This window comes from Phocoena phocoena, chromosome 17, assembly GCF_963924675.1.
Source record: "Phocoena phocoena chromosome 17, mPhoPho1.1, whole genome shotgun sequence".
Classification (NCBI taxonomy): Eukaryota; Metazoa; Chordata; class Mammalia; order Artiodactyla; family Phocoenidae; genus Phocoena; species Phocoena phocoena.
In genome coordinates this window covers 42,739,001-42,799,948 of record NC_089235.1, presented here as the reverse complement: position 1 = coordinate 42,799,948, position 60,948 = coordinate 42,739,001, and the positions used below count along the sequence as shown (strand labels likewise).

At 38.5% G+C, this 60,948-nt stretch overlaps 1 protein-coding gene across 5 annotated transcripts; it reads right to left on the bottom strand.

Annotated features, from left to right (window-relative positions):
* Positions 1–295: 295 nt before the first annotated feature.
* Positions 296–54,616, bottom strand: MTDH (metadherin). Of its 5 annotated transcripts, XM_065895181.1 has the most exons (13): positions 53,961–54,341; positions 40,384–40,485; positions 27,207–27,291; positions 26,311–26,487; positions 24,846–24,911; positions 23,089–23,325; positions 20,464–20,553; positions 18,191–18,289; positions 11,764–11,888; positions 7,489–7,596; positions 5,154–5,294; positions 2,659–2,815; positions 1,951–2,021 (listed from the first exon to the last, which is right to left on the bottom strand). In XM_065895181.1, exons 1-13 carry the CDS (start codon positions 54,339–54,341, stop codon positions 1,951–1,953), a joined length of 1,839 nt encoding a protein of 612 aa, XP_065751253.1. The 5 variants fall into 5 exon arrangements, with proteins under 5 accessions (XP_065751255.1, XP_065751253.1, XP_065751257.1 ...); XM_065895183.1 differs by lacking the exon at positions 20,464–20,553 and having other exon boundaries at positions 296–2,021; positions 53,961–54,616; XM_065895185.1 differs by lacking the exons at positions 18,191–18,289; positions 20,464–20,553.
* Between the last annotated feature and the right edge of the window lie 6,332 nt (positions 54,617–60,948).

Genomic DNA, 60,948 nt, shown 5'->3' with positions numbered 1-60,948 from the left:
AAGTCCGACATTCGACATAGCCAACACAATTCTAAAATAAAGAAATGGTGAGGTAGAGTTGAGAGAGTTCAATTAAATTTGTTGAGCATAGATCTTTTGGCACATTCTAAAATTACACAGACTCCCTATTCAATTCTCCTTTGTGATACCTTTACAAAGTGCTGCAATGTAGGAATCCTTGGATCTCTTTAGGCAGCATCTATATAAAGCGAACAGAGCACAGTCATTTGAAGAAATCCACTCCTGGCACTTTAGCTTATTTACCCCGATATTGAAGCAAATAAAAACGATGCTATCCATTTGCTGAATTTATTTAAACAAATCAATTTAGAAATATAGAATTAAACAAAACTTCTGACATGTAAACATACTGCCATGTTCCTGAAACAGATGTTAACACCTGATAAAAGTTAATAATCACTTGTTAGGAAAGCTGTCCATTAATAAGGCCAGTCTTCAGCAAAACTAAAAGCATTTTGTTTCTTTAGCTTTCCTAGTGTGACAATTCAATACTATCAAACCACAGTCAAATATAATAAAGACAAGATTGGATGGACAGATCAGTACCATTGGTTACAGCTGTTAAACAGTTTCATTCTTGGCGCCACAGGAAAACAATTAAGCCAATCACATCGAATAAATCATGGCTTTTTTTCTTTATCACAATTCACTAAGTGATGTTAATTATGGTCCTTGTCAAACACGTTTGGTAAAGGCTATTTACAGTGTACATGGCTAAGCATGCACTATTTATAGTTACAAAGATACCTGCCAGTTTATTACAATAGAATTACACAGTGCCTGAAAATGGTGAAACATCTCACACATCATTTAAATCAATACAGTTTCAAGCAGGAAACGTTCCTTATTTGATCACAATTGCAATAATTACATGAAAATTCTTATAAAAACATGAATCCCCTTCAAGAAATTGATGCATATTCTACGCACTACAGGTTAAGGCAGTAAAAAAATGTATTCCTGATAACTGGAGGTCTTGACAATGTCAATTAAAGCTGTCTGACTTTAGTTTTTCATTCTCCATCATATAATCAAAGTTCTGTCTGTATAACTAGTTTGTGAAAGATTTCATTTTTAAAGTCAAAAAAGTATTAGTAATGAAGAAGAGTTGATGCTGGAAAAAAAAGTAATTGCTAGGGAAAGGAAAAAATGTAAGGTGGATTTTGCCTGAAAGTTTTCAAATCATCAACAAGAGCATTATTTGTGAGTCTGAACCTTAAAAGTATAAAACAAATATACAGTTTACCTTTCTTAACTTAAAATATACTGTACTTTGAACAATTCAAGTAAAGTAAGACTATCAAAAATAACTTCATAAGCCATACAAGTGTCAACTGCATTTTGAATGTTTTAAGAACTTTTTAAAAATTGTAAACTAAACCATGACAGTTTAGTTAAACAAACGATAAATGACTTTTTATTTGCACTTGTGATTTCTTTAATACAAATTGCTACCAACAAATATGTAAAGATATGGCAGATTATGCATTTGATCAAAGCACTTTGATTTAAGCATAAAACAGATTCAAATGGTTTAAGTTCCGTGCATAAGATCCAAGAAGATGCCTACGAATATGTAGGCAACCCTCTCTCTAATCAGAATCCTTTATTCCTCAGCTGCAGATGAGACAGGGCACAATCTGTTGTAAACAGGGCACTGTTGTAAAACCAGGATAATATTCTTAAATTAAGATCGTTCTTGTTAGATTGAAAAGACTCCCCAAGTGTCTTCCAATTCTGCTGACCTCTTAATTTCATAAATTAACTTTCCTTTGATTCCATTTTTATGGTGGTTGTGTTCACAGTTTTGTTTTAAAAATTGGTTTAAATTTATATAAAACTCTGTACATGTTCACAAATTATTGCATAAACAGCATAATCTTCAAGACAGTGTTTGCAAACACATGTCCAATTCAGGAAAAAAAATATTCACGTTTCCCGTCTGGCTTTTTTCTTCTTTTTTATTTGTTTGGGAGATTCCCAACTAGTTTCAGACTTGGCTAAAAGTGGGGGGGGGAAAGAGAGAGAGAAGTTAGGAGGACAGTAAATATTGTTCTGTTTCAAAAATATGAAAGTAGTATCAATAAAAACGTGCTCTGAAATCCACTAACGATGCCTCACATTTTATGTTTACATTTTCAAGTTCTAGTTACATGTTTTTAGGATATTCTCTGGCTGCCTTCCTCTTTTCCTTTCCTCTGTATTATTTGGTTTAACAATATGGATGATATTTCATCAGTTTTGACCTAGAAAAACCACTGTTTAAAAGACTCAATCTAAGTAATAAAAGTGAAAGTGGGTAAAATGGACACTAACGGTAGCTAAAGGGAGAAAAAGAGGTGGAAAAAAAAGGGCACAGAACAATTTGCAGTCTCAAGAACATGTGCACAGAAAAAGGGAGGGACTGGGCAAGTAAGGGCAGGCATAGCCCTCCTCTGTGTATGTCCTTGGCCACCTATTCTTGCCTGAACTGAGTTCAGCTCCCTGGCCCTCCCAACTGAGGTCCACAAGGGTCCAAGGAATCTTCACAAAGGAGGAAAGGGATGCTCTAGTAAGTAATCTATTAGACTTTTAAGATAGTAACACATACAGACAGTACAGAGAACACCAAAAGAACCAAAAATGAGAATTACTTACTCTGTGAAGGAGGCACACTATTTTGCTTAGTATTCGACTTGGATTTATCTGTTTCTTGTAGCATTGGTGGCACTTGGGAAGAGCTCTTGTCAGAATCACTTTTTGATAAAATAACAGATGGCTCGGTAGAAATAGCAGGTGGAAGAGTCTTGATAGGCTATTTTGAAATGAAATTATCTTAGATTTTCATTAAAAATTTCAAATAAAAATCCTAGTAATATGAACATGGTTGCCAAATAATTTATAAGAAGCGCTACAACTCATGCCTGCCCTCTAGTGACACATAACCAAATAAGTCTTTATTTACAATATCCACAAATACAGGTTGGGATAAAAATGGATAAATGTGTAAAATCACAAGATGTTTACTGAATTTCACATAAGAGTGAATAATTCCATTTTCATTAACTTTTACATTTTTCTTTTTCATTACAAGTAACAGGATTTTTTAATGTTTTGGTATTCAATGCTTCTGCCCACTTCCCACTAACTCTCACCTCCTCAAAACATTTTCATGTGAAGGCAAAAAGAAAATAGCAAATTTCTGAACTACCAGTAGGTGATACTCCCTTTTGTTCTTCTGAAGAGTTAGAGCTATCTCAAACAGCAGCAGCAATAGGTTCAGTTTCCTCCCCAAGGAAAAAGATGGCCTCAGATACAGCAGACTATGGCTACTAGAGTCTTATCTATTAAAGCAACTAGTAAAACTCAGGTCCAAATCGTCAGAGTTTTATTGAGTCTGGTAGTGAAATCATAATGCGTAGGGCCTGAACTCTTGAATCTTCCTTCTCCTCTGCAGCCTCCGAGCAGAGAGGTAAACTAACTGATTTGCCTCAATGAGGCCTGTTAATGAATGTTCAGGACAGGTAACAACAGAAACTCCAACACCTACAGTGCCTTGAGGCTGTAATAGATGAGTAAGAGATCATCTCACCCTTTAGCTCTACCTGTGATGATTATTTTGAATACAGAAACAAGGGTAAGTCATGCTTCTCTTGCCCCTTGTTCTTCCAGGCTCCATGGGTTCAAGAAAGCACAACGGGAAAGGAAACAAGAGGCAGGTGTGTACCCAGGTAACTACTAGAATTCCTTCTTCCTATCTCAGGTATCTGAAGCTGCATTTATGTTGCTTGGTTCAACTTTAATAATGTTTCCTGTATTTATTTCATACCCAAAAGTTCAGTACTCATTTTAAATCTCTTTCCCCCCCATTCTCTCACTTACCTATATTAAATCACAGGAGGACTCAAATATCCTTTACAAGATGGCTTCTGAAAATGACTTATTAAATAAAACATCAAAATGTCATGTGACCCTTTGCAGTCTTACTATTAAATTTATGTATGTATTTTTTTAAAAATTAGTTTATTTATATATTTTTGGCCACGTTGGGTCTTCGTTGCTGCACGTGGGCTTTCTCTAGTTGCGGTGAGCGGGGGCTACTCTTCATTGTGGTGCACGGGCTTCTCATTGCAGTGGCTTCTCTTGTTGTGGAGCACGGGCTCTAGGTACGGGAGCTCTAGGGCGTAGGCTCAGTAATTGTGGCTCACGGGCTTAGTTGCTCTGCGGCATGTGGGATCTTCCCGGACTAGGGCTCAAACCCGTGTCCCCTGCATTGGCAGGCAGATTCTTAACCACTGTGCCACCAGGGAAGTCCTATGTATGTATTGAGACTGCATTCTTTTATGTCAAAATACTCTCAGGGAATTAAAAGCATCAAGTCCAAATAGGAAGTATGGTTACGATTTTTAGAACCAGACTGTTACAAATTCTTTCTCTTAACAGTAATTCAGGTTCTTGTGTAAAGCTTTCTCATTAAATATGTAGCCTCCATAGAGGCAGAGATTTTTTTGTCTTTGTTCTTTGATGTGTCCCCAGAACCTTAACTAGTGTGTGGCACTGTGGTAGGTTCTCAATACATTTTTTGAATGAGTATATAAACGAACCATGCAGAATTTCATGGTCATTCATATTTCTTATATTTCTATATGATATAACTTACCAAATTAGAAATCAGACTTTTAAAGAGCTATGGTCTTTGTGTCACTGGTCTAGACCTTTTGTAAAATGGTCCCTTCTGACATATCAAAATTTTCCACAGAGGCACACAGTTCAAGATACTGTCAGCAAATTTTAAACAAATGCTACATTCTGAGAGGTCGGACCATAGTCATTTTATATTATGTGCATGCTTTTGGGAAAGTGGAACCAGTCACATTTTCTGTAAGCCATCTATCCCTTGTATGCCTAGATATTTAAGAAAAAAATACAGTCTAGTGGCTCCCTCTAGTTTTGCATCTGATAGTTATGGGACTTGGGCCAACTTATTCAACTTCTCTAAACTCATTTATATAATGGGTTGTACCTTTCTTGTGGGGTTGTTGTAAGGGCAATTTGGTGTATTTAAAATGTTTAGCATGGGCCTCCATAAAATATTACTATTAATACAATTCTCAAGTCATCAAAATTTTATTCCTTACATATCAGAAAGTTACCTGGCTATTTTTGATGAGCGCTTCAGCTGGATCACTAGTGCTTATGGTCTTCAAAGAAAAAGCTTTTTCCTGTTTTGGACGGACCTTAGAGGTATTCACTGGGAGCTCTTCTCTAATCTCTTTTTCTAATTCTTCTGTGTCCTACAGAGAAAAGTAGTGCATTAGATGATACAAATCACTCATTTTTTTCCTAAATAAAATCTATTTGGTTTATAGTACTACTGTCCAGAAGATATTCCAAGAAGATAATTTTATTTCAGAAACTGCCCAAATGGCTTAAAAGAGCATAAAAAAAATAATTATTCAAAGAATTCTAACCATAGGTACATTTGGAATATACGTTCATCATCCCTGCTTTCCTCAGGGATTTAAATCAACTGTGAATTAAAAAATAACACACTCACATCCCCAAATGGGAACCATTTAATTTACTAAACCAAACAAGTATTTTTTTCCTTTTATAAAAAGTACACGGGGAATTAGGTGCTACTTTAAGACTTTAGAAATAGCATTTCACTTAATGATTTTTTCAAGGAATGAAATATTTATACATAAGTGCATTTTCTAGACAAATTAAGCTTACACAGTAGAAAGGACACAGATAGGAATTTCAGTTTTGGCCATGCCACAACCTAGCTAAGTCAAGGACAGATGCTTACGTCAAGGACAAATCTTTGATTTCCCCAAACTGCAGTTTCCTCAACTGTAAAATAAAATTTGTGTAGATAATTTTTATGGTCTTTTCCAAGTTTAAACATTTCCATTCTTAGGTCTTCAAACTTTTTAAAAGACATTACATGCTTAGGTATGTGAAATAAGTATGAATTAGAATATATTAAATAGGACTATCATTGTGAACGGTAAGAAAAAAAAAATTCCAAAACGTAATCATTTATGCATAGGCTACTCTGTGCTATGTACTTTACACAGAACTTCAGGGATATCTCATTTAATTCTCAAAACAATCTATGCAGTTAAGGAACTTGTGCAAAATACAACAAACAAACAAAAAACAACTCAGTAAATGGCAGAACTAAAATGTGAATACAGATCTGACTCTAAAACCTGTATACTTATTCACTATATTTAAAAAACAGATCAAACATTTTTTAAAAATGAATATCAGAATACTAAAGGAACTTTCACAATTTAATGACCTTTGCCAATTAATCTGAAATTTAAGGTATACATCTACCCCACAAAATTTCTTTTAAAAGGAACTCACCTAATCTACAAGTCAGAAAAGCAGTATTAGTAAAGTCCATAGTATGAATCACAGAAATCCAGAAAAAGTTTGGCTAAATGGATTTCAGATAGTATTACTAAACAAAGTATGGCTATCAATAACACTTCTCATCAGCTAGTTCAGCTAACAAGAAAAGCACACCTACTATATAGTTTTTGTTTTTATGCCCATTGATCTTAGTTATGTTAACCTTAATGCCCATCTATTATTACTGAGAAAAAACTAATATTGATAATGGATTGGTATCATTTATGAAGGGTTGTGCTCCCCACAACAAAAAAGAACTGAACACATACTTCTTTAGAAAGTCACGCTGAAATTTTTTCCAAATAGAATAAGTAGGAAAATTACTATGTAGCCTATCCTCTAGAAATTCTGGTTATCTCCTACATTTAAAGGAATGAAAACAATTAGCCACATGGTTGTAAGTAAGAAATAAGATTTTCATAAGTTGTAATGTAATAGTGATAATGCTTTCAAAAACAAATCCATGCGTATTTCCAGTAATCTAGTACATGTGAAATTAAAATCTTTGTTTTCATCTATATAATGATCTAAAAATACTTTCCCAGATAGGAAAAACCAAAGAAAAGAAAAGGAAAATGTAGGAGTGATATAAATAGAAAGTTTCTGTTAGAAGCCAAAAAATCAGGAAAGGATACCAAGTCGAACAGCCAGCAAACTCAGAGTCAAGGGAAAGACTCCACTTGTTATGCACATGGTTTTTCTAAATGTGCTAAAATTCTAATTTGCTAAATTCCATTACTCAAAAAATTTCTGTATGTGTGAAATACTGTACCCCCTGTTCCATTTCATCATAATATAAACTAAAATGCATCTAATTTAGAATTTTAGTTATTTGCTTTTGGTTTATACCTTTGATATTTTCTTTAGAGCAATAACATTTTTATTACAGTATGACACATAAAATGTTTAAAACATTCTATGACTTTTCAAATGCTTCTCAAGTAAATTTGATGTCTCACATGGTGTCTTTATATCTCTACATTTTCTCAGCATCTGCAAATTATCTTTTCACACGTCAGCAGTAGGTGCTTAATGAATGATGTCTGTTGTTTTATACTTTACCTGTGCAGGAGAGTTATCTTCACCTTGCTTCTTCTTTTTCTTTTTCTTCTTTTTAGATTTCCCTGTTGGAAGAGCTCCCTCTCCCTTTTCTTTATCATCATCTGAAACCTGATGTTAAAAGCAAAAATACTGAAGTGAACCAACTGGTTAAGTTTTCATTATCCAGAAAATTATTATGAAATAATTCATTAGGTGCAGTCTTTTTCTCCCAAATTCTAAATAAGAATTAGTAACAATAAAACTGATCTGAAATCACATACTCAAAAAATAACAGAAGTGCATGGAACTTCACTCTTCTATTATGATAAACCTCTTTTTCTTACATCTTTCATCACTCACTACATGATCAATTAGACAGCTGTGTAAACCTTGGTTTTTAAAAACTCGTTTCTTAGGTAATTCATTTTATTTAAACACAGAACTATTTGCATTAAAATTGAACTTGACCCTGTTAAGAGAATGACAAGATACAGAGTAGGAGAAAATATTTGTAAACCACATATCCAACAAAGGACTTGTATCTAGATTATATAAAAAAACACTCAAAATTCAACAATAAACAAATAATCCAATCAGAAAGTGTGCAAAAGATACAACAGATATTGCACAAAAAGACATTAGAAATGTTCTGTATCTTGACCGTGTCAATGCCAATGTCCTGGTTTTGACACTGTACTGCACTTTTGCAAGATGTTACCATTGGGGGACACTGGGTAAAGAGTACAAGGGATTTTTCTGTATTATTTCTTACAAGTACATGTGACTCTGGGACTTCCCTGGTGGTCCAGTGGGTAAGACTCCGTGCTCCCAATGCAGGGGCCCTGAGTTTGATCCCTGGTCGGGGAACTAAATCCCACATGCAGGCCACAACTAAGAGGTAGCATGCCGCAACCAAGAAGCCTGCATGCGGCAACTCTGAGCCCGCATGCTGCAATGAAGACCCAGCGCAGCCAAAATAAATAAATAAATAAAATATTTAAAAAAGTACATGTGACTCTATAATTACCTCAAAAGGCTTAATTAAAAAAATTGAATTTGAGAAGAATGTCATTGAAAATAATATTCTGCATGACAAGAATAGTAAATTAGATTTGTTAAATTAGTATGAATGATATTTCTTCACACATACCATATAGCTGAGTTTTCTATGGAAAAGTGCTTTTAGATTATTCTGTACAGATGACAGCCAAGATTCTTAGACTCTACTTAAAGGGAGAGATGATATAGCTAACTTGCTATTTCTCTGCTCAGCACCATAGTCATTAGGATGATTTTGGAGGTCTCATGAACCATCAAATAGTTAACAGAAATTACTAGCAGATGGAAAAACAAAACCAAACCAAATCCTGCTAAACTTAGCTAAGAGACTTTCAGTCCAAGTTGGCTGCTAGCTGTGGAGAAACTTCCACAGAAGTTTTTACCATAGGCTCACAATGATTAAAATGTCATATGAAAAGATGCATCCTCTGAAGGATATTCAGGTCACAAGAACTCTGGTCAGTCTGCTTCTCAGCCAATTTATAATCCATCCATACTGTCTATGGCTGCTTTTGCACTAATGCATGGCCCTTTAAATAAAAGTTTGCTGACCCCTGCACTAAAATCTCTCCTATCATTAAAATACAAACGACCCCAACAAAACCCTTCATCATACTACAGTTTGCTATTATCCACTACTTCTCCTCCATCCATACCCAAACTTGCTTAAGAAAAAAAATCTTAAAAAAAAAAAATTTATTTATTTATTTGGCTGCACCGGGTCTTAGTTGCAGCATGAGGGATCTAGTTCCCTAAGCAGAGATTGAACCCGGGCCCCCTGCATAGGGAGCACGGAGTCTTACCCACTGGACCACCAGGGAAGTCCCAAGAAAAAAATACCTTATTATTTTTTAACCATCATTTTACTCAACTTACTCTGACTGGCTACTAGTCCAAGGTTTCTAATCAAACTGCTCTAAATTACCAGAGAGCAAATGTCTCAGCCTCTGTGTCCCAGAACTCTCCTCCCTCAGTTTCTTTCATGGGTTAAAAGTTGGGAGTTCCCCAGATTTCTATGCTCATTACATTGCTCTTTTCAACTCTATAAAATTTTCTACACATTTCACTCACCCTCAAAGTTTTAACAACCATATACTAATTACTTCCAAATACAAATCTTTTCCCAAAGCTTTAACCTGTTGCAACCAACTTTTCTTAGGCATATCTACAAAACACCTTACATATAACACACCCCAAACTGAACCAACCATCTTCCCCCAATTAACTAGCTTTTGCTTTCTCTGTTGGGAGCACCACTTTCACCATCCCAGTTACCTAAGCTACAATTCTGGAAGTCATTTTTTTTTGTTTGTTTTTTTTAAGAACAATTTTTTAAAAAAATTATTTATTTATTTATTTTTTGGCTGCATTGGGTCTTCATTGCTGTGCACGGCTTTCTCTAGTTGTGGTGAGCGGGGGCTACTCTTCATTGTGGTGTGCGGTCTTCTCTTTGTGGTGGCTTCTCTTGTTGCGGAGCATGGGCTCTAGGCGCACGGGCTCAGTGGTTGCAGTATGTGGGCTCTACAGCGTGCGCTCTAGAGCCCAGGCTCAGTAGTTGTGGCAGATGGGCTTAGTTGCTCTGCGGCATGTGGGATCTTCCTGGACCAGGGCTCGAACCCGTGTCCCCTGCATTGGCAGGCGGGAAATCCAAGGTTTTAAACGTGACATTCAAGGGCTTGTAGAACCTGGTTTCTGCTTCCCTTTCCAGTCTCATTTCTGATCACTCTTTGCTACACATTCTGCTTTAACCTCTGGGATGCCTTTGCTAAAACGCCGAAGTGCTTCCATAATACCTAACACATTATAACATTACTTTTATCTTCCAATGTGCCTGTCTCCCTCCTCTCCTCCCTAACTAGACTATAGGCTCCTCGAAGGCAGTAACTGTGTCTTGTTTCTCTACTAGCACAATACCTGACCCATGGCAGATGCAATCTATAACCAACCAGTAGAAAAGTTTGATCAGTAGCTTAATGTCTCTTGTAAATAACCGCTTCCATTTATTTTTCAAAGCTATCAACTTAGTTCATTATCTCCTCCTGATTCATGAAATCAAAATAGTATAAAATAGCCTCCCAAACCAGTCTTCTCATTTTTGCTATATCCAGCCTAATTTTTCTTTTTCAAAAAATTTATTTATTTAGGCTGTGCCAGGTCTTAGTTGTGGCACACAGGATCTTTGTTGCAGCACGCAAGATCTTTTTTAGTTGCGTCATGAGTGATCTTTTTATTCTTTTATTTATTTATTTGTCTGTTTGGCTGGCTGGCTGTGTTGGGTCTTAGTTGCGGCACGCGGGATCTAGTTCCCTGACTAGGGATCGAACCTGGGCCCCTTGCATTGGGAGTGTGGAGTCTTAGCCACTGGACCACCAGGGAAGTCGCGGCATGCGGGATCTTTTAGTTGCAGCATGAGGGCTCTTAGCTGCAGCAAACAAGCAGGATTCTAGTTCCCCAACCAGGGATCAAACCCGGGCCTCTGGCACTGGGAGCTTGGAGTTGTACCCACTGGACCACCAGGGAAGTTCCCAGCCTAATTTTTCTAACCCTAGCAATGATTAGGTTATCCCTAGTTTAAAAGCTGTCAGTAGGTTCTCATTACTTCTAGAATTCCATAAAAATGTGCCAAGGTATATATATCACTCATTTCATCTATTTATCCATTTACTGAATGTGAATCATGTATTGTAGCTCTAGTTTATAGAGCTATAAAAATAAAAACTTCACGGTCCCTTTCTTTAAGGAATGAAGCCTAGAAAGGGAAGACTGACATACAAACAATTGATCCTACCACCAATTGATTCCACACGTGTATTAATACCTCTCCACCAAACATGTTACTTTCCTGCCTTGGTCCCTTTTTCATAAGGTTCTCAGTCTTATCTTGCTATGAAGCTTTCCTTAATTTTTCATTAGAACCAATCTACTCTTCTCTAAACACACTAAAAGCTGGTAGGCTGTTATAATAATTCTGATGAGGACAGGAATTGTGCGTCTTTTTTCTTATCAGTATATAATAGTGCTTTCCACATAGTAGAATCCTCAATAATTTGTGGAAAGAAGAGACAGTAATGGAGAGAATGCATATGGACATAAGATGACTGAAGCAAATATGATTAGAATGTCTCTCTGAAGCAACTCTACCCCTGGATATATTTGTAATACAGAATGTAACCTTAATAATTCCAATACAGTTGGTTGCACAGAGAAATAAACATACCCACTAATCCCTTTACTCACTTTTTGATCATCAGGAATTGGTTCCTGGGACTTTTGAAGTGAAGCTCTTTCTTCATCTACCCAATTTCCCCACTCTTCTGCTGGCGCATTCCAATCAGAGCTGGGATCAGCAGAAGACATACCATCTAAAATTTAACAGTGTCAATTAGGTATCTGTCACTTCTGCCAAAAACTAAATGCTAAACCCCAAATTCCTTATGTTGAACTAAGCTGTAATTTTAAACTACTGCTCTTCTTCTTCCCAAGTACACTTTAAGGGCTATGAAAAATACCCAATAACATGACGGTAAAAACCTTTACCCAACTTCTGCTGGGCACATTATATGACTAGATGGAATGTCTAAGAAACTCCAGAAAACTTATGAATTAACCATTTATTCCACTCTCGCTACTTCCTTTATTATCAAAGGAAGTTTATCCCCTGAATTTGCTTTCTTTTCACTGTTTATGTGTAACTTCATCTAAGACTTGGTCATTTTTTCTGATTTGTCCCCTCAGGTGTAAAATGAGTCACTCTCTAACAGCAGTGCCGAAATCACGCTCTTCCCTCCTTATGAACTGTTTAACATTAGGTTCTTCTTCAAATTCACCAAGTCATGCACAATAGTCAACCTCTTCTTTTTCTCCTCTTTTAAAAAAAATACTTTACCTTCTTATATTTTTTCAGATTATTCAATGCTACTTTTATCTTTCCAAAATATATGAGTCATTTTCAGGGCTTCTACCACCCTCTTCTCAAGAAAAAAAAATTTTTTTTTTTTGAAGAATAAATTTCTAATCTAGACTTCCAAATTCTTTCACGCTAGGAAGCACTGAATTTTTACCTCCTTTGGGAAGCTATCACTGGCTTATTCTAAAAGAGAAAAACAATCTTTGGCTTTACCCTGGTTAGATAAGTAGTTCTCAAAATTAATTCTTCCCTCCTCTCCCTGGACATCATACACATCCATATATACATCTATAATAACTACTTAATGTTAACATAACAGAACTTAGACTTTATTTCTAAATGGTTAACAAGTCATTCTAACATTGCTCTTTATTGAAAAAAAATCCAACCTTTCCCCAATTAATGCCAAATGTTACTTTTATGAAATATTAAATTCTTAAATATACACTTCAGTCCGTTTCTGGAATTTCTGTTCCATTCATCTATTCCTGTCATACAAAATATAACTTGTAATACATTTTATTATCTAGAACAACAAATCTTCCTGCATTACTCTTATCTTCTTCACTATTCTTATTTTTCCACATGAATTCTATTACTTTTGTTTAGAGGGGAGGTATTATTATATGACCTCATGAAGACTTAAAAAAAAATCTATGTTTTGGATAAATATATTGTGATCTGGGAAAATGCTCACAGAATAAAAATCATAGACAAAACTGCCTGTGTAACATGATCGCAAATTTATAAGAAGAAGAGATAAAAGAAAAGAATACATTAATAATAGATACATCTTAACAATGGAGTTACAGGAATTTCATCTTATTAAGTACTACTAAATACTAGAACTTGAGCTAGACAGATAACACAGGTACAAAAATGAGTATGAAATAATCCCTCCCCACATGGAGCTCGCAGTCTGTCTACTCAGGGATGAAGATAAGTAAGTATAACAATTAAGTACAGAGTGACAGATTCTGTCATGGGAAGTGCGAAAAGGGAGAAGAGGGGCTAAACCAGTAGAGGATGGGGAGAGACTGAAAACATCATAAGCAAGAATTTATGGTCCAGCAGAGGAAAAACATGGAGCAAGTGATTACAAGTGTGAAATGTGTTACAAAAAAGGAAGTTCCTTCCTATATTTCTAAATTTACTACCACGAGCAGGTATCCAGAGCCAGTATTACACAGTAACAGCATAGAGCTTAAGGGCATGGACCTCAGAGTCAAACAGACCTATATCTGAATATTGCTCTACCATTTAATAACTATGTGATTTTGGTCAAATGTCTCAATCTTAATTGGCTATGTACCAACTTCATAGGATTGTTGAAAGGATTATATTAGATACATGTAAAGCAGTTCATAGCAATGCAGTAAGTGCTCAATAAATGGTACCTACTGCTTTTAATGTATTACTGATGACATTAACGATAGAAAGACAGTTTCTAAGCTATCAGGCATACACAATTAAGAATTTATTTCTCCCAGTCCTGATACATCTCTCAATAAGATACACTTGGTTATGTTTTAATGCAGAAGTCATTTTTATAAGTAAATATGTATGTAGTATGGGACCTCCCGTACTAGTAGTATGGGACTTCCCTGGTGGTCCAGTGGGTAAGACTCTGTGCTCCCAATGCAGGGAGCCCAGGTTCGATCCTTGGTCGGGGAACTAGATCCCGCATGATGCCGCAACTAAGAGTTCACATGCCACAATTAAGAAGCCTGCATCCTGCAATTAAAGATCCCGCATGCCGCAAGGAAGATCCCGAGTGCTGCAACTAAGACCCAGCACAGACAAAAAAGAAAAAAAAGTATCTAGTAGATGTCTGGAACCAATTGCTCATCTTACACCAAGCATTCATTAAAAATATTATTAGGAGATTTGAATGCCAAAGCTGTCAACTGTTTTGCTTAAACCTCACAAATAAGAAACCCAGATTTGGAAAATTGCTGTCCATAAGCCAGGTCTCTTAGGGCTTCCTGTCGGAAAAAAACCTTTATTTTGTCAAAAAAAAAAACAAAAAAAAGTTTAAGGAAGTGAACCGGCACTATTTAACATATAAACTCTTTTCTTTTTTTTTTTCTTTAAATTTTTATTTATTTATTTATGGCTGCGTTGGCTCTTCGTTTCTGTGCGAGGCTTTCTCCAGTTGCGGCAAGTGGGGGCCACTCCTCATCGCGGCGCGCGGGCCTCTCACTATCGCGGCCTCTCTTGTTGCGGAGCACAGGCTCCAGACGCGCAGGTTCAGTAATTATGGCTCACGGGGCTAGTTGCTCCACGGTATGTGGGATCCTCCCAGACCAGGGCTCGAACCCGTGTCCCCTGCATTGGCAGGCAGATTCCCAACCACTGCGCCACCAGGGAAGCCCTAAACTCTTTTCTTAATAAATATGGTGGTGGTGGGGGGTGAGGGATAAAAATCTAGTAAAGTACTCGGTAAAATTATCTTTTTTTGTAAAAGGCTTAGACAGCCATAAAGTTTGAGGAGTAACTGTAGCCTATGTTTCAACTTCTATCGGAACATTAATAGAAGCATAAATCTCTACAGGCTTTATAAAGCTTTACAGTGATTTTTCCACGTTTATTGATTTCAGGTTGGTTTTTATATAATTTTTAAATTAACTGGGATCAAATAAAACTACTCCCCCCCACCCTCCCACCGCCCCTCACCCCCGACCTGTGGGATTTTAGTTCCCCAACCAGGGATCTAACTGGGGCCCTCGGCAGTGAAAGTGCAGAGTCCTAACCAGGGAATTCCCCAAATAAAACTACTTTAAAACAACAGATCAATCAACTAAGCCTAAAAATTGTCACCAGGGGACAATGCATAATTCTCAAGGTTCATGGGCCTAATGAACCTTAGTTTATTAGCACCAAGTATACATATACTTGGTGCTAATAATCTTAGTTTCCTTGAAACTATGTAGTACAGTTTCATTCATAGCATAGTTCCCTCCATTTATAATTTCTCATTTCTTAAAATTCTCCCATTAGTTTGCCAAAGTCTTTCCAAAGAGCTTTATATTAGCTGTCTTTTCAAAATGGTAAGGAATTTGTCTCTCTATTGAATTTGCTTGTGAAATAATGTTTCAGGTTTAAGCATCCCGTAGCTATTTTCCTTTTTATCTCAGGAAGAAAATGGTTGTCAGCTGTTTCTGGTCAGAACTTAATTCAGCATTAACTTTAATAAAATAAAACAAATATGTTAGAAAGAATTTCTCTAGTGTTTAAACAGACAATTTACAAATTAACCCCACTGAGTAGACTAATTATGCTCCTAGAAGAATATCATCAATAGCATCTCGGCACTTACTGAATATTTACCATGTATCAGGCAGTGTTCTAAGGACTTTATAAGTATTATGTCACTTAATCCTCTCAACAAGTCTGTGAGGGAAGAAATATTATATTTACAGATGATGAAACTGAAGCACAGAAAAACAATGAAGCTAAGATTCGAACCCAGGTAGTCTGTCCTCAAAGCCCATGCTCTCAACCCATTCACTATGCTGCTGTTAACTCTTCCACTCTGGTGTGCTAACAAAAACAAAATTCTATTCAACATCTGACTTTTTACAGGGGTTATGACGATATTGTTCCTTTATGATCAAGATAATTGAATGATTAACATCTGTCTTTAAAAAACATTACCTTCTGTACTTTAGCATCTTTAACTTTATTCAAAAATTTTTTTTGGTCTCAATGCGCGGCATTCGGGATCTTAGTTCCCCAACCAGCGATCAAACCTGTGCCACCTGTGCCCCCTCCAGTGGGAGCGCAGAGTCTTACCACCGGACTGCCAGGGAAGTTCCAGCATCTTAACTTTATATTCAAGTGCTTGGGTAAATTCAATGCCTTTCTGCTAGATAATGATGTTTATGCCTCAAACCAGAGGGTCAATATATTAATCGTATCACATTGTTAAATGTAAAGATAGTATATATATACTTTGTGGATTAGTAATCTCAAATACTTCATGCATTCTATAAATTTAGAAGGAATAACTAAATTCACTGAGTACCAAAATTAGCGACATTAAAGAAGATAACACAAAAAATAAAATTCACAGAGAAAATGAGGTTAAAGAGTAACTTTGGACTGAAAAGACTGCCAATACAGCATAACAAACAAAAAAGGCGGTCTGATACTTATTACTTAAGTACAGAGTCCCATGGATATGTTTATTTCAGTCTCTTATTTATCAGCCAATTGTGTTTTTCATTATCACAAGAATAAAAAGATAAAAGTAGAGCTATTCTTTCCAAGCAGGGAAGCCTAGAGCCCTGTTTGCTCCATTTTCCTCAGCTTCAACCCACAGCTGCCCAAGACAACTCAGTGCTATTTTCTTACAATCACTCCTCAATTCTATTTTGCACATAGCAGATCATTCTTCCCGAAGTACAGACTGTTTCCTCCCCCATCCCCCACAAAACAGTGCTTTCACATCCTTGTAATACTTTGTATTTATCTGATACTTTATAATTTTCAAAGAGCTTTCATGTTCACTCCCTCATTAAAACCTCACAACACTCTATGGAAGTAGATATGAAAGATTATTTGCTCTGTTTCACAGGTCAATTAATCTAGATTCCAAGGTAAGTGACAAAGTCCAAGACATATGAGGTACTATGTTTTAAAGTCAGGACTAGAACTAGGATCTACCTTCTAAACTAGTACTCTGACCCGTGGCTCCCTAATATTTAGCCAGCAATTCAAGGCTTTTCACAATATGGTCCTTCCTAATATACCTTTCCAACCTCACCTCCCTCAACTGTGCTTCAACGAATCTAACAGAGACTAGTCTAAGACTAATCTTTGGATTGTGTTGCAAGCATACCTTCATGATTACAATCATCATTGAGGATGTACCATGCAGTGGTTAAGAACATGAACTCTGGGGGCCAGACTACCAAAGTCTGATACTAGCTCTTCCCACTTAACTGTGTGGCTGGGGAAAATTAGATAACTTTTCTTTACCTCAGTTCCTTCAACTGGAAAGTGTGGGAAAAAAATAATACCTACCTCACAGAATTGTACTAAACAAGCTAATAATATGCATAAGACTTAAACCATCTAGATCAGTGCCTGGCACAGTCAGGTGTTTGCTTTTATTATCGTCAGTACTACTGAACACCTGTGTATAAAACACTGCACTAGGTACTGAGGATAAGGAAAGTCCTGTTTCCAGAGGGTTTTAAATTCTAACATTTAAGGTTGTGGGGGAAAAAAAAAAATCTTTTTTTTTTTAAAATGAAGATGGTATGAACTTTCTGAACATAAAAACCATATTCTTCTTTTTCCCTTCCTCTTTTTTTGTGACTCTTGCCTTTAACTTTCCTATGCTTCTACTGGAAATTAGACTAAGAAAATGGTTTTCTACCAATATAAAAACGTGCATACCTCATGAATTCAAAGCCATTCCTGTATATTCTATTTACTCTATTATATTAAAACTAGGAAAAGAAATAGAACATTCATTTAAAACAATTTAAAAACTAGACAAACTACAGAGCAATTATAAGAAAACTTCATGTTTAAATATTGCCTCAATCATGAAAAGTGAATTTAGTTTTAATTCTACAGGTATTCAATAGTCAGTTTACAAGTAGTACACATTTGGTATTAAACTATATTACTATGACCTAAAAGGTGAAAAATTAGGATTAAAATTAAAACATAAAGCATGAATTAGGGTGCTAGAAAGAAAATTCTGAAAACAAAAACAAACTGATAATTTTTAAAAGGACATACTTAACCCAGACCATTCATCATCGATATATGGTTGATTACGGCTAACATCCCACTGATAATCAGAAGTGGTAGACTGAGAAACTGGCTCAGCAGTAGACCCTTAAATGAAAACGAATGCAATAAAATTAAAAATGGAATTTTCTAATGATGTTTCATAACAATAGTTCTATACTTTGCACACGAAGACTTAATTATTTTTTATTTCTCCTAAAAGGAAAACTGCAGACATCAGAAAAAGAGTTAAGATAAAGAAAAGCAGAATTGAGGGTAATTTTAGATTAAGCACGATAATCACTGGATTGAATTCACTGATCAGAAATAAATTTTTTCCCTAGTACCAATCCATTAGATTTTGTCTTTTATAATATATACTTCAAACCAGGTATCTACAAATTTCAAGAAGTCAAAGAAAAATTGTTTTATTTTTCTTCTTCATGAAAAATAATAAAGCATAAAAGAAATACTGGAAATTTCAGAGTATGCCTATATCCTTAGAACCCTGAAGGACACAACTAGAAAATGTCTGAGCTTGCTGGAACCTTCTGCCTAAGAAAAAATAAAAGAAATAGATGACTATCTAGAGAGGTGAGGCAGAAAGAAGCCAAAGAGAATAAGACAGTTGTGCTGGTGGTTTAGAGACCAAGGTAAGTTCAAGTGCACTTAAAAGCAAGAGAATATTATCTTCTAAATTTTTTCTGTTTTTACTTTTTTAGGAGGTGGGGAATAGGTGGGGTGAGTGGGGTCACACAGTCCTTTAGCAATATGATGAAAGCTGTGGTTGGACTACTGTCCAGGACTTACACAAAGTTTTGCATATAAATTAAAGGATGCCAGGTCAAAAATCCTTGGCTCTATAGCCATAAATTCGTTTTAGAATAGAAATGTAAAGCAGTGGTTTTCCATCAGGGATTTATATACCCCAGACCTTCTGAATCAGAATTTGCACATGTTTTGGAATCCTTCTTAGGTGACTGTGATATTCACTTTTCATTCAGAGCTGCTGATAAAGAAAGGGTTAAGAAGAATACCTGTTAGTATAAAAGACACTTCCCCTCACAAAAGTCCTTACTCACTTATAAATTTTCACTTGGTTATAGATGATCTTACTAGCCTTCCACTAATATGCTTGAAATATACTCAAAACAGTTATATATTTTAAATATAAATTTTGAGAAATGGAGTAACCCTATAAAATTCATATATAAATAGCACATTAGCTGCTTAGAAAGACTACAGTAACACTGTTGCTATTTCTTTAGCAGCTTTCTCTGAATATATGAATAAAATAGCATCTGTGTTGTACAAAGTCACCAAATGAAGGAAGAAACTAACTTGTACCTCTGGAACTAAAATGTAGCCTATGAGACCAAGGGTTGGCAAACTACAACTCATAGGCCAGATCTAACCATCCCTTTTTTGTATGGCCCATGAACCAAGAACAGTTTTTATATTTTTAAATGGTTGAAAAAAAAATAAAAAGAACAATATTTCAGAACCAGACACACTCATTTGGTTTATGTATTGCCTCTAGCTGCTTTACTGCTACAATGGCAGAATTAAGTAGTTGCAACAGAAGACGGTATGGCCCACAAAGCCTAAAATATTTGCTATTGGGCCCTTTACAGAAGAAGTTTGCTGACCTCTATTCTAGACTAGGTGACTCCAGACACTGTGGAACTACAAGATTAGTACTGGGTCCATGAATTCCAACGTGAACTAAACATTACAAAACTAAATGTGTCCCATGTTTTTGTAGTATTTGTTAAGTATATATAGCATCTATATTATTAATAAAAGGCATATCCATGTAAGTAATGCTGAATTATAGTAGTTTAGTAGTAATAATGCATTTTCTAACTCAACAGATACTCAGAGGGTCCACATAACCCGAAAGCTATAAACTCATGATGAATAAGGGCAGATAGAAATAAAATGCCAAACTGCAAGTAGAATTATGGTAGGGGTAAACTAGTAACAGAAGAGTGTCATGACCTTGAAGGGAAGGCCTTCTATTTGCATTCGTTTGTGTGCCAACACACTTTCAGTCAAGTTAGGCCACAAAATCTTCCGATCTCCACCACAAAAAGGAACTAAGCCACCTGCAGGTAAGAATTTAGGTCTTTCTTTATTAAGGCCTCTGCTACTTTATACTATATATCTATAATTTATGTGGATAGCAGTACTTGACTCTGATTATTTTTTTTCAAATAGCAAGTGCTAAAATTAAACAGAAATTTTTTTTGTTAACTAAATGAAAGACTGTTTTCACATACCAGAAACAGCAGAGTTAAGTGTGAGAGATGCAAAAGAAGCAGAATTCTGTTCAGAGGTATTCATTCCCCTATCCACACTAGACCAAGCAGCTGTTAAAATAAAGAACGTCACTTGGAACCTTCAATTTGCAATGAAACTTGAAAGATACGTACAGATTTATAACTATGATAATAATATTTAAAGATACCCTTAGAAATCAGAACCACCTAATATGGCAATAGCTACCATTTATTGAATGTCTATTATGTACTGGGCTCTTTACACCAACTACTTCTAATCCTTAGGGCAGCCCTGCTAGGCAAAGTTTCAGAGCAGTTAAGTGACCTGCTGACAGAAAACACCTGAGCCATGACTGGAACTTAAACCTACTTTCCAAGCCCATGTTCTTTCTCTGCTATAGCAAGCTACCCGATCATCTACCACAATTAAGCTACTAGTTTGGATCAGGCACTGTAACTTGGTACTTCACACTCATTATAGCCAATCCTTACAACTACTTGAATATGGGATTCACATAGGTTAAATAACTAGCGTAATATCCATAAAAGCTTGTATGTGGAAAAATAGGGATTCATACCAAATAGGTCTGTCTGAACTAGGAACAAGCTCATTCCACTACACCATGATATCTTCTCAACATTTTAAAGCAATTGCCTACTTACGTATGAGTATTTTAAGGAACATATATACATCCATGAGACAAGTCACATCTGTCTCTTCTCAGCAACTCACTGCAAACCTCATTTAATATAGTTTCCTTTCAATTTCAATAAAGGCCCTAATCCATCTAAGCAGGAACTCTAATCTGCTGCTTAAGTTTGTCTACAGCAACATTAAGCAAGTACTACCAACTAATTTATGTACTAATTATGAAAATGCTACACAGGTTTTATAAGTAAATTGCAAATATCTCAAAAGGTCATGGTTCTTAAGATTACTTGATAAAATTTGACCATTTCTTTTATTAAGTGTGAAAGGATGCTTTCTTAGCATAGAAATTTATGCTTTTATTACTGCTGAAAACGAGGCTAGGAATTTAGGGACTGTCTCTTCTGCCAAAAAAATTTTGATATTTCTACACAATTTTTGGATATTGCAGGGGAAGAGGGGAGGACAAGCTGAAGAACAATATTAGCAAATGATATAGAGTCTGCTTCTTAGGGATGTTAGTCAACATGAGTTTTTCTAAGCTTACAAGTGATGGGAAAAGCAAGTGACATGCAAAGAAACAGTTCTTTCTACTTAAACACTAAAAACTCTGTAATGTCTATTGCTCCCCCAAACTAAAATAAACCAAGGAAAACATATCTGCAACAAGCACAACAGAAAAGATTATATGTTTAATGCACAAGGAATTACAACTTAAAGCACAAAAAAACAGAGGCCATTACACAAATGGGCAAAGAACATGAACAGACAATTTACAAAAGAAACAGAAATGATCAACAAAGTTGTGAAAAACACTCAACCTCATTAGTGATTTTAAAAAGTTAACCAAAACAATTTATGTATTTTTTCCTTATCAAATTAGAAAAGATTAAAAAAATAAGAATACTCAACCTTGGTAAGCATATGATAAATGGCACTCATACTGATGCTGACAGGATAAATTAGAATTCTCCTAGAAAATACTTTGACAACATGTCGTAGAGTAAACATTCATATTTCCTTTAATCCAATAATATCACTTCCAAGAATCTATCCTAAAGAAATAACCCCCAAACAAATATATTCAATGCAACGTCATTTACATTTCTTTAAAAAAAGAAGTTATTTCTCCGATAATATGGGAATAGTGAAATAGTTTATGCTATGTTTACACAATGTATCACATGGTCATTAAATAAAATACAGAAAGTAAAGAAAATATTTGAGGCACAATATTAAGTGAGGGAGGAGGAACACAAAAATGCATGTATGATTTGGATTGTGTAAAAAAACCAAAATGAAACCCACAGAATTGTACACAGGAAAGAAAAAAAAAAAAAGGACCATAAGGAAATATATGGTTGTCACTGGGTAATGTATAACAGTGGGTTTTTCCTTCTCTTTTTGCAGTTTTCCATATTAAATATGGATTTCTTTTCTATAACACATGCACACACAAACACACCTGAAATTAAGTTGCTTTTAACTCGATGGCTCTCAACAGAAATAAGCTTCTCACTACTAGTCTTTATCTTTAGAATCCAGGGGAAAAATTAATTACAAACAGGCATTTTGTAGACTGTAAAATAGTATATAAATTGATGCTATAAACTGTATCTCCATTTACTATTTTTATTTAAACTCAATAGTGGAACTGTTGAAATCAGTCAAAAAGTCTGCTTACACATTACTCTTATTACATCACTAAAAATACACAATTATATCAGTTAGCTAAACTGATAATCAAATGTGATAAAAGCAAGTGAAATAATTAAAGAGTAAATAATAAATGCTATTATTCACTTATTTAGTTCCCATTTTGCTCCATGTGAAGGATGTGAGATGAGTTAATCTATATTCTTTCTGTATAGCGTGACTAATTTTTCTACTAATGGATCTGATTTTCATTCTTAGAAAATTTTACATGTACCAGATAGGCATTTTAAACAAACTTAAAATTTTCTAACACTTCTTACCAATGCCAGAAAATATTGATCGGTCACTCCAACTCCTTCCCCAGTCTTTTCCATTTGCATTAGCATCTCCACCGTCTTGACCCCAAGCAGATGGTTCAGTTTTCCTCTTGCCTGCAGAAGGAGGTGAAACAGAGTTCCACTTCTCCTCACCTGCATTGATCTGTGAGGAGAGTTTTACAGACTTTTCATTCCAGCCTCCTCCATTTACAGTGAGGTTTTCATTCAATCCTGAAGAAACTTAAAGAAAAGAAAATAAAGATTAAAAATGGATACACGACTCCCTGTTAAAACTGGGATATTTTCAAGTTTCTATAATTGCTTGATTTATATTTATCCTCTATATAGCTCAAGCTTTAAAGATAAAATGAAGAATTTAAAAAGTGACATGACCACCACGGATGACTGCTAATTTAAAAACTACGAGTATGTTTGAACTTAATATATATACTAATTATGTTTTCAAAAGCAGACTGACTTGCTCAAAAGTAGTAAAACAGAGCAAAGAAGAAAACACATATTATGGTATACTCAGAATACTCACCCACTAAGAACATAAAGACTTCTCCTTAGTTACATGCTCTTTCCTTAAATATTTATATATATATATATATATATATATGTAGTATTAGGCAGTGATTCTAAAACCTGGCTGCACATTAAAATCAAATGAAAAATTTCTTGGGGCTTCCCTGGTGGTGCAGTGGTTGAGAGTCTGCCTGCTGATGTAGGGGACACGGGTTCGTGCCCTGGTCCGGGAAGATCCCACATGCCGCTGAGTGGCTAGGCCCATGAAAAAAAAAAAAAAAGCCTTGAAACAAATGAAAAATTTCTTAAAAGTAGACACTGGAGCCTCAGCCCAAACCAATCAAAATCAGAATCTCTAGGGATAGAGTCCAGGCATCATTATGTTTGTGTGTATACATTTATATGCAGGTATATGTACACATGTGTATGTATTATCTGTGTTGTGTATATATATACACACACAAATACACATAGGTGTGTGTATGTAAGTACATGTTTCTTTTTATATACGTGTGTGGTTTTCTAAGCTTCCTAGATGGCTGTAATGTGTAGCCAGGATTGAGAACCATGAGAATGAAGGAAGCTGACAGTGTTAAGAACAAGCCTGAAACGAGAAGGTGCTTCTTCATTTGTGAATTTACGTTTTACTGCACTTTAGATTTTAGGAAAGGTATATCATTCTCTACTTAATTCAATCTTTATCATAAACTAGTAAATAAAATATATTTTCTATTTGTGAAGTACTGCATAACTCTATACTATAGTCCATTTATTATGAAATATTTGATACTGTTCAGGAAGCAGTTTAGAAGATTATAGGTATTAAGGCTTCTTATCTAATTTCAGGGGTAAAGTCTTTTATCCCATATATGCCTATATCAAACCCAAGTCCTGAAAAAAAAAATCTTTTTCTCTTATTAGCTTAAACAATGCAAGCAAGAATCAAAATTGCATATAAACGATTAACTATTAATTGCATAACTATTAAAGAATGTTTTTACATATAGGGGAGAGGGAGAAACAACTAGAATATACCAAAGACTGTTAGAAGTGGGAGTGATTTTTCTGTTTATTTTCTAAAAACTCTGAACTGTGATTATGCTACTTTAGTAATTAAAATAATTTCTAAGCCTTTTTTTTTCTTTCTGTGTCATTCACGTGAGGAAAGAGACATACATATAAGTTTCTATCTTGATGGGCCTTCAATTTAAGTTACATGTAATTTCTCTCACCCTGAAGTGTAGAATCTCCTTTTCCAGACTTAAAGTTGCTAACTTGAACATTTAGATGAGAATCACCTGGTTGAAATAGAAATAAAATTTATTTAATACTAAATAGGCCACTATGCACATTAAGTTAGGAGTAACATACAAATTAATTTTTACTAATTATTTATCATAAATTGCTCCTTTAAGTACTAAAGTCTTACACTAGAAAAGAGTCACTTTTTACTCACAGCATATTTCACATGTTCTTAAGGAACTGAGCTCTCTAGTTATCATATTCTTAGTCAACTAAAATGCCAAAAAAGGACCTGGAAAATTGCCCAAGTATATATAGAGTCTCCTGTTCTATAATGGTTATCAAGATTCTTTAAAGTAGGAATTGGAGAACTGGGCTCTGTAATTGGATTCAACTTTGCCACCTCTCAGCAATACCAGCTAGGTGCCTTTTCAACAATCCTGGAAGCAAACACATCAACTTAGAAGAATTTTGCCAATATTTGGAGCAGGACTTAGGAAATATGGCAAGCGGTAAGACTACATGTTATAACAAAGATACTATTTCTCTGACACTGAAAAGCATAATGATCACAATGTATCAAAAACCCAGCATGACATAGGATTGTGCTAGCAAGGAAGGCATGCACAAGACAGTGAAAAGGAGTCACCAACAGAAACACTACAGCATGGCTAACATGTGACAGTGAAAATGGATAAGCAGAAGTCACTGCTGTACCACAGCAATAAATTCCACCAAATCATCAAGCAAAAAAGTAAAAGACACCAAGGCTAAGACAGAGGTTTGGAGACAAGTGGGAGGTGCTGGCAATTAATGAAAAGGTGAAGTAAGAAAAGTCAATGCCTGAAGCAAGATGAACAGCATCACTCTGTAGACTGATGTCTCCAGGGTAAAAGTGATGGCAATGTAAGAACTATCAAGAAGCCATCAGTATTGGATAGTTTGAACATGTGAAATACTTGGGAAGAACATTAGCTCAATAATGTTTGCAGTTCCAGTCTAGCTTTATCAAACACCTACAGCATTCTCAAAAAGTTGGGGTGCTAAGAAATCCAGATAGAACCTGCATTATCCAGAACATGCTTGTTTCATCTTGGAATGAAAAGAGTGGTGACAAGTCATTTCATTTAATGAATGTCCACTATAAGAAATGGAGATGTTAGGGAGTTGGGGCAAAGCAATACACGTGAGAAAAAAGCAGCAATCATTCTCTCTTGTGACAAGGCAGAAAGGCAATTTTAATTTAACAGGCCATTCATTAGGCAGTATGTAACAAGTAACACTGCTGGTATCAGGTAAACCAACACGTGGTCCACAGTACTCTCACGAAGAAGGGTATATCAGCACAATGATGTAAGCAGTTTAAAATAGCCAGATTTTGACGTAATGATATTTTGTACATCTGATTAAAAGGAGTTGGATTTGATGTATCACTCTTATGTTCCACTAATATACCTTTATTCTTCTTGGAACCAACAGGAAATGATGCAGTTGTAACTTGCTCGGTGGTAACTGTGATGGTATTTTCTATCCCAGGGATAGTTGAATCCAATGAACCAGAATCAGACTGCACCTTATCACGTTTACGCTGCTGTCGTTTCTCTCTGTGACTAATTTTAGTTTCCCAGGCTCCTGACATAGCCCCAGAAAAAAAAACGTTATTCAGTAAGGGGAAGACAAAAAAGTTGTAGTTTTGGGGGGAAAACATGGTGGGGCATCTGAAGTATCATGATAAATTTAGATATTAAACTAAAAACCAAGAGTGCTGATTATACTAATTTATCCTATGAATTTATTCTAATCTCACTGTTCTAGGCAGCTAACTGCCATTATTTATTCTGGTAATTTTTATCAGATCTGTCATCTATGGTTTAGAAAAAGTTGATGTAAGTTATCTTGCATATTTTTTATCTTGCTGGATAGTACTAGTAGGGGAGTGTTATATATACTTACTAATAAATGGGTTTATTAGGTGAGGACAATAAATGGCTTACTTAAGAATTTCGTACCCAGCCTTCTAGGGATGGTATATTTAAGAACAATGGGAAAAAACCAAACCACGTTTCTAGGAAACAAAGACAAAACGAACGGCTTTTAAATTGCTCAAGATATTGGGCTAGACCTTAAATTTCAAGGCAGTTCCCTTCAAGGAAAGCATTATTAGATACTTAAATAATTTAGGGGAAAAACGTGTCTCCTAACAATGTCACAGATGTGTACATTAAAATCTATAGTTATTAAAAAGAAGAGCCAGATAAAAGATTAAGCGAAACAAATGCAGCTTTTATATAATGCACCTTGGTAAAAAAGGATTAAAAATTTTTCTACAGTCCTTTCACTTGCTCAAGTACCTTCATCAACTTCCTTTCCATCATGGCGTGAACTGTTTTGCACTGCTTTAGCATCTGACTTTGATTTCTTCTTATTTTTCTTTGACTGAAAGTAAAATAGAATGTTACTTAATATTTCATTATGTTTTTGAAAAGGTAGGAGTCAGTAAAATACATAATGAAATGTATGATGCTGACAACCAAAAAAATTTAATGTTTGATTAAAAAACTTAACATATTAAATGGCAATAATAGTATGAGGTTACCATTTATTCAGTGGTTACTATATAAGTACGTTACATTCAATTCTTTATTCCTTAAAAAAAGCTCACTAGAAAGGTATTATTCCCATTTTAGAGATTAGGAAACAAAGACTTAGAGATGTTAAATATTAAATAGGCTGTCTGGGTTGCATTAAGTTAATAAATTAGGAAATAGGTCTATCTGGCTCCAAAGTCTGTGCCCTTAGACATCATGCTATCCTAACTTACATCATAAATAAGGTACTATAACATGATGTTTTCAGAGCAATAAAACGAAAACCTATTGCTAGTGGTAAGAAGAAAAATGATGTACTGATTATTGGTTTCTTGATTTCGTAAAGCAGATTGTTGGCATACTCTTCGTATAACAAATTAATGAGTCAACTGTACAAAACAGGTAATATTTTGTCAGTTTCCAAGCAGTGTGAAAATACCTAAGATTTGTATATGGTAGATGTGTAGTAATTCATTAAAGAAAAAACACCTACACATATACAAGATATGGACATTTTTGGAATGGCTTTCCAATTCCCTTTGCTTTCTCCTCTCAAAAGGTTACTAAAAACTTCATGAAGCCGGGCCTCCCTGGTGGCGCAGTGGTTGAGAGTCTGCCTGCCAGTGCAGGGGACACGGGTTCGAGCCCTGGTCTGGAAGGATCCCACATGCCGCGGAGCAACTGGCCCCGTGAGCCACAATTGCTGAGCCTGCGAGTCTGGAGCCTGTGCTCCGCAACAAGAGAGGCTGCGATAGTGAGAGGTCGGTGCACCGCGATGAAGAGTGGCCCCCGCTTGCCGCAACTAGAGAAAGCCCTCGCACAGAAATGAAGAACCAACACGGCCATAAATAAATAAATAAATAAATATTAAAAAAAAAAAAAAAACTTCATGAAGCCATGATTTCTATATTTAGATAAGTGTTTCCAGAAGAGAACTAATATTTAGAAACATAGATTTTATTTATACTTCATATTCACTCATTTAACTATTTACCGAGATTGGCTATGTATGTATTATTGTGCACTATCTTAAAGTTAAGTTTACAACTAAAAAGAAATAGGGTAAGCAGTAACTGACAGTTTGAGTAAGCAATAAATGATAGCTAATTGCTTCTTATCAAGAAACTACTTGCAAATATTCTCAAGTGGCATGGGAATACATAAAAATTATTAAAATGTTTTCTTATGTTCCCCATAGTTGATATGCATCTGTTTCTTTGCATGTTCTCATTATCATTAACATGTATCATGTTTAAGGTACTGGTTTATTACCTCTACCAAACCAGGCTCATATCCACTTAAAAAAAATTGAGATATCTTTTTCAGTGTATTTCAGCGGTTTTCAGTATCTTCGAAGTTGCACAACTATCACTGGTATCTAATTCCAGAACATTTTCATCATCCCTAAAAAGAAACCTGGGACCCATTAGCAGTCACTCCCTACTACCTTTTTCCCCACTGGCACCCACCACTAATCTACTTTCTGTATCTCATATCCACTCTTAAGTAAAGATGTAACACACTGAGCATCTATCAGTTACAATCTAGAGCAAGGGTCAGCAACCTTTTTCTTTCTTTCTTTTGGGCCGTGTGGCTTGTGGGAATCTCAGTTCCCCAACCAGGGACTGAACCCACATCCTTGGCAGTGAAAGCGCAGAGTCCTAACTACTGAACCGCCAGGGAATTCCCAGCAAACTTTTTCTATAAAGGATAAAACAGTAAATATTTTAGGCTTTGCAGGCCGTATGGTTCTATATGTAGCAACCAAATAATTCTGCTGCTGTAACATGAAAGTAGTCATATACCATATATAATTAAATGGGTGTGACTGTGTTCCAGTAAAACTGCATTTCTAAAAATAGGAATCTGGCTGACTTTGGGGGTCAGAGTTTGCCAACCCCTGGTCTAGAGTAGTACTGTCCAACAGAAATATAACACAAGCCACGTATGTAATTAAAATTTTTCTAGCAGATATTAAAAAGTTAAAATATGTAACATTAATTTTTATATTACACCCAACGCATCCAAAATACTATCATTTCAAAATGTAATCAATATTAAAAACTATTAATAAGACAGTACGAAAAAGAATGCTAAATAGCCACGTGTGGCAAACAGCTACTATATTGGACAGTCACACCTATAGAAACTAACTGAAGTAAGTACCCCCGCCTTACAGATAAGGAAACCTGAGGCCATAAAGAGATTATATAACTTGCCTAAGATATAGTGTTAAGTGTTGAAACCAAGACTAAAATCCAGTTCTGACTCCAGAGCCTTGCCTCACAAATACTTTCCTTTCTGACTCTCTACATATAATGCCAAATATAAATTCAATCATGTATTAGCTATGAGATTTAGGGTTGAATCACTCTAAACCCTTTTCCCCAACTGTCATATGGGACAAAAACTCCTACTAACTTCACATAAGGTTCTTTTAAGGATTAAATAAGATGTGAAAGCAGACTGCTGACTACAAAGCCACATGCATAAATCAGCTTTTTTTTTTTTAAAAGAGGGAAGCTATGGAAAAAGGACAGGAATTACATTCACACTGAAATATACTGTGATTTGTCATTAAAATAAAATCTGCAGAAAAGTAAGGGAAATTATCTTGATTTAGGCTTCCATCTTGTTTGATTTTATACTATTACCTTTAAAAGTAACCTCACTTTAAAAGTAACCTCTCACTCAGATGAGACTTAGTAACATAATATACTATTAAAAGCTTTAACGTGGGCTTCCCTGGTGGCGCAGTGGTTGAGAGTCCGCCTGCCGATGCAGGGGACACGGGTTCGTGCCCCAGTCCGGGAAGATCCCACATGCCGCAGAGCGGCTGGGCCCGTGAGTCATGGCCGCTTAGCCTGCGCGTCTGGAGCCTGTGCTCCGCAACGGGAGAGGCCACAACAGTGAGAGGCCTGTGTACCGCAAAAAAGAAAAAAAAAAAAAAAGCTATATAAAGTAAATATGTATACACACTACTAATTGACCCAGCCATCCTACTGAGGTGAATGTCTTACTTCTGATCAGCTCCTTTACAGCTAACAGTTGAAAGAAAACTGAGAACGTAAGTTCTGCCTTCCTGTTACCTATAGTCCTTCCCCCCATCGTTGTCAGGCTTCACTATGGAGCTGGGTGGATTATTAAACTAGCCTCTCTTGAATGGTCTTCATACAATCAAGATTTATTAAATATCTACTATGTGTCAGACATTGTTTTAGGAGCTCAGTATACAGAACTAAATAAAACTTTCTACTTATGGAAAGTGTACTATACTAATCTAATAGGAGAAACAGACATGTAAATGAGACATTAGGAGAAATTCTTATCTTCAAGGGCTTCCCTCCCATTGCTCATCTCCCAACATATCTATACCAGTCCAATTAATTTACATTCCCATTTAAAAACTCCCTACCATTTTCTACCATCTATAAAGTCTAATAACTTCCTCATATGATACAGGTCTTCCACAAATTAATCTCAACTGTATATTCTTTTATTCACATATACAATCATTTGGTTCCAACACGACTGTCATCTCTAAATATTCTTGTCTTTGCCCAAACGTTACTGACCATGAATTTTCTCTCAAAATAAAGTACGGTAGCCTGGGTGCTTAGGGTGACTTTCCTTGTACCCTTTACCATGTACCCCCTCTCCCTCCCTCTACTGATGTCCAATGCCTAAAATGATGTGCATTATTTTTTCTTAACCCAGCTAAAGTTCCACCCCATTTGCTTTATCTCTGTCATCTTCCTCTCCCCAATTAATTAATTAATACCTTTTAACATCCTAAATAAGGATGCCAATGACTATATATAAAACATGAGTAAAGCTTAATATTTTGATAAAAAAATAGTATAAACAGAAAGCCTAATATTTTCTTCCTTCATCCCAATGGATCTTCTTATGTATTCCAATTTGGAGAGTACAGTCTTTAAAGCACATGCTAAAGTAGTTCTAAGACTATGAGTAATTTGCTCTCAAATTCACAGAACTTAAATATAAAAAAAAAAAAAGGAACTGGTTATCAAAGAAAACACACAAAAATAACTTCCGTAATCAAGCTCATCTTTTAAACTTAACATAAATGAACACTCAGTAATATTAGACAATACCCAAATAAGTGCTATCATTTATTAGAGTGGCAAAAGGTATACCTTGACAGCAAAAGCAGATCTATTCAAATGGCTAACTGCTCTCTTAACAGATACTGCTATTTTAAAGAACTGCAAAGTATAAAGAAAGGCAGAACAGTGCCCAATTAATGCTGAAAAGATTAACTTAGGGAGTATAATCTAATATTTGCATTGCAACAAAACTATCAGAAGAGGAATACTATACAAATTTTTAGTTAAATGATACTTTATTTTGCAATTAGCCATTTACACACAAGGTAAGTTGCCAGGTTCTGAATGTAATCCTTATTCAATTTATTAATTCTCTAATCTGGAAAGTACTAGTCCTTAAAATTTGGGGGAACTGATCTCTCTAATACTTACAGCTCTGTAATCATCTAAAGTCTCTGCTGGTAATGTCAGGAGTGATAAAGTAAACAGAGCATGAAAAAGAGGAATGCTGAGTATTTTCTAAAGGTTAGAAATGGATACTAGAGTGCTCTGGTCTGCTGATTAGTGGCTTATGTATAAGGTTTTTCATTAACTCACGGCAAAATCTTTTTTCCGAGATTTTTGTTCTTCCATTGTGTCAAAATTCCTTTCTTTTTTTGCAACGGTGACAGTGGTTTTAAAAATGTACTTGTATAATATCGCTTATATGTGGAATCTAGAAAAATGGTACAGATGAACTTATTGGTAAAGCAGAGCCACAGATGTAGAGAACAAACTTACAGTTACCAAGGGGGGTGGTGGTGGGACAAACTGGGAGACTGGGATTCACATATACACACTACTATTGTATAAAATAGATAACTAATGAGAATCTACTGTTTAGCACAGGGAACCCTACTCAGTGATCTGTGGTGACCTAAATGGGAAGAAAATCTAAAAAAGAATGGATGCGTACATGTATACGTACACATACACATATACATATACATGTACGTATAACTGATTCACTTTGTTGTACAGCAGAAACTAACACAACATTGTAAAGCAACCATACTCCAATAAAAATTAATTTTAAAAACATCAGCAAAAAAAAATCAACAAATTAAAAAAAAATGTACTTGATGGGATTTCCCTGGCAGTCCAGTGGTTAAGACTCTGCGCTTCCACTGCAGGGGGTGTGGGTTCGATCCCTGGTCAGGGATCCCACATGCCAGGAGGTGCAGCCAAGAAAATAAACAAAAATAAAAGTGTACTTGACAAAATTAAAAGTTGTCAGTGAAATTTATTTTTAAAAGTTTTAGCAATTGCCACCTGAAAAAGTCTGAAAACCATTGCTTTAGGATCAACTTCACCCACTTCCTGCCTAAATGTGGCAAGTCCCTAATTTTATACTGCTGCACATTTTGGCACTATTTATTTTTCTCACTTGTCTCTCACTTTTCTCATCTGTCTCATACAGATGAGTTGGGCATGGTTAAATGGCAAAGGATGAATGGTCCAAGAGGCATACGAATTCCATTTCTCTACTCTGTCTGAACTAGCAGTTTACTTAATCTTAGTACCTTGGTGACACAATATCAGGATGAGATTAATTATGAAAAGTATTACAAACCTTTTAAAAAGTAGACAGGCTTGCAACTGATTTCCCCCATTTTGGGGAGGAGGTATGATTTGAACTAGACTCAGCATCTCTCCACTCACTACTACTCTGATACATTTTTTTTGAATGGAAGTAAGGAGTAGAGATGCAGGTGCAAGGAAGTGCCCACAATGAGCACTTTACCTCTTTCTCCTCACCTTGGTTAGTTATTTTCTTTCACAGCGTTTACCACCACCTGACTTTAGAGACTATACTTGCTTGTTTTTAGTTGTTTTCCCCACTAAACTTCATGAGAATAGTGACTCTTTTATCAATCATTTTATCCTGTTTTATCAACCATTATATTCTTTGTGTTTAGATAGTATATCCTGCATATAGAAGGTATTCCATTAATATTTCGTTAATTTTATCAACCATTTTATCCTGTTTTATCAACCATTATATTCCTTGTGTTTAGAATAGTATATCCTGCATATAGAAGGTATTCCATTAATATTTTGTTAATCAATGAAAGAGCCTAAAATTAGACTGCCCTGTCTTCCTAACTCTCACTGTCCCCCCAAATAAAATCTTTGAGCTATTACATTTGTATACTTGATTCATCATCCAAGCCATTAAATTATTTAAATATGTTTGGTGTGAGCTCATAAGTTATGGAACACTGCATAAACAGCATGGTTATCAACTCATAATCTTAAAAAATTTACAAGAAACCTTTCTTAACAACTTCTTTTATCTAGCCCTGAACTCTTTCCCAGATTTGATTCTCACATTTCCAATAGCCTAAACTAATTCCACTTGGAGATTCCACTTCCATTCTCACTTCAATCATAGCATTATAAAATACAAATTCACCATTTCACTTTTGATCCCCTCTTGCCACTATACAAGCAGGTATCATGAAAAAACGATGCGTTAAGGCAGAAGTCCTAGCTCTGGTCTCAGTTCCACTATTCATTAGGTGTTTAGACAGAAAAGTCTACGGGCAGAAATGAGGCTTCTCTGGTAAGATATTCCCACTTTTATTTAAAAAACCACTTGGTTTACCTTAAAGAAGTTCTTGAAAACTAATTCCTTGGGTGAAACCCAAGAAATCACAAAGCTATAGACTGCGGCACAAGGGAGCCTGGAAGGTCAAGAGTCCAAGACCTAGAGAATCAGATGATATTAAAGCACTCCAGATAATGAAACACTTTAATGAACCCAAAAGACTGTATCAGGAGTTTAAAACAGGGGTTCAGCAAAAAAAGGGACCAGATAGTAAATATTTTAGGCTTTGTAAACTATAAGGCCTCTCAACTTTGCTGTTGTATTGCAAAAGCAGCCACAGACAATAAACAAATGAATAAATGTGTCTGTGTTCCAATAAAACTTTCAACAATAGGCAGAGAACCTGATCATGGCTTGCCAGTCCCTGGTTTGAAACTACAGTTTCTAAGATGTATTATGGAACATAAAACAAATGTATGTAAGCTCCCTGAGCATGCAGGTTTTTCTCTATTTTGCTAACTGCTAGAGTTTATGCCTGTATAAAATCTATGCTGCCTCAGAATAATTTTGTCTTTGGTCTTCTAAACACTAATCACTCAAATTTCTTGGTCATAGGATACTCTTTTCTACTCTTAAAAGGTAATGAGGGGACTTCCCTGGCGGTCCAGCGGTTAAGAATCTGCCTTCCAATGCAGGGGACTCAGGTTCGATCCCTGGTCGGGGAACTAAGATCCCACATGCCGCGAAACAACTAAGCCTGTGCACCATAACTACTCAGCCTGCAAGCCACAACTACTGAGCCCATGTGCCACAACTACTGAGCCCATGTGCCACAACTACTGAAGCCTGCATGCCTAGAGCCTGTGCTCCGCAACAAGAGAAGCCACCACAATAAGAAGCCTGTGCGCCACAACTAGAGAAAACCTGCAGGAAAAGACCCAACGCAGCCAAAAATAATAAAATAAATAAACTAAATTTAAAAAAAAAAGGAAAAGAAAGAAAACCAAAATGTCTGGAGCTTAGAGAAGGTAAGCAGTAAGAAAAGAGACTTGAGCCACAGTACCAATGGATTATGTTCAAGATTGTCGAGTAATAACAACGGGAAATCATGAAGGATTTTAGGTAGAGGAAGGAAAAAATATTACATCAAAACTTGTCAAGTGGTAGTTTCTTAAAAATTGTTGCAATGTGGAATCTGAAATTACATCAATGAGCTTTCTATACTTTACTACATTAAAATCCATTGTTCTACCTTGCACCTTAAATGAATCTTTTATACTTGTCTACTTTTGTAACATGTAAGCATTGAGCATTTGGAAAATACTGATTCACTGAGTTACATACATCTTCCAAAAGGTTAAAAAACATTCTGGGGGGCTTCCCTGATGGCGCAGTAGTTAAGAATCTGCCTGCCAATGCAGGAGACACGGGTTCGAGCCCTGGTCCGGGAAGATCCCACATGCCGTGGAGCAACTAAGCCCGTGCACCACAACTACTGAGCCTGCGCTCTAGAGCCCACGAGCCACAACTACTGAGCCTGCCGCACCACAACTACTGAAGCCTGCGCGCCTAGAGTGTGTGCTCCGCAACAAAAGAAGCCACCTCAATGAGAAGCCTGCGCACCACAACGAAGAGCAGCCCCTGCTCGTCACAACTAGAGAAAGCCCGCGCGCAGCAAGGAAGATCCGACGCGGCCAATACATACATACATACATATATACATAAATAAATAAAATTTATAAAAAAACCCAAAAAACATTCTGGGGACTTCCCTGGTGGTCTCCCAGTGGTTAAGACTGTGCGCTCCCAATGCAGGGGGCCTGGGTTTGATCCCTGGTCAGGGAACTAGATCCTACATGCATGCCCCAACTAAGATTTCTCATGCCACAACTAAGGAGCCGGCGAGCTGCCACTAAGGAGCCCTTGAGCTGCAACTAAGAAGCCCGCCTGCTGCAACTAAGACCTGGTGCAACCAAATAGATAAAAACAAACAAACAAAAAACCCCAATCCATTATATACAATATTAAAAAAAACCCCAACACATTTGTTAACATCACTGCTGATCTCATCAGAAATTCATTAAGTTCTGGGATGTTGTCAAGCTCATGGTGGTAGACACAAATTTTCCAAATTTCTAATTTTCACTTGGCAACAAATCATTTTATCATTTGCAACAGTACTATCAGTTGTTTTCCTTGAACTGTCTTGATTATTTTTGAGAAAATGTCTACAAATACCCAACTCTAAATAACCATGGTCTATCAGTTGTTCTCTCAAGTAAAAATGGAGTTAACAAGAAATAAGTGGCTATTCCAGCTTGCAACTCAACTGCACAGGTGTTTTTCCTCAAGGCAACCACTGTTTTTCAGTATAGAGCATACTTTATGCATACTTCCCATTTCATCATACAGAATAATTAAACGGCATGTATTCAGAAGTCAAGATTTAATAAAATGAATAATGATCATTTTTTCAGATTCATCAAGGATACTCTTAAGTGGAATTAGCTTTTTTATTTTTTTTCCTTTTTTTTTTTCCAAGTAAGTGGATTGCAGTAAAGAATTCAACTACAAGTAGCCTGGTGTCACTGCCTTTATTTGTACTAAGGCGGCAGTAGTTTTACTCACTACTGCTTTTGCACCATCAATGCAAATATTAACACAGTGGAAAAGACAAACAATGTCTTAATTACTCTGAAAACAGTTTTGTCTTCTGGGACCCAACAAAAAGGTCCCTGGAATGCCTTCACAGGGGTCCACGGACCATACTTTGAGAACTGCTACCTCAAAGAAATTGAGAGAGCATTACTTACTAGCTATGTGATCCTGGGCAATTCATTAAACTCTTTTCAATGAGCTGTATAAAAAAAATGATACTACCCTCCTCCCTGTGCATTAGGATTAAGAGATGTGAGAACATTTTGTACTCTGTGTAGCATCACGAAAATGTAAGAACTTGTTAATTTTTATAATGAATGAGTATTTCAGTAGGACACCACTGACTTTGTTTGCAACAACCTGATGGTGACCAAATTTTATACATATTTGCTTTTGCTATTTTTCTTACTAACCATCTTTACACTTCTATCTTAATTCAGACCTTTACAATCACAGATGCAATGCTGATTTGTTAATCACAAATGTTGCTGCCAGCTGAGCATATCTAAGTTTTTATCATACCCCACCCCACCCTGACCAGTCAAACCTGCCTAGGGCTTTCCCTTGAGTCTGAATATGTTGTTTTGTTTCAGCTGAACAATGACTGTGTTCATTTGTTTCTCTCCCCTGCCAAAATTGGCCTCCCCACTTCTACTACTCACTGAAATACCATCCCCATCCCCAAGAGTCCAATTAAGTCAATCTTTTCTGGCTACCCAAATAGGATAATCTTACTTCTCTGAATACCTGGCAGTCAAGGCCGTATGTTACCTGGTATCTTATCTTATGCTTGCCTTTCCTTAACTAGACTGTAATCTCTCTGAGGGTAAGTACATCTTACATTTCTCCTTATTCTCTTCATCATCAAATAGCACAATGCATTCAGCCTGGCTAATGATCCAGTGTATACTCTACTAGACACTAGCATTAACCTTCATATCCAAATGGACCTGGTAGCTTAACTTGCTTTACAGAGCCAATATCTATAGCTCTTGTCATATACGGTTTTTAGACAGTTTTATCTATAAGGCTTACTCAAGTGACAGGACAAGGTATTCAATATCACTGCATATGGGCTTCCCTGGTGGCACAGTGGTTGAGAGTCCGCCTGCCGATGCAGGGGACACGGGTTCGTGCCCCGGTCCAGGAAGATCCCACATGCCACGGAGCGGCTGGGCCCGTGAGCCATGGCTGCTGAGCCTGCGCATCCGGAGCCTGTGCTCTGCAATGGGAGAGGCCACAGCGCTGAGAGGCCCGCGTACCACAGAAAAAAAAAAAAAATCACTGCATAGAGTGCAACTGCTTTACGGGCAAACCATATTTCTTAAAGTGCCTAACGTGGCTCTGAGAGGAAAACAAATACATAATAATATATATTTAGGTGCATAAGTAGACGTAAGATGTTTATTTACGAAAAAAGACAGTAAGAAGTCTTAAAAAAAAAACACATATTTAAAACACACAAAAGCATACAGCACAATAGCATAAAAAGTTAACTGAAATGAGAGTCACCTGGACTGAACCAAGTTAAAAAGCATAAATTCAAGATGTAGGATTGCGAAAAGAAACATTAAGCATGAGTGGTAGCATTTATTATTATGCAAAAAGTCAAATCAAATAGGCGACAAACCAAAGGTAGAAGCCTTGCACTAAAAAAGCAATGGCAACTGAAAGGAGGTGGTTCTGTCAAGTGATTAAACAGCACATGGGCTTTGGCATCAGAATGAGCTGGGTTCAACTCCCAGTTCAGAAACTACGTATGAACTTAGAGAAATCACACAATCCCTCTATGCTTCAGAGCCCTTATCTGTAAATGGGACTAATGCTATTTGCCTGGAAGAGTTTTTGAAAGGATCAGAAATAATACAGAGCAGTAAAAAAGCACAGACTTTGGAGTCAGGTTAGCAGTCAGGTTTGGAGTCAGGTTAGTCTAGGTTAGAACTGACTGTACTTTTAAAAGCTTAGGTAACTTAAGCCTCACGTTTCTTATTTGTAAGATATGATACCACCTCCTCAGCATTCTTGCAAGGATAATTAAAGTAACATGTATAAATATTCTATAAAGTCTTAAAAGTACACCCAGTAAGTGCTCAATAAGTTGTCCCTACTATAAGTAAATATATTTACTTATAGTTAAATAAGTAATTATGTACGAAGTAAATATGTACGATATATACACAGACCTCACCTTGCACAGTGCCTGCCATGTTTTAGATACTTAACAAATGTCAACCATTATAATTACTTTCTAGCATAAGAGATTTCAGAATGATTTAAAACTTTAAACTATGGTTTTACATCCTGATACATACAATCTATATATAATTAATCAATCAGAGATGAATGGTAGTTGATTAATTATTCCAACTACATATTTTTCAGGATAATTCAGGGAGTGGAAGCAGGAGTTAAGTATAAAATGCTCACTAGTAGAGAGAAAGCCCAGGAACAAGGAAACACTAGATGGGAGAAGTATACATCTACTTTAAGCATATAAACTATTCACAGTGTAAATTCACAATCCCTAAATTGTATGCTTATTTGTTAATAAAAGTAATTTACTATTTATTTTTCTGCCAAAGGCAAAGTCAGACATATATTTAATTCTTTCCCACAACCATCCTTCATTTTAAGCCATCCTACCTGCAGCTGTCTTGGCCCTAGACCAATTTCACCGGGTTACAGGGCAGAATTGATCTCACCAGTTCTTCAGTGGTATTTTGAAATTATGAGCATTAAGAAACTGTACCAACCACTTCACACCACTACTCTACAGGGCTGGAGTTGTGGCACCTTGGTTCCTAGAAACCACTTACCTACCTGTGGTTGTTTTTTTGTTCATTTTCCCTGAAAAGGCGCTATGCAAGCAAGGGTTAAAAAAAAAGAGTGGGGGGAGGTTGCAATTTTTAATGTACCAAAAAGAATTAAATAAAAAGTCTCTCGCCCACAGCAGGAGGTACCACTGTTAACAGAGTCTTGTACATTTTGCCTACTTACAAACTAAATTAAGTCAAATAAAAATGGGATGGTTCTAACACTGGCAACTGGAAAATGAATAAAACCCCAGGAATGTACCATTAACGGGGTATAATAGATTGCCTTATTTGAAAACTTAAGAGTGCACATCCAAACCTTTTAATAATGACCTGAGTACAGAATATTTTCCTTTGTTAAACAAATTCAAATTGTATCTAATAAGTAGATGATTATGTCGCTGTCACAATAGAAATTACATTAACACTTAATACCATCAACAATTTTGCCAAGCTTTCCATGCCAAAAGTGCACTATTAACAAAGGTATCACAATTTTGTTTTCCATTAAGAGGTATGTTACATATCTGGAACCGTACTCATATAAAAGATGTTCAAGTCATGAATAAATTGTTCCTGGCAAAATGAAAACTTAATAATGTCACAGCAATGTTTAAAATACTCGGTGATACATCCCTCCTTAAAAAACAAACAAACAAAACCAACTTACTTAAACCTCCACCACCCATCCATCGCTGTGATAAATTCAGATTTTTAGTTCTCCTTAAATGGGGGTGTACATGTAACATTTTATATGTCACTCTCTTTATTAAGAGCCTTGCATATAATTTCACATGCTCCCAACTGACCTTTTCATTTTTCTTGTGTGTCTCTAACGGCTGCTTAGCTGCCGCACTCCGGGGAGTTCGGACGACCTCTTCCTCAGCCACTTCGATGGTCCGTCCGTTTGGCTGCACAGCAACAATAATGGATTCTGTTATCAAACTGCTTGGCAGAGCAAATCAAAGATTTGTACTCAGGACACAGAATATACAACAATCAAATTCTACCCCCGACCCAAATTAAAACGTTTTTTGTACAGCTGTGTTATCTAAGACTATTGTCCCTAGGAACTACATCTTGTAATATAATAAAGAATGAACTTATAAGCAAAACTGCACCACAAATTTATTTTCTGATTTCACCCAGGCATCAGTACCTCCAACAAAAAATAGTGGAATGGGCTTCCCTGGTGGCGCAGTGGTTGAGCGTCCGCCTGCCGATGCAGGGGACACGGGTTCGTGCCCCGGTCTGGGAGGATCCCACGTGCCGCGGAGCGGCTGGGCCTGTGAGCCATGGCCGCTGAGCCTGTGCGTCCGGAGCCTGTGCAACGGGAGAGGCCCCAGCAGTGAGAGGCCCGCGTACCACAAAAAAAAAAAAAAAAAAAAAAAAAAATAGTGGAATGGAAGCAGGAAAAAGAACTAAATTGTCTTTGCACTCTGACCACCAATTGGCTGTGTAATCTCAGAGTATTTCACTCGTTATCTTTGAGTTTTTTTCTACATCTATAAAAGTGATAGGTCTGATCTATTCAAAAGTCCACAAACTCTTTTTGTTAAAGGGCCAGACAGAAAATATTTTAGGCTTTGTGAGCTATGGAGTCTCTGTCGCAACTACAAAACTCTGCTACTGTAGCACAAAAGCAGCCATAGATGATACATAAAGGAATGAGTACCTCTGTGTTACAAAAAACTTTACAAACACAGGTGGAGGACCAGATTTGGTCCATGGACCACAGTTTGTTGTTCTCTGTATTAGATAATCGCTAATGTCCCCTGTAATCTTACAATCTAATAGCTCTACTATTCTAGGATTAAGAAGCTTTACTAACCCACTGCCACATAAAAAGGCTACCTCAGTTTTCCTAACAACCCCAAAACAAAATGACAGCACTTAGAGGTGTTCATGAGTAGAATTAAGTCTCTGAACACCAATTCTGGCTTTTAATCAGAATCACCAGTTGGGGTTTTTTTTTTTTTTTAAATGAAGCATTTCTGAGCCCCATCACCAGAAATATACTTAGATTCAGAACTTTGAAGAAAAGGGCCCAGGTATCTCCCAGGTATCTGTATTTCTAACCTCTTCTTTCTGGATCTTACTACTACTTTTCACTTGCCCATTCTTCTCATATTCAACACAGTAAGTTAGTAAATCAATATACTAGTTTAAATTGCTTTATTTCTACTTCTTGCAGAACAGATTTCCACCAGATTACTTATTACAGCGGAGCTATAGTAACAAAAACAATATGAATGTTCAAAGTTTTTCTAATGTGACATTACCTGCATTTGTGCAAAATTATCAGGGATATGCAGTTGGAAAGAGAAAACATTAATATTCCAAAACCCAATCTGCAGGCTTCCCAAAGATTTATGGCAGAAAAATCCAAACAAAAGCTGTCTTTTAGCTGATTAAATTCCTAATTAACTCAAATTTAATATGCTGAGTCTTAAGCAACTTGTTAAAGTCAGACAGTTAATGTTGAAACCAAGTGTCCTCACTCTTGGTTTGGTTTTCTTTCCTCTGGGCTGTTTTGCCACTTTAATGCTGTCTCTTCTCATTTCTCTGTGTTTATGTATATAGGGGGGGCAGGGAGGGGTGGAGGAGACAATGCATTGAGAAAGGTCAGAAACCCCAGAAAGGAATTTGGGCTTAGAGCCATATCCACACCAGGAATATAAAACTTTATTTAATTCTACTTTCCCGTATCACCATCTTACTTGTCAGTTCTCGTATGCCATTTCTTATTTCAGACTAGTCAAACTTACTTCTTCTGATTTTCTGGGGTCGTCCTCACCTTTCCATGTAAGCTTTACTCCAACTGACCAATCTTACAGCTCTAAGTCCACAGTTTCCCTCTCTTCACGTGGCAGCTCACAAGCCTCACATCTATGAAACTTCATTTAACTAATCCCTTCAGCAAACTATCATAGTCACTTATATGATACCTCCATTTTACTCATGTAAATGACTAAATTGAGTCATTTAAATTTATATACTAACTGTAAAAAGGTGAAATTAAGTGGTTAAAAACTATCTTAAAAACCGCTAAAAAGTTCAATGCAATTCCTTTGAGACAACTGCAAACAATGCTGATAGAGCCTCCCAAATGAAAGATGAAAAAATCTTTCCTTCTGGACAAATACAAAGTCTGAAGTCCTCAATCAATGACCAGCAGAGGAACACTCAGTCTCCATTTCATAGGCTCTGCAGTGATCAGCAAGCCAAAGGTGGTCCCACATTCCAACCTGTGCCAATTTTACTTCCTTCTTTGCAACAACTTATGTAGTGGCTAGAACTGCAGTTCTGGCCTATGCAGATTTCCCAATTTTCCACTAACTTTTGGGCTTTATATAGGTCTCATAACTATTGGGGTTCCGTAAGTCACCAACAGCTCCCCACAAATGCCTGACACCATGAAATAATAAGCCCCCTATCCCAAGGGAAAAGTCAACAGCATTCTCAGGTAGCAGGAAAAGAGGATACACTTTGATGGTTGTGCCTCTCCTACCTATCAACAGTACTAATCTGATCTCTACTAGCTGGTCAAGGAAGCCTTGTCCTGGTAAAGCATTAACCACATTTAAATTAGCAAATCCCTAAATGGAAGCATATTATGTAGATCTGCTCACATGAAAATAACTAATCGCAAACTAACACTTCAAATCCAATATGACTTCCATGCTGGGTTTTACATGAAAGTATCTTCTCTGATCATAGAGACTTTATAATATATATGGTGCTGTTTCTACAGGTTAGAATTACATGGGCCTCTTGCTGTACCCCGGTTTAAAATTCTCTGGAAAATTCTGAGGTGTTAATTTTATATATAGCATGCAATCTATATTTTAAATTAGACCACACCAAAATGTCCTTCAAATTTGGTGAAAATCAACCAGTAACAGAAAAATGATATAATCATTCCTTACATGGATAAACTTGTAGATAATGCCATGTCAGCCTTGTTATTAAACATTCCCTCAACTCCCATCCCAGATCCTTTTAAAAAATACATTCACAAAAGAACGTGTGTGTAATGTGTTGGGAGGGTGATAAGGCAGAATGAAGACACCTAGCTGACAATCAGGAAAATAAAATGGAGGAGGGGGCCACACAGCAGGGGAACAGGGTCTTATTTGATAACTACTCAAGGAAATAAAATCCTTCACGTTAGTCAATCTCCAATTTACTAATTCCATAAACATTTATTAATTAATTAAGTATAAGGCACCACACAGGGACCTCAGGGACAAGGACATATGAAAGGAATCTGCCCTCTGAGAGTTTTACGGTTCAGAATAATAAGATATGCTTAATAATAGACTTCTACTCCATTTGAGTGGCCTTTATATATCTGTTAAACTGATTCTAAATTGCAGAAGAATCTATAGCTAAGGTAAGCATATACAAGGTTTAACATTTGACACTTCTAAAATGAAAGCATTTAGAATCCTATTTCCACCTAGTTATATAAATTTTATTTTTAGCCACGAAATGTAAAAACCATGACTTCAAATTACTTGGAAACGTCTTAAGTTTATTTATTTATTTTCTAATTTTTTAAAAAAAATTTATTTTAGGGGCTTCCCTGGTGGCGCAGTGGTTGAGAGTCCACCTGCTGATGCAGGGGACACGGGTTCGTGTCCCGGTCCGGGAGGATCCCACATGCCGCGGAGCAGCTGGGCCCATGAGCCATGGCCACTGAGCCTGCGTGTCTGGAGCCTGTGCTCCGCAATGGTAGAGGCCACAGCGGTGAGGGGCCCGCGTACCGCAAAAAAAAAAAAAAAAAATTATTTTATTTAGTTTTGGCTATATTGGGTCTTCATTGCTGCGCGTGGGCTTTCTCTAGTTGCAGCAAGTGGGGGCTACTCTTTGTTGCAGTGTGTGGGCTTCTCACTGCAGTGGCTTCTCTTGTTGCGGAGCATGGGCTCTAGGTGCCTGGGCTTCAGCAGTTGTGGCACATGGGCTCAGTAGTTGTGGCTCACGGGCTCAGCAGTTGTGGCTTGTGGGCTCAGCAGTTGTGGCTCGTGGGCTCAACAGCTGTGGCCTGTGAGCTCTAGAGCACAGGCTCAGTAGTTGTGGCATATGAGCTTAGTTGCTCTGCGAAATGTGGGATCTTCCCGAACCCATGTTCCCTGCACTGACAGGTGGATTCTTAACCACCGCACCACCAGGAAAGGCCACTTCTTAAGTTTAGAAACTAGAAGGGCAGTCTACTAACTACCAAAAAAAAAAGTGAAATATGAAAAGACTACGGGCTTTGGAATGGACAACCTGGGATTAAGGCCCAACTTCCATATTTAATCACTGTGACTTTAAGCATTTTCCTTGACTTAACCCTCAACTTCATCATCTGTAAATATGAAGAAAATACGTAACTTGTCTTATTTAACTTGTTAAAGTGACAGTAAATGAGAAAACATGTGAAAGCATACTTTACTTGCTCAAGAAACAGTTTCTTTCCTTCAATATCCTTTCCTCTCCAAAGCTATGATGGCCCATAACCTCATCCCATGTTCCAGCACTCAAGTCATTTTTCATACTAGCAAGCTCAAAATAAACGTTAAGTCCTGGTGGTCAAGAGAGCTAACAAACTGTACATGTATCCAATGGGCCCAATGCTCCAGACACAAATTCTTTTGGGAAGTTAACAGAATACAAATGATGAGTAAATGTATCCTCTCAGAGGCTAAAAATAGTCCAGGCTTGCTCTAGAGACATGTCATACTATCTTTCTTTTTTAAAAAGCTGCTTACAGTTTCACTGTTTTCTAAAATAATTACACAATAATCATTCATATTCATTCACTCAATATCCAGTAAGTGAACTCAGTAGAGTAATATGCAGAACCCTTAAAACCTTGAAACAAAGACAAGTGAGGCACAATTCCTGCCCTTGAGAAGCTTCGACCAAAGCAAAGGAAGAACACAGGTATACAATAGCACACACTAAAATAAAAGACAGGGCTTCCCTGGTGGCACAGTGGTTGACAGTCCGCCTGCCGATGCAAGGGACACGGGTTCGTGCCCCAGTCCGGGAGGATCCTACATGCCGCGGAGCGGCTGGGCCCGTGAGCCATGGCCGCTGAGTCTGCGTGTCTGGAGCCTGTGCTCAGCAACGGGAGAGGCCACAACAGTGAGGGGCCCGCGTATGGCAAAAAAAAAAAAAAAGGTCCACATAAAATAACAGACAAAAGATGTACTCTGCCTCCCCCCGCCCCACCCTCCAGCCGGCCCCATTCCCCAGCCTCTTTAAGGAGAAGAGTATGAGTTTTGAAGGCAAGCTGAGACCACGACTGAATCCCAAATGTGTATAACCCTGGACAAGTTACTACTTCACTGGAGTCTTAATTTTCTTAGCTGGAAATTATACTGAGCATACAGGAAGCATAAGACTACATATTATGTCCATGATAAAAAAAAATAAAGGCAAGACATCATGGAAATTCAAGAGACATCATCTTTAGCTGACAGATCTAATAATTTCCAAATATTTGCCATGTGCCAAGCACATGCATTATCTCATTTAATGGACAAGACTAAGTCTTTGTCAGTTTCTTAGTTTTAGTTGTGAAGAGTGCTGATACATATTCAAGATAGAATAATTTCTTGTCATTTATTTGAAAACACAAATTGTGTGTTTTTTCCTGCCGAATGTTGTGCACATATCAATTACGTAAACTAAACATACACATAAACTACAGCTTCAGTCACAGTAATTTACCAACTTATTTTTAAATTCACCCCCAATTTTAAACTCCTAAAAACTAAGAGGATAATCTTACAAATATGGCCTATAAATCAAATTTGCAAAATCTTCCTATATATCCTGAGTTATTTCCTTTAGGGTAAAGATCCTTGTGCCTTCTCAACAGCTAGCCAAAACTAAATCCTCTTCAGGGATTTCAAAACATCTCTTTGTTGACTGCATCAGGGATGCTCAGGGCTACTTTTATAGGTTAGAGAGATGACATTCAATACCTATCACATGGCCAAATTATTCTAAAGATGATTTCTGAAACGGTAAATACAGCTTTGGTTTTCAAGGCTTTATGTCAGATGGGTACTGAGATAAGGATTACAGGTGATACAGCAGACACATATCCATGTAATTCTTTCTCAGATCCTGATGGATGCCTTCTGGAATACTGGCATTCTGTGGAACAGTTTGAAAACCACTAGCATAGCTGGAGAGAAAAGAGTAAATTTAAAAACTGCAGAGGAATTCCCAGGTGATCCAGTGGTTAGGACTCGGCGCTTTCACTGCCAAGGGCCGGGTTCAATCCCTGGTCGGGGAACTAGGATCCCACAAGCCGTGCAGCGCGGCCAAATAAAACTGGTCAGATAACACCAACTCCTCACAGAGATCCTATGATTTTGTTTGAATAGTAATAATAGTAATAATCATTTTAAAATGTTTTCAAGGCTCTCACAACCTTGAGAAGTAGTACATTCCTCAATAAAGCCAAAGTGCAACAAAAACAAGTGTTCGGAGGGTTTATTGCTGCTCTTGGTATTTAAGATGAGCACGACTATTTAAGGTCTTTTCTGTCAGAACTATTGAAGGTCTTTTCTGCAAGGCCTCTGGCAGAAGAAAACGACAGGATGAAAAAGTCCTGTCATGTAACCAAACAAATAGAGGCAAAATTCTGGAGATTCTGTAAAGGTCATTATAATTTTCAGCAGAAACTTCTGATTCTAAAAGTAAAACTTAAAAGCAATAAAGTTGTAATTCACTGAGAAAATTAGATTTGTTCTCTGAATGCAATATAATATCCTGGAACATGCTATCAAAATGAGAGGTTAAAAAAAAAATCAGAGAGGTATAATGGAAATAACAGTGAGTTCTTAGACTAGAAATCAGGATATTGTTTTGCCTTTGAAATGCCTTTGCTCTACGACCTTGAATAAGTCACTTAATCTCTCTGAAACTCAAGATTCCTTTTGGTAAAATCAGGAATGTTTGTTTTACCTATCACTCAAGATTTTTAAATCAAATGAGTATTCTTCTAAGACTTGAAACTAAGGGGACTAGTGACTTAAAGGGAAAAAGAAAACCCTGTAGATGACACGTAACTTTAGTAATACCTGGGATGACATGGCAAAACTACCACCTATGAATAAAAGATATAATTCTATTGAGAATATCTTAAAAGACAAATTTATTTAGCCCCGTAACAGTTTAGATTATTCAACTAAACAGTGAGATGTCATTTTAGATACTTCATTCAGCATTTAGTTTAACAAATAATTATCAAAGGCTGTTATATGCCAGTCACTGCTTGCTATCTCATATCAAGGCTTATAATCTAGCGGAGAGAAAAGACCCTGAGCAAAAGTAAATGAATAAGTTACTAGACAATTTACAAACTACGATAAAGGAAACACATATAAGAGGTTAACAGAAAATAAAAGGGGATGCCTATTTCAAATAGGGTGATCAGGAAAGCATTTTCTGGGAAGGTGAGTTTTAAAAGTGAGATCTAAAGGCTGATTGGAACACTGGGGTCAAGATGGTTCCAGAAGTGTCAATAACAGCTCATGTAAAGGTACTGGGTTGAGAGAGTTTGAAGAACTGAAAAAGATTACTATAGGTGAAGGTAGCAAATGAGAAGAAACCAACTCAAAACTGCTTAGGAAAAAAAGCAGGTGTTGGGCCATATAGGAAAGAAGTTTAGATTTTAAATGCAAAAGCTACTGAAATGTTCGTTTTAGACAAGATTGTGGTTTTTTTTTTTAGCGGTACACGGGCCTCTCACTGTTGTGGCCTCTCCCGTTGCGGAGAACAGGCTCCGGACGCGCAGACTCAGAGGCCATGGCTCACGGGCCCAGCCGCTCCGCAGCATGTGGGCTCTTCCCGGACCGGGGCACGAACCCGTGTCCCCTGCATCAGCAGGCGGACTCTCAACCACTGCGCCACCAGGGAAGCCCCTGTGGCTTGTTTTTAAAAAGACTCCTTACTAGGGTGTCGAGCAAGCACTGGGGGCAGCCACCAGAAGCTACTGCTGTACAAGTGAGTTAAGGTGATAACAGCTGGACTAAATATATGTTTTGGAGATAAAACTGATGGTACTTGCTGAAGGATTAGGATATGAGGTGAAGATGAGGAGGTAAGGAAAAGAGAAGAACCAAGAACAATTCTTAGATTTTTGGCTTGTATGACTGAAGGAATGGCAGAGTCATTTACCATTTATAGAAATGGGGAAGACTGGAAGAGGGCAGGGAATTATAAGCCCTGTTTCGGCGATGTTAAAGTTTTTGAGACAAACGTCAGGTTTCTAATTGAAGAAATTCAGTGTACATCTAGACATGAGGTTTTGGAGATGAGAGGAATAGTCACAGGCAAATAAACAGTTGATCACCACTATTTGAAGATTCCATATTGGAAATTTGCTTACTCACTAAAATTTATTTCTAACCCCAAAATCAATACTTTTCATTCTTGGGCATGCACAGAGCTGTGAAAAGATCTGAGTCATCCTACAAGCACATTCCCAGGCAATGCTCTGCCTTCTTGTTTCAGCTCTCATAAAAAATATAAAATAAACATAAAAAAAGAGAGACTAACTCTAGCTGGGGAGCTAGAGAAGGCTTTATAGTAACGGCAGCAATGTAGCTGGGCCTTGAAGGATAGGTAGAAATTGGTAGAGATACAGAAAAAATAGGCCTTTTAGAAAAAATAATATGAATAAAGAGACACTGACGTCTAGCTAATGGTAATGTCTTAGGGGTAATGGTATGAGATAAATCTAAGATGGGGTTAGATCATGAAAAGGCTTGAGTGCCATGTCACTGGATCTTATTCAACAGGTGCTGAGGAACTACTGAAAAGATGTGAACTTGAAAGTCACATGATCAGAGCTGGGCTTTAAAAGATTTAGCTGGCATGAGTGCGTAGAAAGGATTGGCAACAAAGGGACTGGAAACAGGAAAACCAGTTAGGATGCTTAGGACAGCCTAAGCAAAAGGTAATAAAGTCCAAAAGCAGGGCAGTGGCAGTGAAACTGGAAAAGAAGTAATGACTACAAAAGACACAGCATACTATTAGAATGATTTATTGGCTGTAGAAAGATGGACCTTACAAAATTTTAGCCAGATGAGGCAAACACAGCCATTTTCCACTGTAAAAATAAAAAGGTGGCTCACATGGAATTTACTAGGCATGAAAAATAGGAGTATGTTGCATAAATACTTTGGTGGGACATCTTACTGTATTATGCATTCAATAATTACTTATTGACTGCCAGCACCGTGCAAGGTTATACAGTAGCAAACAAGACAAAACACTACTCTTTTATTTACTGAGCTTATAGATATTAACAATCGCACTATGGCAAATCTTTATGAAAATTCCTAAATTAATATGAAAAAAACTTGTCCACTAAAATGAGTTTTCTTTGACCGTGATCTTGGTTACCTGCTTCCAGTTGAAATTCAAAGCAACAATTGTTAAAGACCAGTTATCTGAGATCTTACATCCGTCCATATCACTGCACAGATTAAGTCAAGCAAAAAATATTTACTGAGTGCCTATTTAACACTCACAATGAACTAGATGTCATGAAAAATACATGTATGAAAACAATGATTTCCAAAAATGCCAAGAGCTAAGTCCAGTGAAAAGTGCTGCCCCCTTCATCACTCCCTTCACTTTTAACAGGGGAACGAACTGCAATTCATGCCCCCCAAAACTTATGGCAAGAAATTAGGGGATAAAAAGCAAACTGATATAAGAATTAAAAAAAAAATGCTTATGAATAGATTTTAAAAAGCTAAACGACATCTATTCTACAAATAAAAGAAGGCAACTAGAAACAAATTTTGAAAATTCGAGTTGTAAAATTTGGAATAATTTAAGAGAAAACTAAAAAGGATGGACTGAAAGGACGAAAATAAAATATTTAAACAAATATGGAATGTCCTTTTAAAAAAATGCAGTAGTTGACATCACTGATTCCACTTGAATCAGAATTAAGTATATCTTAAAATGTTTATCAGAATGATGTAGTAATAAAAGATGGATCATAAGATTAAACATGACTCCATTTAGAAATCTCTCTTATACTATGGATCTTACGGCCCTATTGCAGGGAATGATTTTCAAACTCATAGGCAAGGGAGCTTGTTAAAAATGCAGATTCCCTGAACCCAGTTCCACAGATTCTGAATTTACAAGGTATGTAGTAGGACTCAGGAATCTACACCATTTAACAAGCATTCAAAGTAACTCTATTGCAGGGACTTCCCTGGTGCTCCAGTGGTTAAGCCTCCATGCTTCGAATGCAGGGGACGCTGGCTGGATCCCTGGTCAGGGAACTAGGATCCCACAGGCCGTGTGGCACGACCAAAAAAAACCCCAAAGTAAGTCTATTGCAAGTAGTTAGGGTTAACACGCTGAGGAATCCTGCAGTGTTTTAACTCAACTAAGATCTTCAATTTATAAACAAGATAAGCTAATCGGAGCATGGTTAAATGCCTTACTCAAATTTAGAGGTCCTAATTCCTGCCAGGCTGACAGAGTTAAGTCTTCCTCCCCTGAGCCATTGCTGTTTCTTCAGTCTCTCCCACTATCCTGCTCCTCCCCACTTTCAAAGTCAAATTCTGTGATAAGGTTTTTCCTGGCCACCTGGGCCCACACTAGGGTTTTCTGATATCTTTTTCCACAACTGGAATAAGCAGCTCCCTGGGGAAAAACTAAGCTTTTACTTTTGTATTTCCTTCACAGACATATGAATATTGTTTTCCTTTTTACTGCCTTCAATTTGCAAGCAGTATCCTGCTTTTCCCCAAGTAAATATTTAGCACAGTGCAAACCATATGAGTACTAACTAAATAAATGGAAGCTTATATTTCTTAACCCTATAAAGCAGTGTTTTTCTAACTGTGGGTCTCGCCTCATAATCAAATATGAAACCAATTTAGTGGGTCACAAATATCATTAAACAAAAACAAATAGAATAGTTTGATATATGTGTGGGGGGTATCGCAATGTAAAATGTTTTCACTGTAGGTTGCAAAAACATTTGAAAGCCAGTTTTGTGCTGATGAACTTCTCCAACACAACTTTACCATTAGGTAGGCAAATACGTTTTCTCACGTGATTAACATTCAACCACTCCGTTAGTCTTCCCATTCTCCACTCCCCAAAGATAATACTGGATTTATTTATTCATTCCCCTTTCCTTAACTCAAATGAAAAGGAGAAGGAATAAGTACTAAGTTTGATAAGCGTATTTCACAGCTCAAGTTCCACAGGAGCCTGTCTGTGTTCCTTCTTCAGATGGGTCATCCAAGTGTTGTGATGCACTTTGTGTGGGCTCTTGGAGCACCTGTCTCTTGACCCAAGTCTATCTGAAATTCCAGACGTCCCAAAGAGAGCTTTGAAATTTTTACATCCTGCTTCATCCACACTGGTCCTAGGCTTATTAATGTATGTGTTTTTTTCAAGATCACCTTCTTTCCTGTCTTGGAGCCAGGTTCTTTATTTCCACCATAACATTACTTTCTGGTAATCCTTGATACTCTCTACAAGTTTAAATATAATTACCTATGTTCCAAGTCACTTGTATTTTCTCTTTTCCTAACCTAAGGTGGTATTCACACTGACAAAGTTGTATCCTTTTCCAGGTCTTGCATGTATCTTGCATCCTCTTAATCAGCAAATCTAATCTAGACCTAATAATGCAGTAACTGTGGCCTGTCACATCTCTACTACAACCTTATCCTTTGTACTGTTACCAACCATACTCTCATTACTTTAGCTTCAACTCAGATCTCACTTCCTCCAATAACTTGCCTAAATGCCTCCAATGCAAATAGTTTCCCACTCTCCAACCCTCATTTATACTGCTCACACCTCACACCTGTCAGTCTACAAAATTTTAGAATTATTTTTGAATCTGTCTCCTGTATTAGTTTCCATGCCTGACTTTAACTCTCACGTGTATACTTCTCAGTATCCAGCAAAAATCAGAGCGCAGGTCACACAGTATTGTACTTTATCGTACTGAAAAGGGGAAGAGCTAAATCCAGTGGCTATAAAAATAGGTTAGGAGGGCTTCCCTGGTGGCACAATGGTTGAGAATCCGCCTGCCAGGGCAGGGGACGCAGGTTCAAGCCCTGGTCTGGGAAGATCCCACATACTGCAGAGCAGCTAAGCCTGTGCGCTACGGCTGCTGAGCCTGTGCTCTAGAGCCCATGAACCACAACTACTGAGCCTGCGAGCCACAACTACTAAGCCCGCATGCCACAACTACTGAAGCCCATGCACCTGGAGCCCATGCTCCACAACAGGACAAGCCACCGCAATGAGAAGCCCGTGCGCCGCAGTGAAGAGTAGCCCCCACTCGCCACAACTAGATAGCCTGTGTGAAGCAATGATGACCCAATGCAGCCAAAAATAAATAAAATAAAATAAAAAAAATAGGTTAGGAGCTGCTTCTCATTTTGCACACCCTCCATACCCTGTTCAACTGCACGGTACTTTTTTTTTTAATGAATAAAACCATGAACGTTCCAATGGGAGAACCGTGGGGAAATGGCCATAAAGGCCGCAGAAATGAAATGCGAAGGCATGCTAAAACGGCTGTGATGCTCTCTGCATTTCCACACGTGGCCCCGTAAATCGGTGCCGGAACGCCTCGCGCAGCCTGCGCCTTTCTGCTCTGTCATCCCTTTACTCTATTTCAAAACGCCCACACCGCTCCGCCGAACTTGCCTGAGCGCTCTCTCGGGGGGCCCCGGAGCCCCGAGTACCTGAGAAAACAGACCCCCCTCTTGCCTTGCTCCAGGTCCGGCCTCTACTTGCCACAGGCACCGGAATGAGAGGGGGCCACCGTCTCCCTTCAACAGTCCCAACTAAAATGGAAGCGCGTCCAGACCTGGGTACCTTTAAGCCTCGAGTCAGCCCCGGAGTCTGCAGGCCGCCGTATCTCCCCATCTCAGTGTGACCTAAGCCAGGCTCTGCCTCCCCAGCGCGGTCTTGCCACAACTTCCCCACCGTCAGGTCCCATCAATCTCCGCACACACATGCAGCCGACCCAGCAGGCCTCGGGGTCGTTGGCATGTCGTTCCGGCGGTCAAGGTTCCCGAAAATGACCTGACCGCCGGGCGCTTCTATTTAAACATACCCCACACTGTCTAACTTCCTTCCTCTACACTCATCTTCCCCACCGGTCCCATGCTTCCTGAGTTTCCACCGTTCTCCAAGAAACGTGTCCACCGATCACCTCCTCCGCCTGGGGAGACTGCGTCCCGGCTCTCGACTAACCTCACTCTTTTCCTTTTCCATTCCCGGCCGGGGCGGCTCGCGTTTGGCCTCCCGCAAGCTCGAGGAGCTCCACGCTGGCCCCTCGCCCCTACTCTCCCGCCACTCCTCCCCTACTCACTTTGGGCTTCTCCGGCAATTTCTTCCGGTTCTTCTTCTTCTGCTCCTCGCTCCTGAGATTCTTCAGCACGCCTAGGTCGTCAGCGGCCGGGCCCGGCGCGGCCGCCGCCTCCTCCCGCTTGCGAGGCGGGCTCCTCCGCTTCTTGCGGGCGCCGGCGCAAGCCGCGGCCCAGCCGTAGCCGAGCAGGAAGAGCAGCAGGAGCCCGAGCGCGCCCATGCCCACCAGGATCACCCAGCCCGGGTACCGTTTCGGCTCCAGCCCCAGGTCGAGGCCCAACTCGGTGCGCAGAAAGCCTAGGCCGACCGAGAGCATTTCCTGCAGCCGGGCTGAGCCCTCCTCGGCCTGCTGGGCCAGCTCGTCCAGCCAGCTCCGTGTAGCCATCTTCCCTCCCGTCAGGGGCACTCGCAGAATGACGCCGAGGCGCAGAGACGCCGTGGAACAGTCAAGGGAAGCAAGGTAAGGCCAGGCCGGACCGCCTCAGGCCGAGCGCATTGCGGCCGCCCCTCGCGCCGGAGCCGGGGATCGGCCGCTGCCGCCGCCAGGAGGACAGGGGGCTCCCAGTGTCCCCCGTCAGCCTCACTCCGCCGCCGCCAGGAGGAGGGGGGCGGCGGGAGGGAGTGTCTCCAGCGGCGGCCGCTAAGCGGCGTCTCCGCGCCAGGGCCAGGCCCCGCTGTCCTCCCTCGGCGGAACAATGGCGGCTCCGGCCGCGATCCACGCAGCGAGCGTAGACTAGGAGCAGGGCAGCGGGTCACGTGGACGCCGGTGGGCGGGGCGTGGGGTGTCACGTGGGCGCGGGCGAGGCCGGGCGGGGCTGGAGCCGTTGGAGCTAGCGCGCCGCGGCTGCAGTTGGCGGTGACCCTTTCGGGCCTGGTGGCGGCGCCGAGCCTTGGGGATCGGTGACTCTGGGCGGGTGGCTGGGAGGGGTTAACCGGAGGAAGTCTTTGCGGGATGGCTGGTGGCCTGGAGCTAGGAGACGTGGCGCTTTGAATGAGTCCAGGGGAGGGGCTCTCGGCGAAGCCTGGGGGGTGCGGGGTGTGGAAGAGGGCGAAGAGCGAGGAACCGGGTCACGGGGTCTGGGTCAAAATTGCCCTAGCTGTCTCTTTTCTCCATTCTTTTTCTGGTAGTGGTGTCGGAGTGGAAGCGGCTTTTTCTCCCTGGGTCACCGGAAGCTAGATGCTTCCAGGTGGGCTCAGCCGAGTCTGAAACCGGTCACTCTTCTTTGAGCGCATAGGTTTAGTTCACAAATTGGGTTTGTCTCTTCACGGCCAACTTACCCACATTGCGTGTCTACCATTTGCCTGCCTGGCTAGGGCGCTTTTGCGTGGTTTCTCTCCTTCGCTCTTGCTCTCGCTGTTATTAGTCGCCGGAAGTCAAAAGTTGGAAAGCCCGTGGGCAGTATTCTTTTCCTACTCGTTTGTAGCTTTAATAAGAAATAAGAGGCATACAGGATTGTGTTTTACATGTAGACGTAGATTCCTTGTTGCGTTTTATTTTAAGCTTTTGGGCAAGATCACAAAAGGAGTTTGCAAAATTCTGGGTTTTTTTTGCTGTGTTGACCATATCTGGGTAGCGTTAGTAAGAAATGAATTTTCAGATCTCAGTTACAAAGATGGTATTCGGGGCTGCCATAGGGTTTTCAAGTTACATTTCCCTGTAAGGAAACTGGTGTTTTATCATTAAATGATAATTAGCATGTAAGCAAGTGTCTTAAGTGAACTAAAAACAGGCTTTCTCAAACAATAGAAAGTAAATAATTGGTAATTATTTAATTGGTAAATAATAAAAATAAACTGCTACTCTTGCGAAGCTTTATACAGACTTATAATTAAAGGTTGTGTAAATTACAAGGCCAAAACTTAGAAGATGTCATTGGAACTACTTCATCTCTAAAAGGTTCCAAATTCCACTTATATTTATGAAAGTAGATTTATCATTTTACATTTATGTTTTGGTTCCACAGACATGAAGGATGATGACTTTCCTAAGAAGTTCCACTGCCCATTCTACGTTAGCACCTGTAGATTTATGAATTAAGCTATTATACAATAATAGTAGCTGGGTTTGCCTGTTCTTTTGGCAGCCTAGCAAGTATTGATCATGTAAAATCCTGTCATCTTTCTTTTTCCGTGACTCTCCTTTGATCTTAAAAAGAAAATGTTTATTTTGGTAATACAGGTATAATCATTTTTCATATATAACTTTGTAGTCATCTTTTTAAGTTTTTTTTTTAAGAACAAAAATGGAGTTATACACTGTTTACTGTTTTGCATTTGATGTGGTCATGAACGTTCATGTCACTTGATAAAGCCCACCTGATGAAGCTCACCAGGAACATACCAGTAGCCCCACAAAGTTAGGTTTATTAACTTGCAGCAGAATGAAGTTTAGGTAAAATTTAAAGGAAGGAGTGCTTTGAAAGACAAAGCAAGCTGTGTCTAAAAGAGTTACTATCAGGCCTGGCCTAAGTAAACTCAGAATCCTAATTCCTTGGACATGGCAAAGTTAAGAGAAATATAAAACGTCATTTCTGAAACCTCTTTCCTGGAGGCAACTGGGTTGGGAATGAAGACTGCTTATTCTGAGAGTCAGAGTGACCCATGCAATGGAATACCACTCAGACATAAATACATGCAGCAACATAGGTGAATCTCAACGTAATTACGTTGAGTGAAAGAAGGTGAAAGAAGCCAGGCAAAAAAGAGTATGTACTGTATGACTCCATTTGTATAAAACTAGAAAGTGGAAACTAATCTATAGTGACAGCAAATCAGTGGTGACTTGGGGAGGGGAGTGGGACCAAGGAGCAGTGGGAGGGAGGGGTTTAAAAGGGGCACAAGGAAACTTCGGGGAGTGATGGCTATGTTATCTTTATTATTATGGTTTTATGGGTCTGTGGGTTTTATGGGTTTATGTATGTCAAAACTTACCAAATTGTATACTTTAGATATTGTAGTTTATGTCAAATATACCTCAATAAAACAGTTCACAGAAGTTTTTTGAAAAATGACCCATGTGGAACAGCTGTGTATAGGGGTGGCATGCTCCATGCTCGCAGATAGGATTTTTTAAAAAATGATATTTATTTATTTATTATTTGGTTGCACCTCGCGACTTGTGGGATCTTAGTTCCCTGAAACCAGGGATCGAACCCTCGCCCTCGGCAATGAAAGTACGGAGTCTTAACCACTGGACTGCCGGGGAATTCCCACTGATAGGATTTTTAACAAAGTTTTTACCAATCTATGATTTTAAGGTTTCTCAGCACTATATCCATTTATTTATTTATTTATTTTTGGCTGCATTGGGTCTTCGTTGCTGCGTGCGGGCTTTCTCTAGTTGTGGCGAGCGGGGGCTACTCTTTGTTGCGGTGCGTGGGCTTCTCATTGCAGTGGCTTCTCTTGTTGCGGAGCATAGGCTCTAGGCACACGGGCTTCAGTAGTTGTGGCTTGCGGGCTCTAGAGCGCAGGCTCAGTATTTGTGGCGCACGGGTTTAATTGCTCTGCAGCATGTGGGATCTTCCTGGACCAGGGCTTGAACCTGTGTCCCCTGCATTGTCAGTCGGATTCTTAACCACTGCACCACCAGGGAAGTCCTCAGCACTATATCCTTGATGTTAATTATCAAAAAAGTTTTCTTTTTTACAGGTTTGCATAATAAATATTCACTTATTCTATGATCTGGTTCTACTGTAATTTATTTAACATACTTTATTGTTGGATAGTTAGGTTATTTACAAGTTTTTTTGCCATTAAGTGCAATTCTATCATGAATATGCTTGTAACTAAATAGCTTTGTGAATATCCATAGTAACTTTTTAAAATCAGTTTTATTTTATTTTTTAAAGAATTAAATAATTAATTAATTAATTTGGCTGTGCGGGTCTTAGTTGCAGCATGTGGGATCTTTCCTTGCAGTGCATGGGCTTCTCTCTAGTTGTGGCGCTCAGACCCCAGAGCACATGGGTTCAGTAGTTGCCCCACGGCATGGAGGATCTTAGTTCCCCAACCAGGGATCGAACCTGTGTCCTGTGCATTGGAAGCCGGGTTCTTAACCACCAGACAGCCAGGGAAGTCCTCATGATAAGTTCTTGAGGGTAAAATCCTGGCACTGTCATTGCCTGAGGCATAGCCCACGGTATGTGATTTAACGCTTAGTTTGGAAGTTTTAAGAGACCTGAAGAAGTTCTACCTAAGGCCTCTCACTTCATAGAAGAGAAAAAGGAAGCTTCAAAGGGTTAGGGCTCGTACCACAGTGTCAGGGTGGCTGAGCTCATAGTAGAATCCAGTCTTCCCTGTTCTTGACCCCTTGGTTGCTCCTCTTCTTCATATACTCTGTGATCAATTCTTGGGATTAGTGTGTGTTTGTTTTCTCCGACTGCTGTAACAACATTCCATAGACGAGGTAGCTTAAACAACTGAAATTTAGTTTGTCACAGTTCTAGAGGCTGGAAGTTCAAGATTGGGGGCCAGCATGGTTGGGTTGTGGTAAGGGCTCTCTTCCTGGCTTGCAGATGGCCACTATCTTGCTGTGTCCTCACATGGTGGAGAGAGAGCCAGTGAGCTCTCTAGTGTCTCTTATAAAGATGCTAATCCTCTCAGATCAGGGCCTCACCCTTACGACTTCATTTAACCTTAATTGCTTCCTTAAAGACCCTATCTGCAAATATAATCATGTTGGGGTTACAGCTTCAACATATGAATTTAGAGGCGGTGGGGGGGGGTGGGACACAAACTTTCAGTCCATAACAATGCAGGAAGCTTCCATTCAAGTAGCTTATCTTTCAGGGCTGATGAAAGAAAAATGCTGATTTGGGTCTTTAAAATGGAGGCTATTGACATTATGAACTCCTGGGTCACAGGATTATATATCTAGGAGGAGGATTTTTTTTTTTTAATTATTTTATTTTTGGCTGTGTTGGGTCTTTCTTTCTGCGCGTGGGCTTTCTCTAGTTGTGGCGAGCCGGGGCTACTCTTCATTGGAGCGCACGGGCTCTAGGCACATAGGCTTCAGTAGTTGTGGTGCGCAGGTTCAGTACTTGTGGCGCATGGGCTTAGTTGCTCCGCAGCATGTGGGATCTTCCCAGACCAGGGCTCGAACCCGTGTCCCCTGCATTGGCAGGTGGCTTCTTAACAACTGCGCCACCAGGGAAGTCCTAGGAGGAGGATTTTGTAGTAAAGCAGGGAATACAGTTGAGTGTGCCAAGAATTTGGAGATATGGTCAAGAAAGGGTTACCCTCAGAATAAATTTTGTAAGAATTAGTAAATAATAAAGTTCTCTGCAGATGTATGCTAAGCTGAAAGATAGTTTATGAGTGTGTTGCTGAAAGGGCCAGGAGACTTCCAAGCCTCTTTAAAAGATTGGAGAATTTGCTAAGAACCTGGGTGGAACTAAAAACTGGTTGGGGCATGAGGGCAGGGGCCAGGGGAAGCAGAAAAGACGGTGAATATGGTAACAAATATGAAAGTTGTGGTGTATCCATTCAGTGGAATGCTGTGCAGCAATGAACATGTCCAAGGACACTCATTGCGATACCATGTATGTAAAGTTTAAAAAATAGGTTTATAGGGCTTCCCTGGTGGCACAGTGGTTGAGGGCCCGCCTGCTGATGCAGGGGACGTGGGTTTGTGCCCCGGTCCTGGAGGATCCCACATGCCACGGAGTGGCTGGGCCCATGAGCCGTGGCTGCTGGGCCTGCGCGTCCGGAGCCTGTACTCCGCAGCAGGAGAGGCCACTGCAGTGAGAGGCCCGCGTACCGCAAAAAAAAAAAAAAAAAAAAAATAATGGCATTCTTTATTAAAACAGTCAGGAATATTGATGATGAGTAGTCACATGGTTAGAGGTTTAAAACAGAAAAGAAGATGTGTGTCTTTGGAGAATTTTGCTTCCCTGGAGCTGAGGGCTAGTATTAGAGAATAGTGCCTGGTGAGAATAAGAGTAATAGGATTTCTTAGTCAGCTTGGGCTGCTATGTAACAGAAGACCACAGACTGGATGGCTTAATCAACAGAAATTTATTTTCTCATAGATCTTGTGACTGGAAGTCTAAGATCAAGGTGCCCTCAGGGTTGGTTTCTCCTGTCTACTTGTCTGGTAGACAGCTTCCTTCTCACTGTGTGTTCACATGGCCTTTCATCTGTGTGTGTGCAGGGGGAGAGAGAAATCTTTGGTGTCTCTTCCTCTTCTTATAAGGACACTAGTCCTATTGGATTAGGGCTCCACCCTTATGACCTCACTTAACCCCAATTACCTCCTTAAAGGCAGTATCTCCAAATGCAGTCACATTGGGGGTTAGGACTTCAATTTAGGAGTTTTAGAGGGGACACAATTCGGTCTATAACACAGGATAAGACCTGGGATTGTTCTATAGAGCAGGGGTCCCCAACCCCTGGGCCATGGGCTGGTACCGGTCCATGGCCTGTTAGGAAGTGGACCACACAGCAGGAGGTGAGCAGCGGGCAAGTGAGCAAAGCTTCATCTGCTGCTCCCCATTGCTCATGTTACCGCCTGAACCATCATCCCTCCCCTCCCTCCACGCCCCCCCCGTGGAAAAATTGTCTTCCATGAAACCGGTCCCTAGTGCCAAAAAGGTTGGGGACCACTGGGGTAGAGTCTTTAAGGGCAAGAATACCATAAAATTGATTTGCTGGTATCCCTGGCTAGAACATAAGCTCCATGGGGGCAGGAAGGGCATCTTACTTGTGTACTGTGGTACCCCTAACACTTACTGCACTGCCTATTAATATTAATATTTGATCAACTGATGAATTAACAAATGTGGTGATTGGAGAGTGGGGTGGAATGGAGGTTGTTGCAGTGGTCTGGGGTGTGAGGGACCAAGTGCCTAAACCCAGTGGAAATGAAGTGAAAGTGTGACAGTGAGTGACAGTAAGAAGGTGAGATAAAGGGGAGGGAAGAACCATGGATGACTGGCATTCTGTTTATCACTGTTCCATTAGTGGAAAAAAGAGAAGTTGAGAGAAGTTAATTT

Excerpts from the sequence above, each read along its gene's own strand:
- MTDH (XM_065895181.1), bottom strand. The coding sequence starts at position 54,341 with ATGGCTACACGGAGCTGGCTGGACGAGCTGGCCCAGCAGGCCGAGGAG. Across the intron at positions 11,889-18,190 it reads TGATGAATGGTCTGGGTTAA|ATGGTATGTCTTCTGCTGAT; the intron begins GTATGTCCTTTT and ends GTTAAATTTTAG. Across the intron at positions 2,816-5,153 it reads CGCTCATCAAAAATAGCCAG|CCTATCAAGACTCTTCCACC; the intron begins GTAACTTTCTGA and ends ATTTCAAAATAG.